This window comes from Triticum urartu, chromosome 7A (genome assembly GCF_056163025.1).
Source record: "Triticum urartu cultivar PI428250 chromosome 7A, HENAU_Tu73, whole genome shotgun sequence".
In the NCBI taxonomy this organism is placed as follows: domain Eukaryota; kingdom Viridiplantae; phylum Streptophyta; class Magnoliopsida; order Poales; family Poaceae; genus Triticum; species Triticum urartu.
The window spans coordinates 666763772-666835860 of NC_141879.1; the positions used below are offsets into that span (position 1 = coordinate 666763772).

A 72089-nucleotide genomic window follows, 5' to 3' on the forward strand; every position below is an offset into this window, starting at 1 on the left:
TTAACGGGATCACATCATTAGGTGAATGATCTGATTTACATGACCCATTCCATTATCTTAGCACCCGATCATTTAGTATGTTGCTATTGCTTTCTTCATGACTTATACATGTTCCTATGACTATGAGATTATGCAACTCCCGTTTGCCGGAGGAACACTTTGTGTGCTACCAAACGTCACAACATAAATGGGTGATTATAAAGGTACTCTATAGGAGTCTCCAAAGGTACATGTTGGGTTGGCGTATTTCGAGATTAGGATTTGTCACTCCGATTGTCGGAGAGGTATCTCTGGGCCCTCTCGGTAATGCACATCACATAAGCCTTGCAAGCATTGCAACTAATAAGTTAGTTGCGAGATGATGTATTACGGAATGAGTAAAGAGACTTGCCGGTAACGAGATTGAGATACCGATGATCGAATCTCGGGCAAGTAACATACCGATGACAAAGGGAACAACGTATGTTGTTATGCGGTCTGACCGATAAAGATCTTCGTAGAATATGTAGGAGCCAATATGAGCATCCAGGTTCCGCTATTGGTTATTGACCGGAGACGTGTCTCAGTCATGTCTACATTGTTCTCGAACCCGTAGGGTCCGCACGCTTAAGGTTTCGATGACAGTTATATTATGAGTTTATGAGTTTTGATGTACCGAAGGAGTTCGGAGTCCCGGATGAGATCGGGGACATGATGAGGAGTCTCGAAATGGTCGAGACATAAAGATCGATATATTGGACGACTATATTCGGACATCGGAAAGGTTCCGAGTGATTCGGGTATTTTTCGGAGTACCGAGGAGTTACGGGAATACGGGGAAGAGTATTGGGCCTTAATGGGCTTTAGTGGGAAGGAGCCAGGAGGTGGCGCGCGCCCCTCCCAAGCCCAGTCCGAATTGGACAAGGGGTTTGGGGCACGGCCCCCCTCTCCCTTCCTTCTCCACTTCCCTCCTTTCCCCCCTTCTCCTAGTTGGACTAGGAAAGAAGGAGTCCTACTCCCGGTGGGAGTAGGACTCCCCTTGGCGCGCCCTCCTCCTAGGGCTGGCCTCCTCCTCCCTTGCTCCTTTATATACGGGGGCAGGGGGCACCCTAGAGACACAAGTTGATCCACGTGATCATATTCTTAGCCGTGTGCGGTGCCTCCTTCCACCATAGTCCTCGATAATATTGTAGCGGTGCTTAGGCGAAGCCCTGTGACGGTAGAACATCAAGATTGTCACCACGCCGTCGTGCTGACGGAACTCTTCCCCGACACTTTGCTGGATCGGAGTCCGGGGATCGTCATCGAGCTGAACGTGTGCTAGAACTCGGAGGTGCCGTAGTTTCGGTGCTTGATTGTTCGGGCCGTGGAGACGTACGACTACATCAACCAAGTTAACGCTTCCGTTGTCGATCTACAAGGGTACGTAGATCACACTCCCCCCCCCTCTCGTTGCTATGCATCACCATGATCTTGCGTGTGCGTAGGAATTTTTTTGAAATTACTACGAAACCCAACACAAACACACAACACAGTTATGAGGAAATGAAAGAGTTGAGGAAATAGAACCAGTAAGCTTGGTGAAGACAATGATTTGGTAGACCAGTTCCAACTGCTATCTCAGTTGTACGTCTGGTTGGAGCGGCTGAGTATTTAAACTCGAGGACACACAGTCCCGGACACCCAGTCCTGAACACGCAGCTCAGGACACCCAGTCCTCACCGTATTCTCCTTGAACTAAGGTCACGCAGACCTCGTCCAATCACTCGTGGTAAGTCTTCAGGCGACTTCCAAACCTTCACAAACTTGGTCACTCGGCGATCTACAATTCCTCCGTGATGCTCTAGACCATGACGCCTAACCATCTGGAAGAAGCACAGTCTTCAAAGGTAACAAGCGTCAGATCCACTCAGGATCAATCTCTTCAGTGATGCTCAATCACTTGGGGTTTGTAGGTGTTTGGGTTTTGGGGTTTTGATTTTTCCTCACTTGATGATTTTCGCTCAAAGTCCTCAGAGGATGGTTTGCTCTCAAATGACAAGGGTCAGTTTTTCTTGGAGCAGCCAACCAGCTAGTGGTTGTAGGGGGCGGCTATTTATAGCCTAGGGAGCAGCCCGACATGATAAGACATAAATGCCCTTCAATGATATGACCATTAGGTGGATATATATTTTGGGACAGCTGGCGCATAGCACAACAACGGTCGGAATTTTGAGTCGCAAAATCCTCAGGGCTATCATGTTCCTCACTGTGTAGGCAATCCGCACTAGCGAATTCCTAACTCCTCAGTCAGGACAAATTCCTCAGAGACCAGAAGAACTTCGTCTCTGTCACTGAAGAAATTGTCTGAACTGTATGAGATTTCCAATGGCTTCACTCGAAGGGATTAGTAGGTGTAGGATTTTGAGTTGAGAATCACATGGAAATTTTTCCTTAGTATTTCCTCGACCCCCTTTAACAGTATGGTGTTTCCTATGACTCAAGAAAGAGAAAAACAAAACTATGAAAACGAAAGTCTTCAAGCTTCATATTCCTCGCATGAATATCAAGTTTTCACGGACACACCAATTTCTTCACTTTCAAAGTCTTCATGAAAGTCTTCAGAAATACCAAAATCTTCAGTCAAAGATATTCATTTTTAGGGGTCGACTTTTCCTCTAAATATCAAACTCCTCATAGACTAATAGACCTGTGTACAGTCACAAACGCATTAGTCCCTTAACCTATAAGTCTTCAATACACCAAAATCACTAAGGGGCACTAGATGCACTTACAGTGTCAACTTTAGATCCCACATATTTGGAGAATGTTCAATCTTATGAAAATCTTGATAAAAGTGGGTTTGGAGAAGTCATGACTTTAGTTAATGTTAATCCCACTATTTTGGAAGAGTGTCAACTTTGCATGCATGTGGATCCTGTTGAAAATATTGTATGTGATAGCTATTTTGTTGAATTTGCTTATGATCCTACATGTAATTACTATGAGAGAGGAAAATATGGTTGTAGAAATCTTCATGTTATTAAATTACCTCTCGTTATGTTGAGATTGCTATTGTTTCTTTCCGCTTCCTTGCATATGCTAGTTTTTGCTTACCTTGACAATTTGTTTGTCTATAAGATGCCTATGCATAGGAAGTATGTTAGACTTAGATGTGTGTTGGGGAACGTAGTAATTTCAAAAAATTTCCTACGCACACGCAAGATCATGGTGATGCATAGCAACGAGAGGGGAGAGTGTTGTCTACGTACCCTCGTAGACCGAAGCGGAAGCGTTGACGCAACGTAGAGGAAGTAGTCGTACGTCTTCCCGGTTCAACCGATCCAAGCACCGTTACTCCGGCACCTCCGAGTTCTTGGCATGCGTTCAGCTCGATGACGCTCCCCGGGCTCCGATCCAGCAAAGCTTCGGGGAAGAGTTCCGTCAGCACGACGGCGTGGTGACGATCTTGATGTTCAACCATCGCAGGGCTTCGCCTAAGCACTGCTACAATGTGACCGAGGTGTAATATCGTGGAGGGGGGCACCGCACACGGCTAAGGAACGATCACGAAGATCAACTTGTGTGTCCTAGGGTGCCCCCCTGCCCCCGTATATAAAGGAGCCAAGGGGAGGGGGCGGGCGGCCAAGGAGGGCGCGCCAAGGGGGAGTCCTACTCCCACCGGGAGTAAGACTCCCTTCTTTCCTAGTTGGAGAAGGAGAAGGGGAAAGAGGAGGAAGAGGGAAAGGAAAAGGGGGGGCGCCGCCCCCCTTCCCTTGTCCTCTTTGGACTAGGAAGGAAAGGGGCGCGCGGCCACCTCTTGCCTCCTTTCCTCTTCTCCCTTAAGGCCCATGTAGGCCCAATAACCCCCCGGGGGGTTCCGGTAACCCCCCGGTACTCTGGTAAAATCCCGATTTCACCCGGAACGATTCCGATATCCAAATATAGGCTTCCAATATATCGATCTTTATGTCTCGACCATTTCGAGACTCCTCGTCATGTCCATGATCACATCCGGGACTCCGAACAACCTTCGGTACATCAAAATACATAAACTCATAATGAAATTGTCATCGTAACGTTAAGCGTGCGGACCCTACGGTTCGAGAACAATGTAGACATGACCGAGACACGTCTCCGGTCAATAACCAATAGCGGAACCTGGATGCTCATGTTGCTTCCTACATATTTTACGAAGATCTTTATCGGTCAGACCGCATGACAACATACGTTGTTCCCTTTGTCATCGGTATGTTACTTGCCCGAGATTCGATCGTCGGTATCCAATACCTAGTTCAATCTCGTTACCGGCAAGTCTCTTTACTCGTTCCTTAATACATTATCTCGCAACTAACTCATTAGTTGCAATGCTTACAAGGCTTACGTGATGTGCATTACCGAGAGGGCCCAGAGATACCTCTCCGACAATCGGAGTGACAAATCCTAATCTCGAAATACGCCAACCTAACATGTACCTTTGGAGACACCTGTAGAGTACCTTTATAATCACCCATTTACGTTGTGACATTTGGTAGTACACAAAGTGTTCCTCCGGCAAACGGGAGTTGCATAATCTCATAGTCATAGGAACATGTATAAGTCATGAAGAAAGCAATAGCAACATACTAAACGATAGGGTGCTAAGCTAATGGAATGGGTCATGTCAATCAGATCATTCACCTAATGATGTGATCCCGTTAATCAAATAACAACTCTTTGTTCATGGTTAGGAAACATAACCATCTTTGATTAACGAGCTAGTCAAGTAGAGGCATACTAGTGACACTCCGTTTGTCTATGTATTCACACATGTATTATGTTTCCGGTTAATACAATTCTAGCATGAATAATAAACATTTATCATGATATAAGGAAATAAATAATAACTTTATTATTGCCTCTAGGGCATATTTCCTTTAGTCTCCCACTTGCACTAGAGTCAATAATCTAGATTACACAGTAATGATTCTAACACCCATGGAGCCTTGGTGCTGATCATGTTTTGCTCCTGGAAGAGGCTTAGTCAACGGGTCTGCAACATTCAGATCCGTATGTATCTTGCAAATCTCTATGTCTCCCACCTGGACTAGATCCCGGATGGAATTGAAGCGTCTCTTGATGTGCTTGGTTCTCTTGTGAAATCTGGATTCCTTTGCCAAGGCAATTGCACCAGTATTGTCACAAAAGATTTTCATTGGACCCGATGCACTAGGTATGACACCTAGATCGGATATGAATTCTTCATCCAGACTCCTTCATTTGCTGCTTTCGAAGCAGCTATGTACTCCGCTTCACATGTATATCCCGCCACAACGCTTTGTTTAGAACTGCACCAACTGACAGCTCCACCGTTTAATGTAAACACGTATCCGGTTTGCGATTTAGAATCGTCCGGATCAGTGTCAAAGCTTGCATCAACGTAACCTTTTACGATGAGCTCTTTGTCACCTCCATATATGAGAAACATATCCTTAGTCCTTTTCAGGTATTTCAGGATGTTCTTGACCGCTGTCCAGTGATCCACTCCTGGATCACTTTGGTACCTCCCTGCTAGACTTATAGCAAGGCACACATCAGGTCTGGTACACAGCATTGCATACATGATAGAGCCTATGGCTGAAGCATAGGGAACATCTTTCATTTTCTCTCTATCTTCTGCAGTGGTCGGGCATTGAGTCTTACTCAACTTCACACCTTGTAACACAGGCAAGAACCCTTTCTTTGCTTGATCCATTTTGAACTTCTTCAAAACTTTGTCAAGGTATGTGCTTTGTGAAAGTCCAATTAAGCGTCTTGATCTATCTCTATAGATCTTAATGCCTAATATGTAAGCAGCTTCACCGAGGTCTTTCATTGAAAAACTCTTATTCAAGTATCCCTTTATGCTATCCAGAAATTCTATATCATTTCCAATTAGTAATATGTCATCCACATATAATATCAGAAATGCTACAGAGGTCCCACTCACTTTCTTGTAAATACAGGCTTCTCCAAAAGTCTGTATAAAACCAAATGCTTTGATCACACTATCAAAGCATTTATTACAACTCCGAGAGGCTTGCACCAGTCCATAAATGGATCGCTGGAGCTTGCACACTTTGTTAGCTCCCTTTGGATCAATAAAACCTTCTGGTTGCATCATATACAACTCTTCTTCCAGAAATCCATTCAGGAATGCAGTTTTGACATCCATCTGCCAAATTTCATAATCATAAAATGCGGCAATTGCTAACATGATTCGGACAGACTTAAGCATCGCTACGGGTGAGAAGGTCTCATCGTAGTCAATCCCTTGAACTTGTTGAAAACCTTTTGCGACAAGTCGAGCTTTGTAGACAGTAATATTACCGTCAGCGTCAGTCTTCTTCTTGAAGATCCATTTATTCTCAATTGCTTGCCGATCATCGGGCAAGTCAACCAAAGTCCATACTTTGTTCTCATACATGGATCCCATCTCAGATTTCATGACTTCAAGCCATTTTGCGGAATCTGGGCTCACCATCACTTCTTCATAGTTCGTAGGTTCATCATGATCTAGTAGCATGACTTCCAGAACAGGATTACCGTACCACTCTGGCGCGGATCTCACTCTGGTTGATCTACGAGGTTCAGTAGTATTTTGTTCTGAAGTTTCATGATCATCATCATTAGCTTCCTCACTAACTGGTGTAGGTGTCACAGAAACAGTTTTCTGTGATGCACTACTTTCCAATAAGGGAGCAGGTACAGTTACCTCGTCAAGTTCTACTTTCCTCCCACTCACTTCTTTTGAGAGAAACTCCTTCTCCAGAAAGTTTCCGAACTTAGCAACAAAAGTCTTGCCTTCGGATCTGTGATAGAAGGTGTATCCAATAGTCTCCTTTGGATATCCTATGAAGACACATTTCTCCGATTTGGGTTCGAGCTTATCAGGTGGAAGCTTTTTCACATAAGCATCGCAGCCCCAAACTTTCAGAAATGACAACTTTGGTTTCTTGCCAAACCATAGTTCATAAGGCGTCGTCTCAACGGATTTTGATGGTGCCCTATTTAACGTGAATGCGGCCGTATCCAAAGCATAACCCCAAAACGATAGCAGTAAATCAGTAAGAGACATCATAGATCGCATCATATCTAGTAAAGTACGATTACGACGTTCGGACACACCATTACGCTGTGGTGTTCCGGGTGGCGTGAGTTGCGAAACTATTCCGCATTGTTTCAAATGCACACCAAACTCGTAACTCAAATATTCTCTTCCACGATCAGATCGTAGAAACTTTATTTTCTTGTTACGATGATTTTCAACTTCATTCTGAAATTCTTTGAACTTTTCAAACGTTTCAGACTTATGTTTCATTAAGTAGATATACCCATATCTGCTTAAGTCATATGTGAAGGTGAGAAAATAATGATATCCGCCACGAGCCTCAATATTCATCGGACCACATACATCTGTATGTATGATTTCCAACAAATCTGTTGCTCTCTCCATAGTACCGGAGAATGGTGTTTTAGTCATCTTGCCCATGAGGCACGGTTCGCAAGTACCAAGTGATTCATAATCAAGTGGTTCCAAAAGTCCATCACTATGGAGTTTCTTCATGCGCTTTACACCGATATGACCTAAACGGCAGTGCCACAAATAAGTTGCACTATCATTATCAACTCTGCATCTTTTGGCTTCAACACTATGAATATGTGTGTCACTACTATCGAGATTCAATAAAAATAGACCACTCTTTAAGGGTGCATGACCATAAAAGATATTACTCATATAAATAGAACAACCATTATTCTCAGATTTAAATGAATAACCGTCTCGCATCAAACAAGATCCAGATATAATGTTCATGCTTAACACTGGCACCAAATAACAATTATTTAGGTCTAATATTAATCCCGAAGGTAGATGTAGAGGTAGCGTGCTGACTGCGATCACATCGACTTTGGAACTGTTTCCCACGCGCATCGTCACCTCGTCCTTAGCCAATCTTCGCTTAATCCGTAGTCCCTGTTTCGAGTTGCAAATATTAGCAACAGAACCAGTATCAAATACCCAGGTGCTACTGCGAGCATTAGTAAGGTACACATCTATAACATGTATATCACATATACCTTTGTTCACCCTGCCATCCTTCTTATCCGCCAAATACTTGGGGCAGTTCCACTTCCAGTGACCAGTCTGCTTGCAGTAGAAGCACTCAATTTCAGGCTTAGGTCCGGGTTTGGGTTTCTTCTCTTGAGTAGCAACTTGCTTGCTGTTCTTTTTGAAGTTCCCCTTCTTCTTCCCTTTGCCCTTTTTCTTGAAACTAGTGGTCTTGTTGACCATCAACACTTGATGCTCCTTCTTGATTTCTACCTCCGCAGCTTTCAGCATTGCGAAGAGCTCGGGAATAGTCTTATTCATCCCTTGCATATTATAGTTCATCACGAAGCTCTTGTAGCTTGGTGGCAGTGATTGGAGAATTTTGTCAATGACGCAATCATCTGGAAGATTAACTCCCAATTGAATCAAGTGATTATTATACCCAGACATTTTGAGTATATGCTCACTGACAGAACTGTTCTCCTCCATCTTGCAGCTATAGAACCTATTGGAGACTTCATATCTCTCAATCCGGGCATTTGCTTGAAATATTAACTTCAACTCCTGGAACATCTCGTATGCTCCATGACGTTCAAAACGTCGTTGAAGTCCCGATTCTAAGCCGTAAAGCATGGCACACTGAACTATCGAGTAGTCATCAGCTTTGCTCTGCCAGACGTTCATAACATCTGGTGTTGCTCCAGCAGCAGGCCTGGCACCCAGCGGTGCTTTCAGGACGTAATTCTTTTGTGCAGCAATGAGGATAATCCTCAAGTTACGGACCCACTCCGTGTAATTGCTACCATCATCTTTCAACTTTGCTTTCTCAAGGAACGCATTAAAATTCAACGGAACAACAGCACGAGCCATCTATCTACAATCAAGCATAAACAGGCAAGATACTATCAGGTGCTAAGTTTCATGATAAATTTAGGTTCAATTAATTTACTTAAAGAACTCCCACTTAGATAGACATCCCTATAATCCTCTAAGTGATTACGTGATCCAAATTAACTAAACCATGTCCGATCATGACGTGAGATGGAGTAGTTTCATTTGTGAACATCACTATGTTGATCATATCTACTATATGATTCACGCTCGACCTTTCAGTCTCCGTGTTCCGAGGCCATATCTGTATATGCTTGGCTCGTCAAGTATAACCTGAGTATTCCGCATGTGCAACTGTTTTGCACCCGTTGTATTTGAACGTAGAGCCTATCACACCCAATCATCACGTGGTGTCTCAGCACGAAGAACTTTCGCAACGGTGCATACTCAGGGAGAACACTTCTTGATAATTAGTGAGAGATCATCTTATAATGCTACCGTCAATCAAAGCAAGATAAGATGCATAAAATATAAACATCACATGCAATCAATATAAGTGATATGATATGGCCATCATCATCTTGTGCTTGTGATCTCCATCTTTGAAGCACCGTCGTGATCACCATCGTCACCGGTGCGACACCTTGATCTCCATCGTAGCATCGTTGTCGTCTCGCCAATCTTATGCTTCCACGACTATCGCTACCGCTTAGTGATAAAGTAAAGCATTACAGCGCGATTGCATTGCATACAATAAAGCGACAACCATATGGCTCCTGCCAGTTGCCGATAACTTGGTTACAAAACATGATCATCTCATACAATAAAATTTAGCATCATGTCTTGACCATATCACATCACAACATGCCCTGCAAAAACAAGTTAGACGTACTCTACTTTGTTGTTGCAATTTTTACGTGGCTGCTACGGGCTTAAGCAAGAACCAATCTTACCTACGCATCAAAACCACAACGATAGTTTGTCAACTTGGTGCTGTTTTAACCTTCGCAAGGACCGGGCGTAGCCACACTCGGTTCAACTAAAGTTGGAGAAACTGTCACCCGCTAGCCACCTTTGTGCAAAGCACGTCGGGAGAACCGGTCTCGCGTAAGCGTAAGCGTCATGTCGGTCCGGGCTGCTTCGTCCAACAATACCGCCGAACCAAAGTATGACATGCTGGTAAGAAGTATGACTTATATTGCCCACAACTCACTTGTGTTCTACTCGTGCATATAACATCAACACATAAAACCTAGGCTCGGATACCACTGTTGGGGAACATAGTAATTTCAAAAAAATTCCTACGCACACGCAAGATCATGGTGATGCATAGCAACGAGAGGGGAGAGTGTTGTCTACGTACCCTCGTAGACCGAAGCGGAAGCGTTGACGCAACGTAGAGGAAGTACTCGTACGTCTTCCCGGTTCAACCGATCCAAGCACCGTTTCTCCGACACCTCCGAGTTCTTGGCACACGTTCAGCTCGATGACGCTCCCCGGGCTCCAATCCAGCAAAGCTTCGGGGAAGAGTTCCGTCAGCACGACGGCGTGATGACGATCTTGATGTTCAACCGTCGCAGGGCTTCGCCTAAGCACCGCTACAATATGACCGGAGTCAGTAATCTAGTTCACATCGCTATGTGATTAACACCCAAAGAGTACTAAGGTGTGATCATGTTTTGCTTGTGGGATAATTTTAGTCAACGGGTCTGTCACATTCAGATCCGTAAGTATTTTGCGAATTTCTATGTCAACAATGCTCTGCACGGAGCTACTCTAGCTTATTGCTCCCACTTTCAATATGTATCTAGATCGAGACTTAGAGTCATCCAGATCTGTGTCAAAACTTGCATCGACGTAACTTTTTACAACGAACCTTTTTGTCACCTCCATAATTGAGAAATATTTCCTTATTCCACTAAGGATAATTTTGACCGCTGTCCAGTGATCTACTCTTAGATCACTATTGTACTCCCTTGCTTAACACAGTGTAGGGTATACAATAGATCTGGTACACAGCATGGCATACTTTATAGAACCTATGGCTGAGGCATAGGGAATGACTTTCATTCTATTTCTATCTTCTGCCGTGGTCGGGCTTCGAGTCTTACTCAATTTCACACCTTGCAACACAGGCAAGAACTCTTTCTTTGACTGTTCCATTTTGAACTACTTCAAAATCTTGTCAAGGTATGTACTCATTGAAAAAACTTATCAAGCGTCTTGATCTATCTCTATAGATCTTGATGCTCAATATGTAAGCGGCTTTACCGAGGTCTTTCTTTGAAAAACTCCTTTCAAATATTCTTTTAGGCTTTCCAGAAAATTATACATTATTTCCGATCAACAATATGTTGTTCACATATACTTATCAGAAATGTTGTAGTGCTCCCACTCACTTTCTTATAAATACAGGCTTCACCGTAAGTCTGTATAAAACTATATGTTTTGATCAACTTATCAAAGCGTATATTCCAACTCCGAGATGCTTGCACCAGTCCATAGATGGATCGTTGGAGCTTGCATATTTTGTTAACACCTTTAGGATTGACAAAACCTTCTGGTTGCATCATATACAACTCTTCTTTAAGAAATCCATTAAGGAATGCAGTTTTGTTTATCCATTGGCCAGATTTCATAAAATGCGGCAATGGCTAACATGATTCGAACAGACTTAAGCATATATACGAGTGAGAAAATCTCATCGTAGTCAACACCTTTAACTTGTCGAAAACCTTTTGCGACAATTCTAGCTTTGTAGATAGTAACACTACTATCAGCGTCCGTCTTCCTCTTGAAGATCCATTTATTTTCAATGGCTTGCCGATCATCGGGTAAATCCATCAAAGTCCATACTTTGTTCTCATACATGGATCATATCTCAGATTTTATGGCCTCAAACCATTTCGCGGAATCTAGGCTCATCATCGCTTCCTCATAGTTCACAAGTTCGTCATGGTCTAGTAACACGACTTCCAGAACAGGATTACTGTACCACTCTGGTGCGGATCTCACTCTGGTTTACCTACGAGATTCGGTAGTAACTTGATCTGAAGTTACATGATCATCATCATTAGCTTCCTCACTAATTGGTGTAGTAGTCACAGGAACAGATTTCTGTGATGAACTACTTTCCAATAAGAGAGCAGGTACAGTTACCTCATCAAGTTCTACTTTCCTCCCACTCACTTCTTTCGAGAGAAACTCCTTCTCTAGAAAAACTCCGAATTTAGCAACAAAAGTCTTGCCTTCAGATTTGTGATAGAAGGTGTACCCAACAGTCTCCTTTGGGTATCCTATGAAGACATATTTCTCCGATTTGGGTTTGAGCTTATCAGGGTGAAACTTTTTCATATAAGCATCACAATCCCAAACTTTAAGAAATGACAACTTTGGTTTCTTGCCAAACCATAGTTCAGATTGTGTCGTCTCAACGGACTTAGATGGTGCCCTTTTAAACGTGAATGCAGCTGTCTTTAATGCATAACCCCAAAACGATAGTGGTAGATCGATAAGAGACATCATAGATCGCACCATATCTAATAAAGTACGGTTATAATGTTCGGACACACCATTATGCTGTGGTGTTCCAGGTGGCGTGAGTAGTAAAACTATTTCACATTGTTTTTACTGAAGGCCAAACTCGTAACTCAAATATTTTACCTCTGTGATCATATCGTAGAAACTTTTATTTTCTTGTTACGATGATTCTCCACTTCACTCTGAAATTCTTTGAACTTTTCAAATATTTCAGACTTGTGTTTCATTAAGTAGATATACCCATATCTGCTCAAATCATCTGTGAAGGTCAGAAAATAATGATACCCTCCGCGAGCCTTAACACTCATCGGATCTCATACATCACTATGTATTATTTCCAATAAGTCAGTTGCTCGCTCCATAGTTCTGGAGAACGGCGTTTTAGTCATCTTGCCCATGAGGCATGGTTCACAAGCATCAACTGATTCATACTCAAGTGATTCCAAAAACCCATTAGCATGGAGTTTCTTCATGCGCTTTACACCAATATGACCTAAACGGCAGTGCCACAAATAAGTTGCACTATCATCATTAACTTTGCATCTTTTGGTTTCAATATTATGATTATGTGTATCACTACGATCGAGATCCAACGAACTATTTTCATTGGGTGTGTAACCATATAAGGTTTTATTCATGTAAACAGAACAACAATTTATTCTCTTACTTAAATGAATAACCGTATTACAATAAACATGATCAAATCATATTCATGCTCAACGCAAACACCAAATAACACTTAGTCAGGTTCAACACCAATCCCGAAAGTATAGGGACTGTGCGATGATGATCATATAAATCTTGGAACCACTTCCAACACACATCGTCACTTCACCCTTAACTAGTCTCTGTTTATTCTGCAACTCCCGTTTCGAGTTACTAATCTTAGCAACTGAACTAGTATCAAATACTGAGGGGTTGCTATAATCACTAGTAAAGTACACATCAATAACATGTATATCAAATATACTTATGTTCACTTTGCCATCCTTCTTATCTGCCAATCACTTGGGGTAATTCCGCTTCCAGTGACCAGTCCCTTTGAAGTAGAAACACTTAGTCTCAGGTTTAGGACCAGACTTGGGCTTCTTCACTTGAGCAGCAACTTGCTTGCTGTTCTTCTTGAAGTTCCCCTTCTTCCCTCTTCCCTTTTCTTGAAACTAGTGGTCTTGTCTACCATCAACACTTGATGTTTTTCTCGATTTCTACCTTCGTCAATTTCCGCATTACGAAGAGCTTGGGAATCATTTCCGTTATCCCTTGCATATTATAGTTCATCACGAAGTTCTACTAACTTGGTGATGGTGACTAGAGAATTCTGTCAATCACAATCTTATCTGGAAGATTAACTCCCACTTGATTCAAGCGATTGTAGTACTCAGACAATCTGAGCACATGCTCACTAGTTGAGCGATTCTCCTCCATCTTTTAGCTATAGAACTTGTTGGAGACTTCATATCTCTCAACTCGGGTATTTGCTTGAAATATTGTCTTCAACTCCTGGAACATCTCATATGCTCCATGACGTTCAAAACGTCTTTGAAGTCCCGATTCTAAGCCATTAAGCATGGTGCACTAAACTATCAAGTAGTCATCATATTGAGCTAGCCAAACGTTCATAACATCTGCATCTGCTACTGCAATAGGTCCGTCACCTAGCGGTGCATCAAGGACATAATTCTTCTGTGCAGCAATGAGGATAAACCTCAGATCACGGATCCAATCCGCATCATTGCTACTAACATCTTTCAACACAATTTTCTCTAGGAACATATCAAAATAAAGACAGGGAAGCAACAACGCGAGCTATTGATCTACAATATAATTTGCAAAATACTACCAGGACTAAGTTCATGATAAATTTAAGTTAAATTAATCATATTACTTAAGAACTCCCACTTAGATAGACATCCCTCTAATCCTCTAAGTGATTACGTGATCCAAATCAACTAAACCATGTCCGATCATCACGTGAGATGGAGTAGTTTCATTGGTGAACATCACTATGTTGATCATATCTGCTATATGATTCACGCTCGACCTTTCGGTCTCCGTGTTCCGAGGCCATATCTGTATATGCTTGGCTCATCAAGTATAACCTGAGTATTCTGCGTGTGCAACTGTTTTGCACCCGTTGTATTTGAACGTAGAGCCTATCACACCCGATCATCACGTGGTGTCTCAGCACGAAGAACTTTCGCAACGGTGCATACTCAGGGAGAACACTTCTTGATAATTAGTGAGAGATCATCTTATAATGCTACCGTCAATCAAAGCAAGATAAGATACATAAAAGATAAACATCACATGCAATCAATATAAGTGATATGATATGGCCACCATCATCTTGTGCTTGTGATCTCCATCTTCGAAGCACCGTCATGATCACCATCGTCACCGGCGCGACACCTTGATCTCCATCGTAGCATCGTTGTCGTCTCGCCAATCTTATGCTTCGACGACTATCGCTACCGCTTAGTGATAAAGTAAAGCATTACAGCGCGATTGCATTGCATACAATAAAGCGACAACCATATGGCTCCTGCCAGTTGCCGATAACTCGGTTACAAAACATGATCATCTCATACAATAAAATTTAGCATCATGTCTTGACCATATCACATCATAACATGCCTTGCAAAAACAAGTTAGACGTCCTCTACTTTGTTGTTGCAATTTTTACGTGGCTGCTACGGGCTTAAGCAAGAACCAATCTTACCTACGCATCAAAACCACAACAATAGTTTGTCAAGTTGGTGCTGTTTTAACCTTCGCAAGGACCGGGCGTAGCCACACTCGGTTCAACTAAAGTTGGAGAAACTATCACCCGCCAGCCACCTATGTGCAAAGCACGTCGGGAGAACCGGTCTCGCGTAAGCGTACGCGTAATGTCGGTCCGGGCCGCTTCGTCCAACAATACCGCCGAACCAAAGTATGACATGCTGGTAAGCAGTATGACTTATATCGCCCACAACTCACTTGTGTTCTACTCGTGCATATAACATCAACATATAAAACCTAGGCTCTGATACCACTGTTGGGGAACGTAGTAATTTCAAAAAAAAATTCTACGCACACGCAAGATCATGGTGATGCATAGCAACGAGAGGGGAGAGTGTTGTCTACGTACCCTCGTAGACCGAAGCGGAAGCATTGACGCAACGTAGAGGAAGTAGTCGTACGTCTTGGCACACGTTACTCCGGCACCTCCGAGTTCTTGGCACACGTTCAGCTCGATGACGCTCCCCGGGCTCCGATCCAGCAAAGCTTCGGGGAAGAGTTCTGTCAGCACGACGGCGTGGTGACGATCTTGATGTTCAACCGTCGCAGGGCTTCGCCTAAGCACCGCTACAATATGACTGAGGTGTAATATCGTGGAGGGTGGCACCGCACACGGCTAAGGAACGATCACAAAGATCAACTTGTGTGTCCTAGGGTGCCCCCCTGCCCCCGTATATAAAGGAGCCAAGGGGAGGGGGCGGCCGGCCAAGGAGGGCGCGCCAAGGGGGAGTCCTACTCCCACCGGGAGTAGGACTCCCTTCTTTCCTAGTTGGATAAGGAGAAGGGGAAAGAGGAGGAAGAGGGAAAGGAAAAGGGGGGGCGCCGCCCCCTTCCCTTGTCCTATTCGGACTAGGAATGGGAGAGGCGCGCGGCCACCTCTTGCCTCCTTTCCTCTTCTCCCTTAAGGCCCATGTAGGCCCAATAACCCCCCCCGGGGATTCCGGTAACCCCCCGGTACTCCGGTAAAATCCCGATTTCACCCGGAACGATTCCGATATCCAAATATAGGCTTCCAATATATCGATCTTTATGTCTCGACCATTTCGAGACTCCTCGTCATGTCCATGATCACATACGGGACTCCGAACAACCTTCGGTACATCAAAATACATAAACTCATAATGAAACTGTCATCGTAACGTTAAGCGTGCGGACCCTACGGTTCGAGAACAATGTAGACATGACCGAGACACGTCTCCGGTCAATAACCAATAGCGGAACCTGGATGCTCATATTGGTTCCTACATATTCTACGAACATCTTTATCGGTCAGACCGCATAACAACATACGTTGTTCCCTTTGTCATCGGTATGTTACTTGCCCGAGAATCGATCGTCGGTATCTTAATACCTAGTTCAATCTCGTTACCGGCAAGTCTCTTTACTCGTTCCGTAATACATCATCTCACAACTAACTCATTAGTTGCAATGCTTGCAAGGCTTATGTGATGTGCATTACCGAGAGGGCCCAGAGATACCTCTCCGACAATCGGAGTGACAAATCCTAATCTCGAAATACGCCAACCCAACATGTACCTTTGGAGACACCTGTAGAGCTCCTTTATAATCACCCAGTTACGTTGTGACGTTTGGTAGCACACAAAGTGTTCCTCCGGCAAACGGGAGTTGCATAATCTCATAGTCATAGGAACATGTATAAGTCATGAAGAAAGCAATAGCAACATACTAAACTATCGGGTGCTAAGCTAATGGAATGGGTCATGTCAATCACATCATTCTCCTAATGATGTGATCCTGTTAATCAAATAACAACTCTTTTGTTTATGGTTAGAAAACATAACCATCTTCGACTAACGAGCTAGTCAAGTAGAGGCATACTAGTGACACTTTGTTTGTCTATGTATTCACACAAGTATTATGTTTCCGGTTAATACAATTCTAGCATGAATAATAAACATTTATCATGATATAAGGAAATAAATAATAACATTATTATTGCCTCTAGGGCATATTTCCTTCATGGCCCTCATGTTAGCGACTCGTTAATTAATCCTTGATTAATCATTTCATTCCTGAGCGGCAAAAATAAGCTTCGGCTCGGCTCATTCCCGCAACCCGCAACCCGCGGCGCGCGCGTCGTGACAAGGCGTGGCGAGGCGGGCGGCGGAGGAGGAGGAGCGCGCGTGTACCACTCCTCTTTCCAAGCTCCCAATGGCAAGTGGTAGAGCAGCCCTTATAAAGGGGTCTCAAGTCTCCTCAACTAGCAAGGTGGGACTAAACTTCCCACCACCTGCTATCTCATAGATGGGCCTCAAGATTAACCAGGGATTAGTGTCTTATATGGGCCTAAGCCCATCCATAATCCAACACGAACCACCACCGCGCCATGCCATAGTTGTCTCTGTACTGGCATTTTGGAAAGCATTTGGCCAGCGTTCTCCTTGTTGCCGATAGGAGACAATCTACGGCCGTCGGCGTCGCACGTCGTCCCCAACCTCTTTCGTTCGGCCGTTCGGTGACGCAGGGCGCCCTTCAGCACCATCACCCCCAAAACCTTGCTTTGCTGGTTGCGAGGGGAGCAGGGCATCCACTATTCAGCCGCTTTCCCAGCACGACCGCAAGGCGTTTGACGGATTGCTCACAAGGTACAATGGATAGTGGCGATGAGTTTTCTTTCACAACTTCATTTCCTCATCGGATGATTCATCCTCGGATGATGAAGAGTTGGCGGTCGCGTTTGTCGTACATGAACACATTACTAGGAAGCGGCCTCGGTACAGGGGATCAATCCCCGACCATGCTCCGGCCTTGGATCGCAATAGGGAGAAAGGCCACACTGTTCTCTATGCCGATTACTTTAAGGATGGTGCACTCTTTAGGCCACATCAATTTTGTCGCCGATTCCGAATGAGAAGGCATGTGTTCAATCGTATTCGCGAGGAAGTGGTCGTGCATGACCCATACTTTGAGTGCAAAGAGGATGCCCTAGGTAAGTTTGGTTTCTTTTCATACTAGAAATGCACTGCGGCTATTCGCATGCTTGCATATGAAATTCCTGGTGATCTTGTGGATGAGTATGTTCGTATGAGTGAGTCCACATGTCTACTCTCATTGTATAGTTTTTGCATGGCCGTGGTGGAAGTGTTCGGCACGGAGTACCTCAGAGAGCCAACTGTCGTTGATACAAAGAGGTTGTTGGTGATCAATGCCGAGAGGGGCTTTCTGGGCATGCTTCATAGTACAAATTGTATACACTTGAAGTGGAAGAACCGTCCATTTACTTGGCAGGGCCAGTGCAAGGGGCATGTGAAAGGTGCCATTGTTATACTTGAAGCTGTGGCTTCACAAGATCTCTGGATATGGCATTCTTTCTTCGGCATGGCTGGTTCTTAGAATGATATTAGTGTTCTTTGGTGGACTCTGGTGTTTGCAAGGCTTGCGTAGGGTACTCCCCGGTGGTCAACTTTGAGGTCACTGGCCACCATTACAACAAGGGATATTACCTCGAAGGCATATTACCTAGCTGATGGCATCTATCCTCAGTGGTCCACTCTTGTGAAGACCATATCCAATCCACAAGGAGAGAAGAGACAAAGGTTTGTCCAAATGCAAGAGAGTGCTAGGAAGGATGTGGAGTTTGCTTTCGGTGTGCTTCAGTCTCGATGGGGTATCGTTCGTAACCCTGCATTGACATGGAGCACGAAGAAGATTTGGGAGGTGATGACTGCTTATGTGAACATGTACAACATGATCGTGGAGGATGAGCGCGATGATAACATCTACGACCAAGGGTTTGATTTTCAGGGTGAAAATGTTGAGCCTAAGCATACACCTCCTGCAACCTTTGAATAGTTTGTCCAGTTTCATCGGGAATTGCGTGATTGGCATACTCATGTCCAGCTCCAGGATGACTCGGTTGCGCACGTGTGGACTCACGTTGGCAACCAGTAGATTTATTAGTTTAATTCCTTGGCATGCAAACAAAATTTGATTGGGTTCTAAGACTATTTGATATTGTTTTCTTGTCATGCAAACAAATTTTCGATTGGGTTGTAAGACTATTTCGGTGCTATGCTTGATTTGAACAATTTTAATGCATCATTTTTCATTTTTTTAGTATGCTGGTGAACGAACGAGATGCGGCCGCACAGCCGAAATGCGTTCGCGCGTTGGGCGCACGGCCGACGCATCCAATAATCCGGGCGGACACGGCCCCATTGCGGCCCCCAAACAGACGAAAAGCGGACGGAGCGGACATCCGCTTGGGGTCGCGCGTTGGAGTTGGCCTAAGGGCAACTCTAACTGTGGAGCCTAAACAGACGTCTGTTTTGCCAGATTTCGTCCTTTTGGGTCGGCAAACAGACGCCATTATCCGGCTTGGATCTTCCACCGGTCAGTGCACTTATTAATTAGCCGCATGCCAAAAAACATGTCCGTGTTGGACTTAAAGAAAAAACAAAACAGGTGTCGCAAAAATATCCTAAAACATAAATATATAGCAAACTTAATTAAAACAGTCCATGATAGTCTCGTGCTTCGCATACTACTTATGTTGAAATTAAATAAACATAAAAAACCAATAAATCCACTGCCCGCGCGCCGCCTTCAAGCGCTACAGTCCTCCTCGTCGTCCCTGGTCTGGTCGATGTAGGGAGGTAGCGCCGAGAGGCGGGGTGGCGGCCCCCCAAAAGGGACGGGCGCGCCTTGTACCGGTAGCGGTGATGGAGGTGATGATCATGGCGCCAGCCCGCTTGCGGTGTTGGAGGCGGCGGCAGCGGGCTGCATGGCACCATGGTCGTCCACGACCAAGAGTGCTCATGCAGTGTCTGGTTCCACTCCGGGGTGGGTGGCCGGTCCTCCATCACCTCCTACTCCATGTCCAGCTCTGGCACGTAGACATCGGCGTAGCGGCGGCGATGGAGAGGGTTAGCCATCGGCGTCAGGTAACGCACCCGCATGCGGCCGCGCACTCTGGATGGGCTCAGTACGCGCACAGGTGGCGCACGAGGCGGGCTACAAGCACGGCCGGCAAAGAAAGTTTACCGGTGCATGTCGTGCTCGTCCTAAAACTATGTGTCCCAGCGCAATGAGTCGATGTCGTAGGGCCGGTCGGCGAGGTACTGGCACGGGATCCGTGCGTGCCGACGAGTGATCTCCTCTAGGCGAACGCGACCGCTCGCGCGGGACCAGCGGGGGATGGACACCCGATCCGGGCTCACATGCCACCAATTGCGGAGAAGGGCATTGGACCACGGCTGGGGGTGCCGGTCTACCAATACCGGCGGCAGCTCTCCACCTTGACATACGGTCGGAAGCGCACATGAGCCGTCGGAGGGGAGATCGAGAAGCGGCTGACAAGATGGAGTGTGTGGCCACGCTTCCAGACGAGGCGGACGACGACCCCGCCTTGTGTTCGTGCTTGGCCTTCTTGCCAGGCACCCACTTCCAAAAGCCAATGGAGGCGGGCGACGGGGAGTGAGGTGGGATGGCCCCGCTAGTCTAGGGTTTGGTGTCGGGCAAGGGGGGAGAAATGGCATGGACGCAAAGGGGAAGTAGAAGTGGACTGCCCAATCAATGCCTTCGCCATAAAAAAGGACGTGGCCGGGGCGGCTAGGTGGCTGACCGGCAAGCCCGCGTATTCGTGTGGATTAAATGTGGTTGGTGGGAGGTAGTTGGATTGCCGACACGCGGACCTGAGGTGAAGGACGAGAGGCCAATAAATGATTATATTACTACATGGAACTTGACAGATATGTCAAAAAATATGTTTTTGTATTAACATGATTTTTTGAACTTTAAAATTGTTTTCCCAAGCTGCACAGCTGCCAAACTTCTTACTCGTGGAACTCCCTCAAGCGTCAGATCGGTACTCCCTGCCAGAAACAAAGGGTTAGATCAGCGGCCGCACTCCCTCTTTTAATTTTTTTTTTACCAATGCTATTCTTATGTACGGATTCTACAAAAAAAATGCATATGCACCTAAGAGCCATTGCCAATTTCCGTAATACTAGCTCATTTCATGGCAGTTTATTTAAATCATGGAAGTGGTTATTGATGGGAACGCACTAGCACGTAGAGATTTTGTACGAACTTTACGTAAGAATAACATTTTTGATTTTTTATCTAAAAATAATATTCTAAAAATAGTTTATTAAAAATATATTTAAAAATGAGATATCAAATAAATAGATAATTAAATACAATTGAAGATGTTTGTCTTTTATTATCAAAACATTTGTCTTGTATTTATAATGGTGGTTCTGTATTGCCTATATAAGGGCTCGATTTCTGTTGGTGGATTTGTTCCTTGGATATCCTTGATGGGGAAAAACAAAGCCATCTAGAGCCTTTAAATATGAGGTCATCACCTTCTTGGATGGATTTCTAACTTTTATGCTGTCATGAATGGTGATTATAAGTCAATGAGCAGTTTTTCCATTACTTTATTTTCTCGTGCGACTTCTTCATCATTAGCCAACTCGCTCATTGTCAGGCATGTACATTCCGTTGTAAACTTCTTGTCTGATATCTATTGTTTCGTTGCCGTGGTTAATGAGACTTTATCATGTCTGTTTGAGATGGCTCTTGTCTTAACGCTTATAATATTGTGTCGAAGCCAATTTAGGTTTGTAAGTTAAACAATGTCTGTTTCTTGCTAAGTCCTTATTTTGGACGTGAGGTTTACTTTTTGATTTGTTTAATGCTATATTGTTGGCGTCTCAATTATATCGCTTTGTGCTAGTTCTACGACGAGGGATAAGCGTTGTGGTACCGTTGGTCGCGGCGGCAATTGCAGAGGAGAACTCATTCTAATGACTCACAACCGACGTGAATGTGGGAGGTCCCGTCACCGTACGTGCCTATGTGGCCTTCTACTAAAGTTATTACCTTGGGACGCCCGTTGGTGGTTTCAATGTTGACATCATCGTCACGGGGGCTGGTGAGTTCTACCCAGTTTGTTACCATGGATTTCACTCTAAATCTTTGCAAACCCAACATATCACGTTACTCCACAAATTACTTTACACATTTATCGATGCATTACAGTGTGTTTTTATATCCTCACACACAATATCTTTGATATATCTGGAGAAATTTCTAGTGTGTTGCGCGTATCTGTTTAGCTAATAAACATTAGATAACATAAAAGGTGTTTTTTAGATCATCTTTGGACATTTGAGAAGCTTGTGGCAGAAAAAGAATTTTTGCCTCTCAAAGAAACAAATTTAAGAAAATGACCATATTGCCAGCATGTTAGGCCATTTCTAGCCAATCCCCTTAAAGTTAACGGAGTAAAACCCTTCGTGAAGTATATATATACTCCACCAATTTTTTGCTGTTTCTAGCCGATCCCCTAAATTTAAAGAAGTAAACTTGAATTTGATCAAGTTCAATGCAATTTGAACTGAAAATATATTCAAACCTAAACATAGATAGTTGTGCACAACCGAACGTAAAACATAAATTCAAACTAAACTAAGCAACTAAACTACTTCCGGTCGAACTGGAGGTCGAGCCAATCTTTCCTCGTCAGGTGCGGTGTGCCGCAAGCCGGGTCCGGCCGGTGGCGTCGTCGGGAAAGACACTCCTCCATTCGTTGACGTCGATCTCCTCGTCCTCGCCGCCCACCTTGCCGCCCTCCGCGCCACCGTCCTCGCCGCATTCGACCTCGTCGGAGGAGAGCACGATAACATCGCCGCCCTCCACGCCAGCAAAGATCATCCGCCCCGCCTCCACGAGCTCCGATGCTGCCGGCGGAGCTCTTGCATGTAGGCCTCGACCTCGGAGCGCTCCCTCGCCTCGCGGTCCTCCCGCGCCATACCCGAGCTAACCACCCTCGGCTCGTGGGGGACGAGGTCGACCGGACGTGTGCTGAAGGGAAAATTGAGCCGAGCCGTCGTCCCGTAGTAGCGGACCTGCCAACGGTCGTACTCCATGGCCGCGAGCTCGGCCGTGTGGATGCAGCCGAGCCATCGGCGGATGTGGGTCTCCTGATCAGTATTCTCGGCGACCCACCTCCCGCACCGCCGCTGCCGAAGCCCAAGGTAGGACCTCCTCGGCTGTCGGGCCCGAGGGAGGACGGGAAAGTCCTCAAACCGTCATAGGGGCATGGCGGCGGACAGATCGAGTGACCGGCGACGACGGCTCGACGAAGAGCCCGCGGAGGACGACCCGTGCGCGTGGCGGCGCGGATCCAAGTTGCGGATCGGCGGCCACCATGTCCGGCCATCGGCGGGGCGGGGAGGGCGCGGGCGTGCCAGCGGCGGTGCAGGGGAAGGAGAGGAGGTGGGGAGAAGAGACACCGATTTTACTCGGCCGTGTAGGGGGAGATTAAATATACGAGGAATTTCAAGGATGGAGTAAAAAATTTACTCCACTAAACCGTATAGGGGATCCTCTAGGTCAAACTTGGTGGAGCAAAATGCCAAATTTACTTCACTAAGTTGATACAGGGCATCGGTTAGACTACCCACAGTGGAAGTAACATAGATAGTAACATCACACATATTTAGATAAAATAGATGATGTGGCAAGTAATAAATGAAGAATACTCTTAGTTTTAATGTTCACTAGACTAGGCCGTAGGATATGCATGCGCGCAGCACTACCGGTACTAGACGCTACGACCACGCTAGCTATGTCTACGCGAAACATTTTCACGTGGAGAGCAACCGATATCCTCCTATCCCCCAGCATCGCTCGATCCAGAGGAACCGTGTGCATGATGCTGGCGAGTGGCGGAGCACGCACATACGCGTCCCGGCAGTGGAGCGGCAAACATACACATCAGCAGTGTCCCCCGCATTTCCGGAAGCGGCGCGGCATGGCGTTAGGGCGCCGCGAGATTCGACCGATCCTTGGCCCGTCTCCGTGTGTCGTTTCTTGAGTGTACATGTCATGGTTTGGTGGAGGAATTGATCGGCAGCAGATCAGAGGTTTGTCGTCGATCGCGTGATCGATGTCGAGCGGCTGCTGCTGCTGTCCAGTCGTGTATGGCAGTGTTCACGTCTAAACAAGGGACATACCGGTTTATCACATTGGTGAACGTTGGCGCGCAGCACGCGAGGCCAACAGTATGATCTCAGAAGGGAGAGGAAAACTAAATATGAGAAATGTTGCCAGTGACCGTTACCTACTCAGGGCATGCATAGTGATCACCCTTAGTTTCTGAAGGGGCCTAATTGACGACTATGTCGTAGTAGCTCATTTGTACCTTTCATTCTATGTCGATCTCTTGCTCTCATATTGTCAACTAATGTCGAACGTCACATGTAGTGCCATTCATCTGAGCACTGATGACTGCACGTGCCAATCGATCGTTAGTCAATGCCAGTGGCAAAAATGGAACGAGGGGAGACGTTCGTTCATTTGGCAGCACGTACGGCTCAGTTTTATTGGCACGTTTCTTCTTTCCGTGCTGGTCATAGCTAATCGGACGGTGCATGTTAGGTTCGTCCGGAGCCTGTGGGGGAGCTAGCTTTGATCGCTAGCCTGCTGGACATGAGGCCTTCTTTTCCATGCAGCCGCACATGGCATGCCTCGGATCAAATCAAGTATAGTTCGTACGTGGAGGACACAGACCAGTCGAGCGAGCAAGGACAAATTAAACGTCCGATTTTCACAACAGAGGCCAGTGCAGTGTCTGTGTGTTGGGTCGCTTCACGGGAATTTACTCAACTCAACACATGCATGCATGATGAGCAAGAGCAACGCTGAACTACACTTTGAGTGAGAAGAAATGAGAAGGCTTTGCGAGCTTGTATTGCATTTTCGTCAATTGCTCTTAATCAGTTCAATGGCTTCGATCGTTCCAATATGTCCATGTATTGCATAGTAACTCATGGCACTGTAGACTACTCATCCTAGAGTATAGTTGAGATGAATAACCACCGTTCCACCACAATGGGCAGCGTTATAATTTGACAGCAGTGGTAAGAATGTGCTCCTCCTCCACGTAAACCGTACTCGTGACCGTACAGATAAAAGGCACACACGACGGCTCAACCAAGCTTGCTCAACTGCACACACAGGCGCTCCTAGCCTCCTACCCGTCACTTTTGCCACAACAGGTAAAGGAGGTAGGGGCCTTCGCCGTGACACTGTGGCAGCCGGTCTCGGCCGCCCCGTCCGTACGCGAACACTGCCGCGGCCTGCACCGACGCAGGACCCACACGGCCACACGTCAGTGGTACTACTTGCTCAGTTTCTGTTTAGTTTGCATACACTTTGGACAAACCTAATATACAGAGTAAAAAGGACCGAAGAAAGTAAGATTGAAAAACGTTTGTGGCCTGTGGACCGGCTAAAACTTTCGCCGGTCCCGCGCGGCGCGTACAATAAAGGGCAATCGAACGTTTCATATTTTCCTCTTCACGCAAACATCAGCCCATGAGCCTCGTGCGACAGCTGGCCCAACTGCTCGCCCAGTCCCTCCCGACCCCTTTCTCTCGCTCAGCCGCTGTCTTCTTCCTCCCGATCCCCTTCTCTCTCAACCGCTTCTCGTGTTCCTCCTTCAGATCCCGCCACTCCTCGTTTTCCTCCTTCAGATCCCGCTGCTGGCTAGCCATCGGCTTGCAGATTCCACGTAGGTCCCATCTCCAACATCAGCGCGCACAAACACTTCTTCCATTGCCCTCGGCTTGCAGATTCATTCTGCACCGGCAAGCCGGAGTTGGGAAGCCGTCATGGACATGTCGTCCGCGAGTTGCTGCTCACAGTTTCATACGCTGGACCCGTCCACTAGAGATGCTGCAACCAACGACCAAAAAGCTACAACAATTTTATTCGAAAGCTTCAACTTGCGACATATAAAGTTTCAACCTGACACCGCGCACTGAAAAAGCTACATTCACTCATATGAAAGCTTCAACTGGAGAAATACATTAGTTTTATCAGACCACTGCAACTGGGCACGGGGAGCTGCAACCGTGGCCACAAGAGCTGGAACCACCGTCCAGCGGAGCTGCATCGATTCCAGCAAGAAAATGCACTGTTTTGCGGTGCAGCAAAATGCGATTGCGATTGTAGCTATATGGCATGCTGGTGGTAGCAATTTTCAATGCCGGTTGTAGCATGTAGCACAAATCCACGACATCTTGCTAGCCCCGTGCGCGGTGACCAGACTCGCGGGTTGCAGCTTTTCGAGAACATGGATGATGCTTTTCAATGTACATTTGTAACATTCGTCGACCTATGTCGCTGATGTTTGCAGCTCCCGTGTGAAAAGCTTGTAGCTCTGCGCGAACGTGGTTGCAGCTTTTGCCATATACGGTTGTAACAAACGACGGTGATTGCGTCTTCGGCTGCAGCTTCGGTTCCCGCAAAACCCATCATCGGATGCAGCATCTCCAATAGCCCGTTCCAGCATATATCAAATATGTTTCCAATATCCACATCTGACGGTTCGAGAAAATCCATGGCTGGAAGCACCAGCGGTACGACGGTGGATATACAGCGCACTACTCGTCGTCGCCAACGCCGGTAATCTTCCGACGCACATCAAAACACGTGTGTGTGTGTGTGGGGGGGGGGGGGTTGTGGCGACCGGCAAGAAACGTATGGGAGGCGCAGACCACTGGCGAGGTCGGCGAAGTGGCAGTGACCAGCGGCGAAATGGTGACTACTATCGACTGTGAGGGCAAACGAGGGAGGGCAACGGCGCGCTGCGCGACGTGGCGACTTGGGGGGGGGGGGCATGACCTGCAGTGGTGCTTTCTTCATATCTAAAAACGTGCCAGGGTGACAATCGTCGGCAAAGGGCGTGATCCGACGGCTATGCGGGGGGGGGGGGGGGGCATCTAACGGCCAGGGTTGGGCAGGCCAAAGTTTGGGCCGGCGCACCGGGGCGGAGGGCTGCCCTACAAGATTTGGTCAAAGTCTAACTTTATAAAGTTTGACTAGCTTTGTAAGAAAAAATATCAACATGATAAAATAATTTTCATAAAGTTTGACTTTGACCAAATTTTATATACTAAGTTTGGGCCGGCGCACCGGGGCAGAGGGCTGCCCTACAAGATTTGGTCAAAGTCTAACTTTATAAAGTTTGACTAGCTTTGTAAGAAAAAATATCAACATGATAAAATAATTTTCATAAAGTTTGACTTTGACCAAATTTTATATACTAACTAAAAAAATATAAAGTAATACTCCCTCCATTCCGCAATGTAGTGCTTTCTCTATTCCCGTGCTTCAACTTTGACCGTAAATTTAACTACCAAGACCGATTGCGACGGGAGCAAAAATTATATCAGTGAATTCGTATTCGAACGAAGTTTTCAATTATATAATTTTTTTTCTCCCGCCGCAGTTGGTCTCGTTGGTTAAATTTATGATTAAAGTTGGGCCTCGGGAAACACGGGCGCATTATATTTTGAAACGGAGGGAGTATAAGGCAGAACGAGAGAGGAAGGCACCAGTGAGATAGCGACACAGTTACTGACCTACAGCAGCCTACTCCTAGGTAGGTGTTCCTAGGATGCATTTGTTGCGGCCTGGGCGTCAGTCACGGGCGCACAGAAAGGACACAGGAGGTGGTGTCCGAAACAACAAGTTGGATCTACTCTGGACGATGGTGCTGCTGCTGTGTCCATGATGCGGTCCACGTTGTGTGCTCTTCTGGACGTGGCGATGGCATGCAGGCACAGTCTCCCACTCCATGTGACCGAGGACTCTTTGAAAGGTTCGCGGCTTCCGAGGCGATCGTGCCCAAGATCTCGCCGATGTGGAGTCGGATACGGTGCTCGAATGGATCCAAGTGGTGCAGCAGTGCTCGATCATGTCATGCTTTTCAGACACTTTAGTTTTTTCTGCATGTTGTCTGACACTTTATTGTACTTCGTCTGGTCCATTTTACTCTGCATATTAGAATTTCCTGAAGTCAAATTTCACAAAGTTTGACCGTATTTATATGAAAAAATATCAACATCTGACATGCTCAAGTTATATAATATGAAACTTTAAATCATGACACATCTAGTGGTATTGATTTTAGATTGTGAATGTTAATATTTTTTTCTATAAAGCTGGTTAAACTTTATGAGACTTGATTTTAGTTAAATCTTATATGCGAACTAAAAATGACCGGAGGAAGTACCGTATCAGTGCACCGATCGCTTTTTGACCCATGCATGCAGAAAGCTCGTAGTACCTGGTACTATGCCTAGCAGCGTCGGTCAGAAAGTGATTAGAGCAAGCAAGCCTGGGCAGAGGAGACGACGAGAAAGGTGGCATGGCAAGCCGACAGGAGTGAACGGGGCACGGGTTCGTCCAACTGTTGAGCCATGCACGTCCACGTGGGACGAGCCGCACGATGGTCGGCCGGCCGGAGCCCTGCCCGTCGGCCCTCGCATGCATCGCTCCGGGTCCGGCACGGCACGGCACGTACGTGTTGGCCCGCACCCAGTGCACCTCACCGGACCGCGTGCGGCGACCGCCACTTTTCCAGCGCATGCTGTGTTGGGACGAACAGATAGAATACCAACTGACGCCGCATGGAAAGATACGAGTTCCTCCAACTTTTGCAGTCAGCAGTCAAGTAGGAGAGCTGGTGTGTATGCTGAAACAGGGAACGTGATCACCAAAGTGAGCTAGTCAGCTGCGCGTCGACCGATCTTTTTGCCCCCTGGCTAGCTGGGCCGGCACCGTCGCGTGGATGTATCTGGATGGGTCGCGCGGAAAGTACAGACAGCCCCGCCGCCCGACACATTTACGGGTCCGTGTATCGCCGCGTACAGCTCGATCACGCGCACGTACCAGTGGGTGGCCCAGCCCCCTGGTTTCCATGCGGCGCTGGCCGTCTATTGTCGGCTGCACAACCGTCGTCGACCCAGCATGCCGGCCCCGCGCGCCAGGCCGCACCGGCAGCTGCGCGTGTGTCTCTGCTCAACGAATGACCTCCATAGCTCCACCGCCGCATCGTTCGTCTGAAACTTGTTCGAGCTCCTCCCCGTCTCCCACAGCGCAGGCATGCGTGATCATCACGTGCTTCCCAACTGTACTAGCAGCTGTTGCTTTCATCAGTGGCGGTTCGCTTTTGCCGCGGGGAAACGACTTGCATTTGCACTCAGTTGATGGGCCTTTTCGCTTCCCGGGCCATACAATCTCCCCACAATGGCGCAGCTGGGTTCGCACTAGCATGTTCTTTAATTCTATGTGCTCCTCCAAGTTGTATCCTCTGCAAAGCGCGTACGTACGTTGCGTTGCTGGCGACGACACAATAATCTAAGCTAAAAAGATTTGAGGCCATAACTGGTAATGCAAAGTTCTGCGTCCGTACCACTCTACGCTACGTATAAAAAAATGAGAGAAGGCCAGCAAGCAAGGCGGTTTGATGCCGCGTTCGTGAGTTGGTTCTAGATGTTTTTTGGGCACGACCGAGTCCGTCGCTCAGCACAATGCTTCCATGCATAACGTAAGAACTAACCAGCTCCGGTATGGTACAGCTAACCAGTACTCACGTACGTTCTTTTTTTTGGAAGTATATTCACGTACTCTCTCCGTTCCGAATTACTTGTCACAGTTATAGATGTATCTAAATGTATTTTAGTTCTTGATACATTCATTTCTGTGACGAGTAATTTGAAACGGAGGAAATACATTCTTGTACCCAAGACTGCGCAGCCTAGTTTATGCCAAAACTATCACATCTCCTGTGGGACCCATTGCGTACAGTCCGGAATCACGGGCAGCCCTCCAAGAGTGGAAGTACTGCTTTAATTTTCCGTTATAGTGGACTCCGTTCTGTAGTCCAATAATGGTGTCAACCCCACCATATTTTAGGCCTGTTTTGTCATTGTTTGTGCTTATGTGTGTTTTGGTTGTGCTCTGCTTGATGTAAGTCACGATACCCCACTTGCCTTTGGAGCTTACGTGATCGTTCCTATAATCCTATTAAACTAATCACTTCTGGACAAACCTTAAGTAGATGTTAAGTATTGATGTGCAATATACCATCGTACAACACGACTACTGATCCGTACAATGATTATCGCTTAACAATGATGTTACTATGTTATTAACTTTTGTTGGCACATGCATAGTGGTGTACGTACGTAGTAGTATTCACGTGCAAGTGGGTTTTTGTGGCCACCAAACAGTTTAAGAATTCATCCCAATCTAGCTTCACAATCACTCTATGTACCTACATATAAATTTACAGCGATGACAGCACTGTCATCTTAACTCCGCCTAGCTTTGTTCAAGGTTGTATTTATCTCCGGGTCCACATCAAAGTACACGAACTCTCTTAGGCTTTGATGAAAAATCGCTCAGTTGTTAGCTGGACTACTCATCAGTGGCCACGCATGCATGCATCGGTCGATCGAGACAGGCATGTTCTTATCAGGTTTACGTTCTGCCGAAGATCCTGACCGAAATTCAAACCCTAGTCATCCCATGCAATTAGGACGCAATTATTGGCCATGACGCTAAAATCAAAGAGACAGTCTTCTTACTATCTGTAATGAGTAACTTAGAATATTACATGCATATGTTACCAGTCTATTACCACATTCACAGTGGGTAGTAACATATGTGTTGTGTCATGCATCATTTCATTTATTATGTTGTAGACTCATCTTTTCTTGATATATGTGATGTTACAGTAACTAGCAATGCTATCACATTCCTCTCTTTCTTCATTAATTATCTGTCACATCACCTATTTTGCCTAGATAAGTGTGATGTTATCATTTATGTTACTCCCACTGTGGGTAGTTTAACTGGTCATAGTGGGAGTAACTTATACTAGTGTCATGCATATGACACTACTCTAAGGGGGTGTTTGTTTCTAGTGACTTTTTTGTGTAGGAACTAGAAAAAGTCCCTCTTAAAGACTTTTTTACCAAACAGGAGGGACTTTTTAGGGACTAAATTAGGTATTTGGGACTAAATAAAGAAGACTCTCAAGCAGAGTCTTTTTTAAGACTTTTTGGGACTTTTCCAACAATGCCCCTCCATGCACTCATTGGCCCGCCACCCTGTGGTGTTGTTTGATTGTTATTTTTCTATATAGTAAGGGCAACATGGTCATTTAATAACCTCTAGAAAGGGACTAGGGACTTTTTAGTCTCTCGAAACAAACAAGGAAGGACTTTTTAGGGATTAGAGACTTTTTAGTTGGGAATAAAAAAAGTCCTAGGACTAGAGAACCAAACACCACCTAAGTTCCCTCCTTTCCAGTTTATAGGGCTTATCTCAAAATTTTAATTTTTTTTCATTTTATAAGGCTCAATTTGGTTGTTCCCCATCACATGTTCAGACTTCAAGGTGCATTAAATCATTGCATGCAAGTATTAAGAGAAAACTGACCAATGCATGCATAAAGTGCATGCATGCATTGCAATTAATGCATTCGTAAACTTAATTTTTTGAGGAAAACAAGGGCATTAATTGGGTGTTTTTGCAAACTACAAAAAATATTCCACCACTCATCATCTACCTTGGTTGGTGAGATTTTTGAATTGAGCCATATAAACCGGAAAGGAGGAAGAGTACTATATTCATAGTGCAAAGTAACATAGTACTAGTGTCATAGAGGACTTCATTTATTAGCTTGTAAACTCATCTTGTCTTGGGAAGCGCTATGTTACAGTAAAATATTATGTTACCACTTCTCATTAACTACATGCCACGTAAGCAAACTTTTCTAGAAGTGCGCTATGTTACTAGCTAAGTTATTCCCACTATGACTAGCCTAAGAAAATTAATCAAGTTGCAGTCAAGGCAAGGTTACGTGATGGACAAACTAGTAGATGTTAAGTATGGCTGTGCTATCAACGTAGAACACCACCGCTGGTCTATTCAATGATGATCGCTTAACAATGATGGTACTATGTTATTAACTTTAGTTGGCGCATGCATAGTGGTGTACGCATGTACGTAGTATTCACGTGGAAGTGGATTTTTGTACCCAGCAAGGAATTTAAGAATTCACCCCTCACTCTCTCTATATATAAATTCATAGCGAAGACAACACAGTCATCTTAACTCCGCCTAGCATTGTTCAAGGTTGAATTTATCTCCGCGTCCACATCAAAGTACACGGACACTCTTATACTTTTGATGTAGACATCTCAGCTATTACCTGGGCTACTTGTCAGTGGCCACGCATGCGTGCATCGGTCGATTGAGATGGGCATCTTCTTATCAGGCTCTCGAATGTTCTGCTCAAGATCCTGACCGAAACTCAAACTCGGTCATCCCACGCAATTAGGACGCTATTATTGATCATAATGATAATATCACAAAGACAGTCTTCTCACTAAGGCTGGTCACAATGGAGAGGAATTTAGGAGTAACATCACACACTTCAATACAACTTTGCTTATGTGTCACATATTTAATGAAGAGAGAGGTGCTTGTGGTAACTTGCTAAATTACCGGAACATCACACACTTCAAAAAACAATGAGTCTATAATCTAATAAATACATTGTTGCATGACACTACATAGATGTTCCTACCCACTGTGAAGGTAGTAACATAGTCTAGGAAAGTGTGTAAGTTACTAGACTATGTTCTTGCCCATTGTGACCAGCCTAAACGTAATGTAATCCAGTCTGACTGATGACCTAAGCAACTTAATTAATCAAGTTGCAATCAAGGCAAGAAACTGAAGTTCACAGGTTGGATTGGATGACTGGATCAGCGCCGTTTAAAAAACCCTAGATATTTTGGCCCAAATTAGCCAGTGCCGTTGAACTGATCAACGGTTTTGCCGTTGCTTTCCGGCGGTATTGTAGTAGTCCAGCATTTCTTCCCGTTCACATGCATGCAACCACCGCAGAGAGAGAAGAAAATGAGTGCGGCTCAGTCGGACGACGACGAATGCTTTGGACCGGCATGTGTACTTATGGAGATCTGCCTAATTTTGATGTAGTAGCGGATCATAGCCCAAGGAAGAGTTTGTCTGTAGCGCCGCCCAGTTGCACACATATGCAAGTTTAGCAGGTGAAAAGTAGTGCCTTCGCAAGCACCCACTTGTAGACAAGCAAAATTACCTAATTAAGCCTTGTACAATGCAAGGTGTTTAAGAGAGGTGTTTAAAGAAATAAATCATGTTTTTAACACTAATGCCTATTTGTTCAGCGTAGACGATTAATCAGGCATCTGCCGTAGAAATAAGCACTGGTGTATTAAAAAAATTGATTTATTTTTCTAAGCACCTAGCATACTACAAGGCCTTATAAGGGCATCTACAACGCCGGGCGCTAGGCCTGGGTGCTAGAAGAAATATCCTGTCCGATCGGCAGGTAGACTACAAAATCCGAGCGTCTATCCTGGCAGCGACACAAAAACTGGAGGCGGGCGCTTTGCCTTTTTTTTCTCCATAGCTATGCATGTATCGATTGGTTTTTCTACTAGTTCTGCAATTAATTTAGTGCCCCTCATTAGCGCTTGCCGTTGGGTCAGAAATGCTAAGCTTCTTTTCTATTTTATAAGAATTATTTTTTTATTCATAAGCGTCTACGTAAGCGCCCAGCAATGAAGATGGCCTAAGGTCGATCGAGTAACTGCAGACACTGCGACGACTGGACTTTCGGTTTCATCTCTTGTACGGTTGTGCCGACAGGGATGCCTGACGACGTTTGTACTTTGTGGTGTACACAGTACACTAGTACCAGTATATTACGCTATCAATTTCGTCTTATTACGCACTCTCGCTTTCGTACTCCGTCGGCAGCTGCTTTGGACCTGTCATCTACGTTGGACCGGTGGACCGACATCGTCGCCGGCCACTGTCACCGAGCTGGCTGTGACGGAGACAAGCAAGAGCTCCTAGAGCACACGTACACACAACGTACTTACGTACGTACGCCGATCCGTAGGCATTGCAATCTTGTTATTCCTAATGACACGGTACTTATTTGAGTACGTGTCCAAACATAGTGCAGAGAGCAGACAGAATGTATGCTCTTCTGGCCTTCGCGTCCATGCAAACGCCGAGCACACTTGAACGCGTAGGATGCAGCTAAGATTGCATGCCGTCGCGACTGAGTCAACCATGCGCGTAACTAACAATACGTACGTCGCCCCCCGTGGTTGCCAAGCTACTCACAGGACGAGCAAAGCTTCTCCTCAATCCCAACCGAAAGCGAGTAGATCAAACCAAACCAATTTCTTCAAAGTTCTAGAAAATTAGCAGCGAAGTCGCAGTCCCTTGCTCGACAGCTCGAGGACAAAAGATGGCGATGACACCTGCTTGGAGAGAAAGTGATGACCATGCTGCCTATGTGATATCTGGACGAGACTCTCTTCAGAGTATCTGACCTATCATGTGTGCGTTGTTCAACTGACTGAGTTCTCCCCTGCTTTTTTTTTTGTTAATTACCTTGACAATTCTATTTTACTTTACGGAATTTCTAATTTCCGAACATTCGGACTTTAGTATTAGATCCGAACGATCTTAGGAACCGTTCGATGCGCATCTGGCGGCAGCAATTCATCCCGATAATTATTGATGCGTGGCCCGCGATTGCCGCATTGATTAAGTCTGATCGTTTACCAGACTATTTTTGCACCGCATTGATTGCCGCATTGTGGCCTGGGCATTAATTGATCCGGTTTAATCTCCGGCTCTTAATTAGTATGATTAAATTCTCTAATCTAATTGGCGTGATTAAAGCTTGTTTATTCTTTTTTTTGTCAAAAAACAATGCGCGTGCAATAGGACTCGATCTCTTGTCCCTAGGATTCAGTACATGCAAGGTTAACCAGCTAACCTAGCAATTGGGGGTGTATGAACTCAACTAAAAAATTTACTTGGATACTCGTAAATTCAATTTATTTTAGTTTGGTCCTTCTGAATTGTACAAACTTATTAAAGCCTAGAACTTCATGCCTTAGCATGGTAACGCACGCACAGGAGAGCTGATAATTCACGTATAAACTCCGCGATAATTTTTTGCCCCGTGACGAAAGTTACTGAAAAACATACATTCCAATATTTTTTTGTGTAAATAGCATGATAATAGACGCACATGAGATCTGATAACTCATATACAAGCACCATGACAATTTATTGACCCAAGGAAAAAAGGCTGTTGAAAACATACCCCGATAACTTCCGTGCAAATAGCATGGTAATACACACAACAAAAGCTGATAACTCACTACAAACACCAGGTGATTTTTTTTACCTTGGGATAAAAGTATCTTGACAAACATGCCCCCAGTAACTTCTATGTAAACATTATGATAATATAAGCACAAAAGAGTTGATAACTTACTTAGTCTAGACGTGGTAAATTTTTGACCTAGAGTAAAATGTTATTGAAAAATACCACCGGTAACTCATGTGTAAATAACATGGTAATATACGCACAATAGAGCTGATAACTTACTTCATCCAGGTGTGGTAACTTTTTTGACCTGAGATTTTTTAATAGAAAATACCCTAACCCTCGATTGATCATGTGTAAATAGAACCATTTATTCCACTCACCAACAAGACACCCATTTGATAAAGAACATGACGCGTAGTGATGGTCGTCGAATGAAGTGACGGGTATGTCTCCATCTCCATCTCGATAAAAAAGTTTTATGGTAACTTCTGTGCAAATAACATGGTAATATACGTAGAACATAGCTAATAACTCATGTACAAACACCACGGTAACTTTTTTGACCCAGGGATAGAAGTTATTGAAAAACATCTCCCGGTAACTTGTGCGTAAATAACAAGTTAATATATGCACAACAGAGCTGATAACTAGGGTACAAATACTGCAATTATTTTTTACTATGTTTTAAGAGGAAAAAACATAACCCCAAGGAATTGTGTAAATAACATGGTAATATCCGACCTCTGACCTGATAACGTATGTCCAAACATTGCGGTAACTTTGACCCTGGGAAAAAGAAGTTGTAGAAAAACATACCCCGATAACTTATGCGTAGATAGCATGGTTTTTCATGGACCATAGACCTGATCATATGTGGCCAACGGCTAGCCGAGCACGGCACGGCCGGGCACACGCCTAAACAAATCTAGCCCGACACAACCTGCAAAGTTCCATTTATAAGTGGTCCATGCCGTGTCGGCACATGGACCTCACTTTGTGGCCCAGACACGACACTGATGGTTGACGGTGATATTGCGGACTTGATAATTTACTTACAAATTCTATGGTATCTTTCAACCCAGACGAAAAAAGTAGTTGAAACATATCATGGTAACTTCAGTGGAAACACCATAATAAGTTACATACAACAGGCGTGATAGTTCACATAGTCTTGGCGTGGTAACTTTTGACCTGAAAAAGAAGTAACCGAAACATACCAACATAGGATCTAGTTCCGAAGATCTCGTCGAGACGAATTTTTCATATAAAAACGAATTTTCAATCGGAGCGACGGTATAACCTACAAAACATTTTGAAGTTTCAAAACAGAAAGAATCTTTGCTGACATCATCTGTTTTGTTTTTTAGTTGCATGCATGCATATAATCATTCACAAGTGCTCCATCGGTGATCACAAACGTGAAGAGGATGGGTATAAAACTATGCATGATTAGCTAGTAGAAAGATCGTTCGGATCAATTACTAAATACATAACGTTCGATATGTATCACAGTCCTTTACTTAATGAGTGAGGCACATTTTTTTGGCTCCGTTTTGAAAAAAAAAACTGGAAGATCCTAATACACACGCACTGTATGGCTCTATATGCGGTCAGCTATTTTGAACCTGCCCATAAAACCTAAATTTTCATTTAAAAAAAACCCTCCACAGGCCCAAGTAGTTTAGTACTACCAAATGGTCAATCATTTTAGTACACCATTGTGCTCCATGACAGGCTGCCTGAACTGCTAGAGCTAGCTGGAGATCCATGGAAGTGCATTGCATTCTACACACCACCAGATCCTGGAGCAAACTTTTGCAGTAGCAAAATCATCCATTTCACAGCCTTGCGGCTTACATGATGTGTTATCAAGACCTCAAAATCCCCAGCAAAAGAAGAGGAAGAAGCTCCATTGCAGCTACCAGAGCTTGATCTTGAGCTAGCTACAAGAACACTCAGAAAAAGAAGGAGAATTCCCACAAGACAGCAGGTCCTAAAATTGTTGAGCTGCAGTAGAAAATGCGGCGGAATCCCCGTCCTACCCTCCCCAAACTCCCTATGTACAGCGTCCACGCAGGGGCAGATCTGGCAGAACGCAGCAGCTGGCGATTTGCTCTGCTGGTTCTGTGGTTCACCGGTTTGCCTTTGCCAGGGAGCAAATTTCCTGCCACGCCCGGCATGTCAGCCGAGCGAGGAGGGTTAAACGGGCAAGAAGGGCTTGGCTAGTAGTAGAGCGCGGCGTCGTCGTCGTCGGTTGCCTGGCAGCCGAGGTCGGAGAGGCCGAGGAGGAGGCGGCGGAAGTTGGCCACGGCGCAGGGGATGCGGAGTGCGCCAGGGTGGCCGTAGCCGTACTCCTGCGCGGCGCGCCGGAGCAGGGCCTTGAACGCCGGCTGGCCCAGGAGCTCGGCCCGCACGGCGAAGCGCTCGCTGGGGCCACCCTCCTCGCCGACGCACACCGGCACGTGCCCCTCCGGCACCCGCGAGCCCCGGCCGAGCCTCCGCGCGCCGAAGAACGAGGAGGACGACGACGAAGCTGCCGTGGAGGAGGCCTTCGCGGCAGCGTCGGGCCGGAGCGGCTTGTAGGCGGCGGCAGCGCAGGCGTCGGCCGCGGCCACGCGGGAGAGCCGTCTGAACAGGCGCTTCATCGTGCCGCTGCTTCGGTGGACGCCGGAGACCTCGAGACTCTTGTAAGTGGCGGCGGCGGCGGGTTCTTGGCGAGGGTCGACACTAGAGGTGAGAGAACACAATGCGGTTGTACTGAGACGGCCATGGTGGCTCCTTCTTATATAACGGGAGAGCTGGAGGTTGTGCGGCGTTGCACAGGTCCTCTTGCCATTTAAAAAATATATTTTTTCGCAATGGAATGTGGCCTTTCATACAAAATCGACACAAAGTTGACAGGAAAATGCGCCATGAATAACGTCTTGTCCTAACTTAAAATCATGACAAACAGTTGGGGATCTGTGGCTCCTTCATTTTCCTAATCAGTTGTACTCCCTTCAATCCACACTAATTTTCGCAGACTTGGTATAAAATTGTATTAAAGTTATATTAAATATATGACAATTAACATGGATCTGAGGGAGTATTATATTTTTCATATTTTGAGAAATGCTCCCTCTTTTCATAAATATGTATGTTCTAATTTCTGTGTGAATCCAAAGTACATTTTTAATATATTTGTTTACTTATTTCAGTTTTATGTAGTTCATATTAAAATATTCAAAAACATCTTACATTTGTGAACGAAGGGGGGTACTTGCCACCCCACAACCGAACTTGCAATTTACTAACAACAAAATTGTGCTAGAAAATAAAGTGACTAAGTGAGATGTTAATTTCGTTGAACTAGACTATATACATCTTAAGCCTTAGCCTCATGTACTTAGAACGTATTTCCTCCGTCCGTGTTTATTATGCCCACTAGTATTCTGACCGTATATTTAATTTTGCAAAATATTAGTGATATGCCGCCAAAAATTATATTACTAAATTCACATTCAAAAAGGTTTTCAATGGCAATACTTTTTCTACATATAACTCATACTTTTTTAATGTAAATGTATGTGTAATTTTTAGTTCAAAATATGAGAGGGACCAATAAACCGAAAGGAGGAAGCACTTGTTCATTCAGTGACCATGTTAGAGCTGGGAGCATGGAATGTGCACCTGCGTGGGTGCGTAGCAAGACAGAGTTTTTCTTCTTCCTCTTTCAAGGCAAGCAGAGAGATTTTGTTTATGGAGCTGGCAAGGGGAGGTACAAGTGCGGGTACAGTTGGGAGCACCGGGTTGGGCCCGTCAGCGCCTTAACCAGCACCCGGTTTTGCTCCGACCGATCGCTCGCGCCGGGGCCGCCTCCCGCTCCGGCCCGTCCGGCCTGTTCCGTAGTACCTTTCGTACGGTTGCTCGTGGGGGTGAGAGAGTGAGGAGAGCAAGATTTTTTCTGCCATCGTGGACCCCACCTACTGACCTGGCACATGGAGGAGAGAGAGAGACAAAGCCAGAGTGAGAATCAACTGATTGCAAAAAAAAAAATGCTCAGCTGTTGTCAACCCGTAGCCGTAGTATTATCTTTTCCCACCTGGATTTTCTCAGTGATAACACACAAATGGTAGAGACTCTAGAAATGCGTACCATCCTATATCATTAAAAAAAGGACCATATTGCTAGCATGTTAGGTATGGTCGGTCACTAGACTAGGGTGTAGCACATGCACGCGCGCACTATTCCGGTACCGGACGACCAGCACTGTCTACCTCTCCATGTCGTGGACGCGTACGGTCTGGTACGAAAAACATTTTCACGTGGAGTCGGAGACCAGCACGCATGCATGCAGATATCCTCCTATCTTCAGCATCGCTCGAACCAGAGGTGCACTGTGCGTGAATGCGTGATGCCGCCTGGGTGGCCGAGCACGCGTCCCGGCCATGGAGCGCCCGGCAAACGACACATCAACACTGTCTACCTCTGCGCATTTTGGAGGGTGTCTTTTCCGGAAGCGGAACGGCATGGCGTTAGGGCGCCGCGAGATTCGACCGATCCTTGCCCCGTCTCCTCGTGTCGTTCTTTTGACGGTACATGTCACGGTCTGGTGGAGGAACTCATCGGCCGGAGATCGGAGGTTGTCGCGGTGCTGCAGCCACTGTCTAGACATACATGCCTGTGTTTACTAGTGGAGTACGAGCGTAGGATATGAGTCGGGATGGGGTGGTCACACACACACACACACATCTCACCACGGTAGAAATGTATAATCATCTCATTGCTGAAACTTGGCGCAGCACACAAGGCATACAACTCTCTCGGAAGGAAAAGAAGAACTAGAGATGAGGTGACAAGGGTGCCAGCGAGCGATCAACGCTTAGGACATGCATACTGATCATCTTTAATTTCAGAACGCGCCATAGGAATTCGCTGGTTACACTTACAAGGAGTCCAATTGACGACTTTGTAGTGGTTCATTTGTACCTTTCATTCCCTGTTGATCTCTTGATTTCGTATAAATATCAAGTCAACTAATGTGGAGCGGTGGAGCCTCACATGCACCGCCATGCATGTGAGCGCTGATGACTAAGGCTGGTCGTAATGGTAGTATCATAGCTAGTATCATGCACGCCAACTACGCAATTTTGATGATGTGTCATAGCATTGAATTAGGAAAGAGATGGTGTAGTATCATATCATGATATCGTATCATATTAAATGCTATGTTACTTTGTGTCATGCATGACAATAAATAAAGTACTACATGATACTAATATATGATACTATGCATTAGGGAGGTAGTATCATACACTAGTATCATATGCATGATACTAGTATATGATACTCCCCATTACAACCAGCCTAAGAGGGTGTTTGTTTCCAGGGACTTATTGGTCTAGGGACTTAAATAACCCTATAAGTCCCATCTAAACCAAACAATAGGGACTTAAAGTGGGCATTTGAGACTTACAAAATAAGACTCTCAAGGAGGGATTTATAGGGACTTTTAGTTGTAATATGGTCTTATAGAGACTTATAAGTCCCAGGAACCAAACAGGTAGGGACTTTTTAAAGACTTGAAACTTATAAGTTGGGACTAAAAAAAGTCTTAGGACTTATGAACCAAACAGGACCTAAAGTACGTGCCAGTCGATCACTTCGTCAATGCAAAATCGAAAAAATGGAGCGAGGGGGGAACTCAATTCGGCAGCAGGTACGACCGGTACGTACGGCCCACTTTTTATTGGCACGTTTCTTCTTGCCGTGCTAGTCATCGCTAATGGGACGGTGCATGTTACGTTCGGCTAGACCCTGTGGCGGAGCTAGCTTGATCACTGGCTTGCCGGTCATGCCACGCTTGTCAAGGCCTTCGTTTCCATACAGGCGCACATGGCATGCCTCAGATGATCAGATCAAATCAAAATCAAGTGGTACGTGGAGGACGTCGATCGACCCAGCGAGCCGGGACAAATTAAACGTCGGATTTTCAAAACAGTGCAATGCAGTGCCTGTGTTGGGTGGCTGTGCGCAAGTGTGCAGCGTGTTTTTTTTTTGCCGGGTAATGAAGAGCTTTATTCATATGATAAGGCGCCGGTACTATCAGCCATGAGGTTGGTTACCAACAAACCCCGGGAAGAGTCCATCCAACACTCCGGCACCTCCAGCGGCAGCGCGTGACATGCACAACTTAACACATGCAAGACAAGAAAGAGCAACTCCGTCTTCATTTTCACTCGGTGACCAAGACCAAGATTGAACAGGCTCTGCCACCTTCTGCATTGTATCAATCCTTTTGGTCACGCTCAAAGAAAATTTTTCCTCTTAGTTCGTTCAATAGCTAACTATAGCCACCTCTCCTCCCTCCGTCCTCCTCTCCATCCGTTGCTGACGTCACCGGGCTAAGCCTGGTGTCCGAGCAATGGCGAATCTTGGGACAAAACGGAGGGCAGGCCCAAACTTAACGAACGAAGGATTCTGGACGAGTATAGACAGGATTATGACTATGTGGGCTTAATGGGCTGCCACTGATTGCCTGGGCTGGGCCTAAAACTAGTAGAAAAAAATTGTATCCCTGAGGGGGGGGGGGGGGGGGGGCTCGAGCCTGTTAAAGCCCCCCCAGTAGATTCACCCTTTTGTCCGATGACGGTGGCGGGGGATCCCCTCCATACTCGCGATGAAGGAGATGGGGCGGATATCATCCAGCCAGGAGGCGCAACTGATCTGGATCTGGGCAGTGTGGCGACTTGCTCTGCGTCGTTTAAAATATGTGGGTCGGGCTAGTGTCGGGGCACGCGCCGACTCAAATGATGCATAAATTAACTAAAAAGCTACTCTACGTAGGAAGTCATGCATGATGGAGTTGATGGTGCTATGGTGTGAAAACGCCAACAACATTGTCGTTTTGTCCAATGTAAATTACTTGTCCTAATAGTCCTAAAGTACCTGAGATGAATAACCAAACAGTGGATAACGTATTAATTTGAACCCAGTGGTAAGAATGTGCCGTTCCTCCTCCTCCATGTGAACTGTACTCGTGATCGTACAGATAAAGCCACGACAGCACTCTAGCCGAGACGAGCCTGGACGTCTCTCTTACTCTCCCCCTCCGAAGAAGAGGCACGACTTTTTACATCTCCCGGCCGATCCACCTCTACGCTGCCGTTGCGCCGGATCCCTCATCCTCCGTTTGCCGCTCCGGCGGCGGGAGGGCGGGGGGTCCTCGTCTCGCGGCTGTAATTGTTGTAGGGTCTATAGGGTTACCGGCCGGCGGCGATGATGAGGTGGTGGAGTCACCGGTGTGGTTTTTGTTGCAGGTGCGTGTCCCCTTCGACTCCGGCGCTCGATGGAGCTCCGTGGTGGTGCACCTGCTTCCCGTGCACTCGCGAATTGACGGATTTGTGTTGTGCTTCTTTCCCTAGTCAGATCCCGCAGGGCGGTAGATCTGGGATGTGAAGATCTCGAAGATGACGACATGATGGTTCGCGGCAGAGCCGACGTTCCTGGGTGTTATCTCTCTGGAGGCGGTGAGGGAGGACTTTCCGGTTGCCATGGGGATGCTTTCGTCGATCCAAGGCGCATGGACAAGCACAGGCGGCGGCGCGTCCTCCCTCTCGTTCGGGATGCCGGTGATGCTGGAGCTTAGAAGGACTTCTTTGTATTATCTACTGTTTTCTGGGTTTTTCGTAAGATTAAACTATCTATAAAATCGTTATCTTCTCGAAAAAAAAAGATAAAGCCACGACGGCCGGGAGGATCCACCGAGCTAAACTGCACCCTCCTACCTGCTACTTTTGCCACAATAGGTCACGAACGGCCCATTCGCCGCGACTTTGGTAGCACTGACTGTGGCCCGGGCCGCCTATCTCTTCCGTCTGTACGTGGTGAACACCCCTCAAAGACTGCATCCAAGCAAAGCTTGGAGAGGCATCCAGTGAGACGGCGACACGGTAACTTACCTACAGCAGCCTACTCCTAGGTAGGTATATAGGTTGTCGGGGCCTGCCTGGGCTTCAGAGGGTGCTCGGATCCCAGGGGCTATTTTTAGTCTGACTAAAAATAGTTTTTTTTAAAGACTAAAGTTCCAAGCACCCCTGACTAAAGAGAGGCTAGGACTAGTCTTGAGGCTAAAATTTTTTAGTCATAGGAAACCTAGAAGGTGCTTAGATTCAAGGGACTATTTTTAGTCTGACAAAAAATAGTCTCTTTTAGAGGCTAAAGTTCCAAGCACCCCTGACTAAAGAGAGGCTAGGACTAGTCTTGAGGCTAAAATTTTTTAGTCATAGGAAACCTACTAAAACATGTATTAGCCCTCTCTCTCCTCATTTAATGTCTCTCCTTTAACACATGCGAGTTCTGGATTGAAGGGTTTGAAGGATAATAAATGCTCAATAACTTGATTTTACTCTCTTTAGTATTTGGATCTAAGCATAGGTGATGCTAGCAAGTTTTAGTCCCACTACTTTTAGTCATGGGACTAAAACGTATCCAAGCACCCTCTCAGTCACGGGCACATAGGAGGTGTCCGAATCGGCGAGTTGGGTCGATGGACGATTGCTGCTCTAGTCCAGTGATGCATTCCACATGGTGTGCTTGGTTGGAGAACCTTGCATGGCGATGTCATGCATGCAACAGTCTCCCACTCCATGTGACCTGACCGAGACCGAGGTCTCGGAAAGACGCGCAGCTTCCGAGACCGTCGTGCGCGCAAGATCTCATGGATGTGGAGAGCCAGATCCGGTGCTCGAGTGGATCCAAGTGGTATAGCAGTGCGAGCCGTGCCATGGGTTTCTGCCACTTTGTTGTACCGTATCACGTACGCGTACGGAGTACTGTGCGATCTCTACGTACGTGGTGCACCGACATTGCTTAACCCATGCATGTGCATGCATGCAGGAAACGCATAGTACTACTATGCCTGATAGCGTCGGTGAGAAAGGGATTAGGGCAAGCAAGCCAGGTCATAGATTACGAGAAAGGTGGCATGGCAACCCGACAGGAGTGAACGTGGTGCGTGTTCGTCCAGCCGTTGAGCCATGCACGTCCATGTGGGGTGAGCCCCGCGATGGTCTGGCCGGCCCGAGCCCCCTGCACGGCACGTACGTGTTGGCCCGCAGGCCGGACGGACATGGAGATGGAGTCATCAAAAGGCGCGGTACGGAAAGATGTGAGGCCGTGTAGCTTTTACAGTCAGAGTCAAGTAGGAGCACGGGTGTGTATGCTGATCATGAGAATGAGCCAATCAGCCGCACGTCGATCGATCTTTTTGCTCCCGTGAATAGCTAGCTAGGCCGGCGTGGATGAGTAGAGGGAGGCATGCATGCTGGGTCGAGCAAGGCGTAGACAGCACCGACGGACCGAGGACCGACGCGCGCGTTCAGCTCGATCGCGTACAACAGTGGATCTCTCGACCGGCCCTAGGTTTCCATGCGGCGCTGTCATCCACCTCCCTGCTGTCTGCCGCGCGCACACCCCGTCGTCGACCCAGAAGCATCCAGGTCCCGCGCGACGGTGTCTCCGCCTCGAGCACCTCCTTAACGACTTCACAGATGAGCGTCTCTCCGTCGCACGCATGCATGATCATCACGTACTACTACTTCTTCCCAACTGTACCAGTGGCTGTTGCTTCCATCGTTGGCACGACACACTTTTGTCGCGGAAAAACGACTTATGTATGTACTTCAATAAATGGGACTTTTCTCTTCATGGGGCATTATTTTGTCCTTGAATTTTGTATCTTTTGCGATGGCGCTGCTGTTCGCACTAGCGTGTTTGTTTAGTTATTCATACTCGTCCAAGTTGTATCCCGGTCAAGGCGCATACCTACGTCGCGTTGTTGGGGACGATACCCTATAATTTGTAGGTGTAGCCATAACTAGAAATGCAAAGTTCTGCGACCGTACTATTCCCTCCGTTCCAAATTACTCGTCGTGGTTTTAGTTAAATTTAAACTAAAACCACGACGAGTAATTTGAATCGGAGGGAGTAATACACATAAACCAATGTAATCAGCATCACATGAGCCAGCCAGCTAGGAGCTAGCAAGATGCCGCGTTCGGCAGTTGGTTCGATTTACTCACTCACATCACGCTCTGCACCAAGCATGCACGCAAGGTACCTACGTCCAAGGAGTATATTTTTGCACGACCGAGCCCGTGGCTCTGCGTGAAAAATGACAAAACTGATCTTTTGGGCAAAGTTCAGCATAAAATGACCTCGTTTCCAAATAAATTCATAAAATGACCCTTCCTGTATGACGCCCGCACTCGGGGCGTCATGCTAGACTACATGACGTCATTGTCAAAGGCGCCATGTAACGGCATTGACCTGCCACGTCAGTACATGCAAAACAACATGACGCCCCTAGGCAAGGCGCCATGCTCAGTAGCATGACGCCCTGCGCTATGCATGTACGTGCATTCAAGTGCTTACTTAGGAGCTAGCTCATTGATACTTGCTTGCTTAGAATACGTACATGCAAACTACATGCTTAGAGTAATAGAAAAACCGGACGCGTACACAGCAACAGCTAAGCTATACCAAGACCAATAGAAAACCATACGCTGGACTTGTTTGTGGTGCTGCAGCTAGCTATGAGTATCTACATGTAAACTTAGCTAATCCAGCCTTTACGTGTCGCAACTCAAACACATGACCCCAAACAGATATCCGTTTTATTTGGATTTGGTCTATTTGGAGTGGCAATGAGGCCGTATCCGCTTGAATTTGTGGATGTGTCAGCTGTGCTTGATAAGAGATCAAACTGATAGATGTACCGGTTGTCAATGTGAGTCCACATGTGCTCAACCACGTTGTCTGTGCCACAGACGGGCAAGCCAGGAAGGACAAGGGCACGCGTCCCGCCCCGCCCGCGCGTCCGTTTCGATGCAAACGCGGCCTAAAGTTGGGCCTGTAATGGGTCGAAAGCGAATGGAAAACGAACATTGGTATATTTGCTCTCACGCATTGGGCCGCCTATTCTATCCGTTTACCCCTAAACGGACGCGGCCGAACGATTTAGGGTCATGCAGTGGAGTTGCCCTTAGACTTATATTTAGGAACGAGGAGAGTAGTTAACCAAGCTGAATAGCGAAAACTTTTCGGTTAATATATGTTAGTGAAAATTATAATGTGTTATTGTTCTTTGACTTCAAAAGTCCTATATACACACAACATATTGGGGTGCGACGCGGGCATGACTAGCATATATACAACATGACAAGGCCTGACGGGACCTAGAGTTCATATATATATATATATATATATATATATATGTATATATATATAGGATGGGTCTATTATGATAACATCTTTAAAAGTGTTATTCTGCACACTATTTTCTTATTCTGCTAACATTTTTTGGACCGCGCAAAAACAGCGTGGCGAACTGCACGCATAAAAAAGGCAATCGAAATCCCCCACCTCCACCTTCTTCCTGCTGTGCCCACCCAACCGCCCCCGAACACCCCCACCATCGGTCCACCCACCTTCCTCCACCTTCCAGCCGTCGCGCCCTGCCCTCGCCGAACTGCCACAGCCCCGCCGCGCCCGGCCCGCCACCTTCTCTCCTCGCCGGCGAGCCGCGATGGTCCTCGCGCCCCCCGGGACACCTCCCAGCACCAGCCGCCACCAGATCCAGGCTGCGGTGGCCTCCCACCGCCGGATCCAGGCCACAACGGCCCCTCGCAATGCCCCGCCGCCGGATCCGCCATGGCCACCTCCCCTTCGCCTCCCTCGAGCACTCTCCCTTCTCCTCCTTCCTTCTACTCCGTCGACGAAGAGCCAGAGTCACGGCCACCAAGGTGCTCCTGCTCCTGTCTCCTGCCCGTCCGCGCCATGGCCCTACCTCGCCGGCACTACAACTCCGCCGCCTCCAAGTCCCCGCGCCCCCGTCGTCATGCCCCAAGGCACACCCACCGCCTCCCCTCACCACCAATGGCCTAGATCCGCCCCAACCCGTCCGGATCCGAAGCTCTCTGGCTTCCTTGTGTGGATTTGGCGCGTGGGTGGGCAGGAGGAGGGGCATGTGCGCCACCGCACGTTGGACGTCGTGGTCCAGCCGGTCGGCTAGTGCAGTTCGTTCCCCCCTGACGAGCAGCCCAACAGCGTTGCCCTGGGGGTCCTTGACTCCTGCCAGCAGGGGGAGAAGTCCGCTGAGCGACTAGGTGTACCGGATCGAAGGTGAGGACACCAACCCACAAACCCTCCTCTGCAGCAACAAAATCGGTGGTGAACAGCACGACGACGAGGGCTCGTGCAGCTCAGTCGCTAACCATTTGCAGCTCGGTGGCGGCCCTCATGCAGCTCGGACCACCCCCGACCAACCACTGGTCCTTCTCTCCCTCTTCTCTGGTCGCCGTGGAAGACGAGCTGGCCTCCGGCCCCAAGCCACGCCAGGCACACAGCTCTCATGGTCGATGCAGTACGCGGGCATGCTGGCTGCCGCTCTCTGTGTCCTTTTTTTGAAAATTTCGTGTCACTGTAATCAGGCAATGCACTCCACCTCGTTTGGGAAAAAATTTACGTCTCATAAAAAAGAAATCATGCGGTGCACCTATCTGTCTGATTAAGTGCGGTTTTCGTCTGAAGCAGTGCACTCCACCTCGTTTGGAAAAAAATACGTCTCACAAAAAAGAAATCATGCAGTGCACTTGTCTGTCCAATGAAGTGCGGTTTTAGTCTAAATAAATGTGGTTTTTTGTCTGATGCAGTATGACCCATTTACGGTAGTCTCGAGGGTCACTTTTTATAGTATTGCGGTTCACCAACACTCGACATGAAGTGCACTTCATCTCGTTTAGGAAAATTTACGTCGCATAAAAAATCATGCAGTGCACTTGTTTGTCCGATGAAGTGCGGTATTTCGTCTGAAGCAGTGCGTTCTTCTTTCCCCGTCCGAGAAAAAATACGTCTAAACAAAAGGAAACCATGCAGTGCACTTGCCCATCTAATGAAGTGCGGTATTTTGTCTAAAGCAGTGCGTTCTTTTGTCCGATGCAGTAAATATGACGATTTTGGTCTCGCGAAGAACAGAGTGTCCGCTTTTCGGTAAAATCGAAACTGCTCTTAAACCGTAAGGTATTAGAGAGAGTGTTCTACATGAAAAAATTGCGTCTCGTCGATATCTTTCCAACAGCGTATGATTTGAATTATTCTAACCAGCCGTTCGTAAAAATTTCGTGAAAAAACAGCCGCTGCCTCTCGAAGTCAGCCGCACGATTTTCAAAATTAACTAAAATCCGTAATGAATCTCAAAACCATTTCAACATATGAAAGTTGCGCCTTGTCCGTAGCTTTCCAACGGCGTATCATATGTCTCGTTTCGACAAACGGTTAGAAAACTGAAGCAAAAACAGTACCGAAAATTTCAAAAAATTTGAAAAACAGAGTTCCGCGATTTAGTAAATTTGAAACTGCTCTTAAACCGTAATGAATTAGAGAAAGATTTATATATGAAAAAGATGCGCCTCGACGATATCTATCCAACGGCGTATCATTTGCTTCATTCCAACAAGCGGTTTAGAAAAAAAACACGAAAAAACGCTCGCTGCCACTCGTCATCCGCCGCACTATTTTCAAAACTAATCTTAAACCGTGTGGAATCTCAAAAAATGTTCAACATGTCGAAGTTGCGCCTAATCCATAGCTTTTCAATGGTATATTACACGCCTCATTCCGATAAACGGGTAAAAAATTAGAGCGAAAACAGTACCGAAAAAATAACACGTGCAGTTTTTTCCGACGAGAAGTTTACTAGTATCTATTGCAGTGCTCGTCGTCAAAATGATGCAGTGCGCTTCTGTTGAGCATGCAGTGCCGAAGTGGTGTGCCGAATAATTATTCTGCTAATATTAGCAGAATAGACCGTCTATATATATATATATATATATATATATATATATATATATATATATATATATATATATATATATATATATATATATATATATACTCTATGTGTACGAATTTGGATATCTGAGATGCCGGCCGACGAGCTGGTGCGGATGTATCCAATACCAAGATGTATACATATGATGTATATATACATAGTGAGTATCTGTGGCCGGCCGGCAAGCACGATGTATACATATCTGAATACCCGCTATACCTACTTAAGGGCATCTTCAACGAGTCCGGCTTTTCTATTGCTATGGCTTAGCTATTAAGCAAGTATTTTTGCATGCACTTATTCTAAGCAAGCAAGTATCAATGAGCTAGCTCGTAAGTAAGCATTTGAATGCACGTACATGCATGGCGCCTTGGGTCAGGGCGTCATGCTACTGAGCATGACGCCTTGCCTAGGGGCGTCATGCTGTTTTGCATGTACTGACGTGGCAGGTCGATGTTGTTACATGGCGCCTTTGACAATGACGTTATAAAGTCTAACATGACGCCTCAAGTGCGGGCGTCATGCAAGAAGGGCCATTTTATGAATTTATTTGAAGATGGGGTCATTTTATGCTGAACTTCGCCCAAAGGGCCAGTTTTGTCATTTTTCACTCGCTCTGCACCAAGCTTTCACGCATGATACTCACTCACATCATATGGGAGCTCAACTCTCCTCTCCCCACTTGTAGACCGTAGTACTCTAGTCGAAAATCCAGCAAACAAAAAGAGCTAGCGCAGGTGCAGAGATGCTCCACCGAGCTGCTATGGTACGATACGGGCGACCCGTACGTATAGTACTCATACGTACCAACGGCCCTTTTGCCTAGTTTATGCCATAACTGTACCATCTAGCAGGAGACAAGGAATTCTAGCAACAAGAAAGATAAGGGGGGGGAGGTGAATTCCCCAGTGAAGAACATGCAGCAACAGAAACGAAAGGATGCGCCTAACCAAGTCTACAAGCCGGTGGCCAAAACCCCGGTGGCCAAAACCACTCTGCTGCTCACCGATGGAGGTGCAGATCCGGGTGTTGATGGTAATACTATGGCTGGAACTGATGCAACATCAACAAGCCATGAAGAGAGAGAGGACTTTGTTAGGGAGATAAAGAAGAAGAAACCTACACCTGAAAACTCGGCAGAGACCGCGCTGCGGTTCTGCGAGCCCCAATGAGTTGCATCGGCTGGAACTGCTGGGGGCCTGGGAACCCCGAGGCAGTTCGAGAACTTCGCAGCATTGTGAAGTTGGAAGGGCCCGCTCTTCTTTTTGTCATGGAAACGAAAATTAGAGCTAAAAGAGTAGAAGATTTGCAGAACAGTCTGGGTTTTGCTGGCTGTTTTGCTGTACATAGTGCAGGTCTTAGCGGCGGCATTGGTCTGTTTTGGTCCCGTGATGTGTCAGTTGAACTAAAGAACTACAGTCAACGGCATATTGATGTGATGGTTACTAACAAACTACTGAACTCTCCACCTTGGAGGTTCACTGGGTTTTATGGTGCACGGCGAGCGGAAGAAAGGCACCATAGTTGGAGGTTCTTACGCTCGGTTCATTCTATTCACTACTAGGGAAAACCTTATACACAGAATCTTAGCAGCAGCGTGGTTTAAAAACAGACGCTACTGCTAATTAGCAGCAGCGAGCTCCAGAGAGCAGCGCTACTAATATCTAAGTAGCAGTAGCGCTCTATGCGGAACAAGCGCTACTACTATATTTGCCACGGTGTTGCCTCCCGGCTAGATATAGTAGTAGCGACCTTCCGGGGGACACGCTACTGCTAAATTACTTAGTAGCAGCGTTTTTCTTAAAAACTCGCTGCTGCGAAATATCACCGCAACTAATTAAGTTTAGTTCCATACTGCTAAGCGAACAAGGTGTTTACCACCTTAAATATGTTACTTCTCAACCTATCTGGAGCACTTGGTCTTCATTGAACTATATGTGTATGATTTGTAGCTGCAATATGAATCCTCGCCTGTACCTATACAGGTACAGTGAGGATTCATGTTGACTATTTAGATTCTACACAAAAAGATCAATGATGACCAATGTATATTTTTGATGTTTTCTCATTGCTTAGACTTACAACGTTTTTTCAGGACAAAGCGTTACTGATTTTGGGATAAACAAAAGAAATAACTGCTTCCATTAGCAGTAGCGTTTTTATGTAAAACACGCTATAGATAAGTTAGCTATAGCGCGTTTTCCTTACGAGCGCTACTGCTAGTTCGACTTAACCACCACCCCCGGCTCAAAATTTCGCTAAGTCCTCCTTTCCCCCCTGTTCCCCTACTCCTGTCGCGCCGCGCCGCCCGAGCCCGAGCCTCCCCTCACCGCCGCCGCCCGAGCCCGCCCTCAACCTCACCGCCGTCGCTCTCGACCTCACCGCCGCCGCCCTCGACCTCACCGCCGCCGCCCAAGCCCGCCCAGGACCGCCGCCTCCCGATCCCGAGCCCTCCCTCGCTGCCCCTACCTCCGTCGCCGAGCACCTCCCCGCCACCGTCTCTCCCCTCTCTGTAAGCCCCCCACCCCTCCCCCACCCCTCTCTCTTTGCTTAGTTAGTAGATGATTTTAGTAGTAGTGATGGTAAACTAGTTGTATAATTAGCAGTAGTAGATGTTAATTAGTAGTAGATGTAGTAGTAGATGTACTAGTTTCTTTCTATTTATAGTAAGTTTATATTTAGTAAGAACGAGTTGAATTAATAGAACTAGTTTAGTTTTAGTTGAACTAGTTTAGTAAGTAAATTAATAAACTAGTTGAATTAATAGAACTAATGTATTTTTAGTAAGAAAATTAAAATAACTAGTTGAACCACTTTATTTTTAGAAAGAACTAGTTTTTTCTATTTATAGTAAGTTTATATTTAGTGAAAGTGCCTTATATCGACTAGAGGGGGGTGAATAGGCGATTTTTATGAAAGTCTTCAAAACATGGAAGTTTCGAAGACAAACAATAGAAATAAACCTATTACCATGCAGCGAAAGGTAGACTACACTAGACAAACCATAGTCAAGTATTCAATGGAGTGAGAGCACAATGACTAATGGCAGCAATGTAGTAAGGATCAGGTAGGAAGATATTATGAAGCCAAACAGAACACGCAGTCACTCAGTGAAGACAAAAGATAGTGCAAACATATAATGACTTCACAAGGAGTAACAGTAAGTAAGGGGAAGGGAAGGATGAAACCAGTGACTCGTTGGAGACAATGATTTGTTGGACCAGTTCCAGTTGCTGTGACAACTGTACGTCTGGTTAGGGCGGCTAGGTATTTAAACCTGAGGACACACAGTCCCGGACATCCAGTCCTGAACACGTAGCTCAGGACACCCAGTCCTCACCGTATTCCCCTTGAGCTGAGGTCACACAGACCTCGCTCAATCACTCTGGTAAGTCTTCAAGGTAGACTCCCAAACCTTCACAGACTTCGTTCACCGGCGATCCACAATGTCTCTTGGATGCTCAGAACGCGACGCCTAACCGGCTGGAGGATTCACAGTCCTCAAGTTTAATAAGTCAGATCACACAGACAAGAAGACTTAAGTGATGCCTAATTCTCTTTGGCTTTGGGTGGTTAGGGCTTTATCCTCGCAAGGAATTCTCTCTCAAAGGCTTTGAGGTGGGTTGCTCTCAAACGACAAAAGCCTATACTAACTCTGAGCAGCCAACCATTTATGGTTGTAGGGGGTGGGCTATTTATAGCCACTAGGCAACCCGACCTGATTTGTCCAAAATGACCCTGGGTCACTAAGGAACTGACACGTGTTCCAACGGTCAGATTTCAAACTCACACGGCAACTTTACTTGGGCTACAAGCAAAGCTGACTTGTCCGACTCTCGACAAGATTCGGTCTCATAGTCTTCACTCGAAGACATAGGTTTTGGTTAAGCATCACTTCAGTCATTCTGACTGGTTCTCTTGGACCCCACTTAACAGTATGGTGGTTCCTATGACTCAACAAAGAAGAAAAAGAACTACGAAAGATCTCTGTCTTCGAGCTCCATAGGCTTCATGCGATGTCTTCTCTTGTCATAGTCTTCAATGTGAATATCTTCATATACCACCTTTGACATCAATGTCTTCATACATTTTTAGGGGTCATCTCTGGTAGGAAAACCGAATCAATGAGGGACTTCTACCTGTGTTATCCTGCAATTCTCACAAACACATTAGTCCCTCAACTAGGTTTGTCGTCAATACTCCAAAACCAACTAAAGGTGGCACTAGATGCACTTACAATCTCCCCCTTTTTGGTGATTGATGACAAACTAGTTGAAGTTTTCAACGGGGAATATAATATGTGAAATTGTCAAGGATAAGGAATTGTCTTCATAAGTTGCAAGGGCTCCCCCTGAAGATGTGCATATAAGTAATTTGCTTTTGAAATGCAAATGCACATGTCAGGTTGTGCTTGTGGAGATCCTCTTCAACTTATGATGACAATCCACTATGCATGTGAAGGTATGTGAAGATAATGACATGCATAATGGAAAATGGTCGTCTGCAAAATGATCTACGTGCGGAATTTATCGTCGCACATGCGGAATTTATCATCACATCACAAAGTGGCAAATAAGTAGCAGACGACCATCGAGTTTAAGTGTTACAACTCAAAGAACCAAATGTATCAAAACGAGAGTTGTAAACACGAAGCAAAATATGAAGCACCCGCCCATATGGACCCGCTTGAAGACTATCAAACTCATATGCTTCTCCCCCTTTTGTCAGTAAGGACCAAAAAGGTTTGAAGACATAGAGCATCTACTCGTTCCCATGAAGAGTAGGTGAAGCAGCAGGGTCGTCGGTGGTGTTCGGCGGTGCAGAAGAACTTGGAGCAGTGTCGAAGCGTGCTGAAGGAGGTGGCGGTGAAGTAGCATCGTCTTCATCCTCGATCACTCTGGCATTCACAGTTGCAGAAGAGGAAGAGAACTCAGAGTCTTCAAGAGATGGAGTTCGTCGCAGCACTGCCCTTCGAGGAGGTGTGGAGTCAAACTTGAAGCGCTCAGAGAAGCCATCCTCTTGAAGATCATCTTCAGAGCACATCAGCGTCAGCCCTTTCCATGTGCGTCGAGAGGTTTCATGAGCAACAAATGCATTCTTGGTGGCAAGATTGCGAATGCGATTAACATCCACCAAGAGGCTTTGCATCTGACCCTTCAGCCGGTCATGATGCCTATCCTGTTTCTGATTAAGAGCCACAAGAAGCTCTCGGTCATTGAGAACACGAGTGCGCTTCTTGGGTCATTGGGCAATTGTGCTATCAGTGGCTTCAGTGAGAGTAGGATGCGGTGCACGTGTAGTGCCAGCCAAAGGATACACACGATTGACTGCTTCAACTCCTTCAATGTTCTGAGAAAAACTTTGATGCTCTGCATTCTGAAGACTTAGAGGTTCCTTGGTAGGCTCAGGATAGATGGTTTCAATAGACATATCCACATCAGGCAGAAAGATCCGATGATTGCGAGCAGATGGCTGATATGAGATAGCGGAGTGAAGTTTGATCAGCCGCATTACCCATGGGGCGTAGAACTTCAAGCCAAACAGATCAGAGCCTGATGCAGCAAGTTGGCGAATGAAGAAGTCCTGTGCATTGAAGCATTTTCCATGAAGAATATAGAAGACCAAAGTCTTCATTGCACCTTCCAGCTTGGCATGTGGAGAGTGTCCTTTGATGGGCCAGAGAGTTCTCCTTATAATGTGATAAATAGTCCTTGGCAGATACTCAAGGTCTTCAACAAAGAACTCTTTGGGATATGCAGCATCTTGGGGCAATGGCTTCATCATACTGAGCATCTGACTCATGTTAGGTTCAGGCTTCTGAAAGATGCTCTCCACAGCTTCACTGTGAAGTTGACAGCCAGATTCGTAGAGATCGCCGGGAGTGGGTAGACCAGTGAGCTCAATGATGTCAAAAGCTTTGGCTTCGTGATGAATGTTTCCTGTCATCCATTCGAGGACCCAAGTCTTCGGATCTCTGTTATACCCGCGGATGTGAAGTGTGGCATAGAATTGGAGCAGCAACTCTTCATTCCAATGCTCTTGGTCAGTGACGAACGGCAGCAATCCAACCTCTTTGAAGCAATCCAGAGCTTCTTCCAGACAGGGCAGACTAGCTATTGCTTCAATTTCAAGACGCTTGTGTGGGAAGATGCGACCTTGATTGTATAGAATGCAGGAGTAATAGCTTCGCTGCGGATAGCTCCAGAACCGATCAGATGATATTCTTTCCCTTGAGTAAGGGTTCCTGGAGCTATTGAAGAATGTGTTGTCTGCTCTGAAGCCATTGATATTGAAGGATCCAGGTGTTGATGCAGGACCTGGGAACTTGGGCAATCTTGGGATTGGCTTCTGTACCTGAGGCCCGTGCTCAACATGATAGTCGAACTGAGGACCGACAGTAGGCGCAGGAACAGAAGCAGTAGGATCAGTGGCTTCACTGACTTCTGGTGCTTGGGTTGGTGAAGGCTCCACATTAGCTTCAGCCATGACAGCGTCAGTGGCTTCATTGGTGTTGGTGGTGGCAGCCTCAAGATTTTCAACCTCCACTTGACGAGCTGGAGGGTCGGTCACAGTCACGTTCTCCTCGAGAACCGCTTCTTGGTGGGACAGGGGAGTAGCAGCTTGTGGGGCTTCTTCTTCATCGGCTGATGCAGCCGGAATGTCTTCAGCAGCTTCAGCTTCAGACGCAGAGACTGGAGGCCTTGGTCCTTTGCGAAGCCTGCGCAACGCAGGCGACGCCTGTGGAGTTGGTGTTGGCTGGGCCTCAAAGTCTTCTTCCTCTTGTGGGCGATCAGCCCATGAAGCATCCTGAGCAATTGGCGTCAGAGGACGACCAATGCTGATGAGTTCGCTGTGCATTAGCACATGCGATGATACCTGTTGGTGCTCGAGCTGAGGAAGCGCTGTATCATCTTCAACATGGTCATGGTGACCAATGTCTTCAGCAGCGATGGGATCAGCTGCTGGAAAGTCTTCAGCTTCATGAGCCTCTGTGAAAGCAGGCACATGGATTGTCAGTTGGCGTTCTTGAGGTTCAGCGTCAGGACGAACCATGGAAATGGGTTCAATAATCAAAAGCTCTGTGGGAGCAGCCCGTTCTTTCTTGGTCTTCCTCTTCTTCTTGGAGGGGGCAGTAGGAGAGGCTTCAGGATGTTTCCTCTTCCTGGCTTCAGCCTCAGCAGTCCTCGTCTTCTTCAGCTCTGAAGCGGTTGACCGGGCTTTTGGCTTCGAGCCAGTCATCCTGGTTGGGAAGACAATGGGATCTGCTTCCTGCCTTGGTGCGAGAGGTTCGGCTACAATGGGTTTCTTCTTCTTCTTAGCAACCATCCTGGGATCAATGCCCGGACGCTCAAGGGCCTTGCGTTTCTCAGCTTCGTTGTAGCCTTGCACACACTTGTCAGCCAGGCTCTTCATGCGCTCCCGAGAACCCTGAGCTTCTGCGCGTTTCTTGAGAAAGGCTTCTTTGAGCTCATGCAGCATAATCTTGAAGTTCTTCACCTCTTGCACGCTGAGCTTGGCCATATGCTTCTTGAACTGAGCCTTTTCATAGTCAATCGTTTGCTTCAGTTCGACGATGCGCTAAGCGAGAGCTAGCTCTGAAGCAATGGCGCCATGGAAGGCGACACTGAGGCCAATGGATAGTTGCAGATCTTCGAAGCTGATGTTTGGTGTGTCAAACCACTCATCAATGAAGTTATGGATGATTGTCACGTCAAAGAGAGGCAGATCATTGAAGATTTCTGCTTCTTCTTTGCTCTTGATGAGTTTCTCAAGAGCGTCATCTGCAAGATCTTCATCACTGGACAGATCAATGGCATCGTTGCGTAGAATGGCAGCAGCTGTCAGCTCTTGGCCGGTGTGTGGCAGAGGCATCTTGACCTTCTGGGGCTTGGAGATGCGTGACATATCTTCGCTCGTGAGATTTTTGGTGCAGAGGCAGGCTTGGAAGCTTTTGGCTGCTTCAGTTTCTTTGGCTTCGGCGCTGCATGCGCTTCATTTGAGTCAGCATCATCTGCAGGCTCATTTATGGCAGTCCCTTGAACCACTATGTGGGTGATGAAACCTTGAAGGTTGTAGAAGGGCCCAAGAAGATTGGGTTCAGCTTCGCGAGTTCCATCGGCACGGGGAGCAGAGGGATCAGGGTTGAAATCTAATCCCAGAGACTTCTTGTTCTGCTTCGCTGAGTTCTGGGCGAACTGGAAGTTGCTCTTAAACAGATTGTCGTCACGACACCATAGCAGTGTTGATGGGTCAGCATCCGCAGGCTGTGGTCCATGGACCATGCAGGGATAGAAGCCTTGTTCAATGGCTTCATCTCTGGTCCTGGGTTGAAGATTTTTGTAGAGGATGTCTCCCCATGGTCGCTTGATGGCATTATTTTCAGCATATTCCTTTGTCACAAATCTGTACTTGAACCACTGTTCTGCCCAATAGCGTCGAATCCATTGGATTCGTGTCTTGCTTTGATTGTAATCCTCTTCAGGATCTGTCTTGTACAGCTCTGAGAGGTCAACGGGCAGATCTCTTGATGTTTCTCCTCGACGCTTTCTGCCACCCTTCCTTGCTGATTTCTCTGAAGCCATGAACTTTAAACTGAAAGGCTTCAATACGTTCAAAGGCTTCAAAGGTTTTCGCTTGCTGGACAAACAGGAACTCGCTTCAGGAGAATTTATGTGATGCTGTAAGAATTCTGCAAATGAATGCAGACTATGAGAACCAAGGGATTCTCCCACGGACATGTACCTGTGATAGCATTAAGGTGCGAGGGAAGGGGAAGAGGTCATATGCATTCTCAGAAGATTTTGAAGATAAATCAGTTTAGAAGACATTGACCTCATCATGCGAAGATATTCACTCATAGATAAGGAGTTGGTTCTAGATTTGTACGAATCCACGGATCAGTACAAGTGAGGAATCTAACTACTTTGTGAAGCATAAGTGAATATAATAGGCATGTTATGAGATGCAGTATGAAAGAGATCCAACTTGTGTGAATAGAAACTGCTTGTGGTAGAAAGTGATAAAGCTATAGGATCAAAGGGGCCGTAAAAAGGAAGTTTTATTTACCACACGAAGAACTGCTAGATGGAGTGGAAGAGGAGGCCGAGCAGTTCGATCGTCCGTGCCCTAACTTGGCGATGGAGGACACCTACGGCGACGGCGGAGAAGACGATGTCCGCGGTCGGTGTGAAGATGGTGTCGGAGAGGTTGCGGCAGCGAAGCGCTTCGTCGCCGGCGTCGTCGAGGGCTAGCGGTGGCGCTAGAGTTCGTGCGAGAGTGGAAGAAGAGATAATGACTGCTGTGAGGTGTGTATTTATAGGTACAGGGGCGGCACTGCATTATTACACAGGTGCCCCTGGCGATTCACATCTGAGGAACACGTGGCCATCATGCAGCATATCGGGGGTTGTTCCACGTCCCACGCACGCCTGGATTGTCGGGTGGTCGTTCCCACTTCTCTGGGTTTTAGGTGAAGGAATGAGCATTGAAAACAGACTTAATGTTTGTCTCTGTATCTTCTGCTGACAAGGACGCAGAGAAGACATTCGACAGTTTCAATAGAATGCATATGATTTGGAGAGGTTAGGGTCCGATCACATTCACTTAGTTCAAAAGATTCAACAAGAAGATATGGCTATAAGTGAATGCTGTAGAGGACAGAACACTAGTATATATATATAATCAACATAGTGAAGATAATCATGAAGACATGTTGAGATTGAAGACGAACCAAATGCGAAGACATAGCAAATGTAACACCACTAGTGAAACACTTCAAATAGAACATTTGATGGTGGCGTTACCCACCGTATAGGAAGTATTAGACCCAGACACGGCGCACAATTATCGTGGCGCTCCGAAGTCAAATTCCACATTAATGTATTCACACTTATAATGTATGTCTTCATTGATTGAAAATATACTTTACTTCGTGTGTTGCACATCTAAGTCATCAATATGCATAAGTGTTAGGATGTGTGCTTGATCACAGGACATTTGAGGATTCCAAGATATTTAGCTCACACCGTAACTTGCAAAATCTCTTTTCATCCAAGGGCTTGGTGAAGATATCTGCCAATTGCTCTTCAGTGTTGACGTGTATGATATCAATATCTTCCTTCACAACATGATCTCTGAGAAAGTGATGACGAATTTCAATGTGTTTTGTCTTCGAGTGCTGAACTGGGTTGTTGGCAATCTTGATGCCGCTTTCGTTGTCGCAGTAGAGTGGCACTTGCTTTAGATGAATGCCATAGTCCTTGAGTGTTCGCTTCATCCACAGAAGCTGAGCGCAGCAAGATCCAGCAGCAATATATTCAGATTCAGCAGTGGAGAGAGATACACAGTTCTGCTTCTTTGAAGACCAACATACAAGTGATCGTCCCAGAAAATGACATGTGCCTGATGTAGACTTGCGATCCACTTTGTCACCAGCATAATCAGCATCCGAGAATCCAACCAGATCAAACTTTGAGCCCTTTGGATACCATAATCCTAGAGTTGGGGTGTGAGCCAAATATCGAAGAATTCGCTTCACAGCTAAGTGATGCGACTCCTTTGGTGCCGCTTGAAATCGAGCACACATGCAAACACTAAGCATAATATCTGGCTTAGATGCACATAGATAAAGCAAAGAACCAATCATGGAGCGGTATACCTTTTGGTCGAACTCTTTACCATTGTCGTCAGGACCCAGATGATGCTTGGCTGGCATTGGCGTCGTGAAGCCTTTGCAGTCTTGCATACCGAACTTCTTCAGGCAATCTTTGAGATACTTCTCTTGAGATATGAAGATGCCATTGCGTTGCTGTCGTATTTGAAGACCGAGGAAGAACTTCAGTTCTCCCATCATGGACATCTGATATTGCTCTTGCATCATATATCCAGACTCTTCACTGTACTTCTAATTGGTGCAGCCGAAGATAATGTCAACCACATATATTTGGCACACAAACAGTTCACCATCATATGTCTTCGTGAAGAGAGTGGGGTCGAGGGAACCAGGTATGAAGCCTTTGCTCTTCAGGAAGTATTTGAGTGTGTCATACCAGGCCCGAGGGGCTTGTTTGAGGCCATACAGTGCCTTGTTGAGCTTGTATACCATGTCAGGATGTTTTGGATCTTCAAAGCCAGGCGGTTGTGCAACATACACTTCTTCTTCAATCTTGCCATTGAGAAAGGTGCTCTTCACATCCATTTGATATAGAAGTATGTTATGATGATTTGCATAGGCCAGCAGTATGCGTATGGCTTCAAGTCTAGCCACAGGAGCAAATGTTTCATCGAACTCAATGCCTTCCACTTGAGTATATCCTTGAGCAACGAGACGAGCTTTGTTTTTCACAACTTGACCATGCTCATCTTGCTTGTTGCGGTATATCCATTTGGTGCCTATTATGTTGTGCTTCCGAGGATCAGGACGCTTAACCAGTTCCCATACATTATTAAGCTCAAACAGTTGAAGCTCTTCTTGCATAGCTTGAATCCATTCAGGTTCCATGAAGGCTTCTTCACTTTCTTGGGTTCTGTTATTGAGATGAATGCGAAGTGCCCACAGAAATTTGCTAGCTGAGTTGCCCTTGAACGAGTGAGCGGACCGGGTGCATTGATTCTATCAATTATTCTCTCAATCTGCACTTCATTGGCAACACGAGGATGTACAGGGCGAAGGTTTTTCTCTTGCTGATCATTGTCATTGTTAGTGGGATTGTCTTCAGGCTGAGCATTGTCTTCAGGTTGATCAGGTGCGGAGATGATAAGTTCCTCTTCAGGTTGAGCTTCAGAGGGTATGATTTCTCCGGTTCCCATAAGCTTGATTGATTCGCTGGATGGAACTTCATCTAGCACATTTGGGAGGTGCTCTCTTTGTGAACCGTTAGTCTCATCAAACCGCACATCCACTGTTTCAACCACTTTATAATGAAAGAGATTGAAGACTCTGTAGGAGTGCGAATCCTTTCCATATCCAAGCATAAAACCCTCATGTGCTTTTGGTGCAAATTTTGAAGTGTGATGTGGATCCTTGATCCAGCACCTGGCGCCAAATACTCTGAAGTAACTGATATTTGGCTTCTTGCCAGTAAGGAGCTCATAAGATGTCTTGCTCAGAAGCTTGTGAAGATAAACACGATTGATTGTATGGCATGCAGTATCAATGGCTTCAGGCTAGAATTTTCTTGGAGTCTTGTATTCATCAAGCATCGTTCGGGCCATCTCAATGAGTGTTCTGTTCTTGCGTTCGACGACGCCATTCTGCTGTGGCGTGTACGGGGCTGAGAATTCATGTGTGATGCCCAAGGTATCAAGATATGTATCAAGGCCGGTGTTCTTGAATTCAGTGCCATTGTCACTTCTGATGTGCTTTATCTTGGCGCCATAGTTGTTCATTGCTCGATTGGCGAAGCGTCTGAAGACATCCTGCACTTCAGTCTTGTAGAGGATTATGTGCACCCAAGTACATCTAGAATAATCATCAACAATGACAAAGCCATAGAGACAAGCAGTAGTAGTAAGAGTTGAGTAATGAGTGGGACCGAAAAGATCCATGTGGAGCAGTTCGAAGGGTTGAGTGGTTGTCATGATTGTCTTCGAGGGATGTTTGGCCCTCGTCATCTTTCCTGCTTCACAGGCACCGCATAAGTGATCTTTCTTGAATTTGACGCCCTCGATGCCTATGACATGCTTCTCCTTTGCAAGGGTGTGGAGGTTCCTCATGCCAGCATGCCCTAGCCTCCGATGCCAGAGCCAGCATTCTGAAGCTTTTGCTAGAAGACATACGGCAAGCTGTGGTCCTGCCGAGAAATCTACCACGTACAAATCATCTTTCCGATACCCTTCAAACACTAGAGACTTGTCAGATTCCATTAGTACAAGGCAGCAATATATTCCAAATATTACGATCATGTTCAAATCGCAAAGCATTGAGACAGCCATTAAGTTGAAGCCAAGGGATTCAACCAGCATGACTTTATCCATGTGTTGATCCTTTGAGATTGCAACTCTACCTAGGCCCAATACCTTACTTTTACCAGTGTCAGCAAATGTGATGTGACTCTTGTCGGATGGACGTAAGGTTGAGTCCATAAGAAGGCTTCTTTTGCCAGTCTTGTGATTGGTACACCCACTATCAATAATCCATTCTGAAGACGCTGGTGTCGTACCCTACAGTGCAGTTAGGGGGATAGGCTTCACGAAGAGAATTGTGAAGCAAAAACATTTGACGAACCAGTGGGTTATGAAAGCTTAGATCCAGATTAGGACTAATAGGGAGAGTAGCAAGCGATTCAGGAACGAAGTACATAGTAAGACCATTCGGGCATTTGATCTTGCGCCCTACAAGATGTTTAAGGTCCCCAGCAATAGCGTCAGACGATTTTGGTTTTCTGCTGGAGACCTTTCCCTGCAAAAGAGAGTTAAGCTTTCTTAGCCACCCACATCTTCAAGGGTGGCTTAGAAGCAATAAGTCTAAGTGCAGCGTCTGAGAACTTTGGCTTTGGAGCCCTAGCAAAAAGTCTTGCAGGCGGACAATAGTACTCATAAGAATAAGCAGAATAGTTCTTGGTCTTATGAACATGGTGGTTTGATGAACCGCGCTCATATTCATAGGCCTGAGTATGGTTTCCCTACAAAACATTTGCGTTAGTGGGACTCAGGTGAGTCCTCTGTCTGTATGAAGTCTTTGGACCGTATGAAGCCTGTGGTCTGGGGTTTGTCTTCTTCACGTGTGGTGTCATGATGACATTCACAGGAAGATTCTCCAGACACTTTTTCGGAACCCAGATCTTCTTCATAGGCGGTCCATTCCTGCAGTTAGTACCAATGTACCTGGCAAACACTTCACCATTCTGATTCTTAAACAGTTTATAGTTTGCATCAAAGGATTCATCAATGACAATGGGGTTTGCACAAGTGAAGCCAGATAGAGTGGATGGATCAGCTGAAGATTCCTTTGCAGCAACCCATGTGGTTTTGGGGTACTGCTCAGTTTTCCAGTAAGAGCCATCAACATTCATTTTTCTTACGAACCCAACACCCCCTTTTCTTGGGTTTCGGTTCAACATCTGCTTTTTAAGGACATCACATAGTGTCTGATGCCCTTTAAGACTTTTGTACATCCCTGTTTCAAGCAATGTCTTCAACCTAGCATTCTCATCAACAATAGCAGTGAAATCCTCAGCAGAGGGGTTAGTTCCCACATCAACAGTTGAAGATATTGCAACAGTAGCAGCAGTAGAACATTCAGCAATCGTAGTAGCATTATCACGCTCAATGCATTTAAGACATGGTGGTTCAAATCCTTCCTGAGCGGAACTGATCTATTCGGCACGAAGTGACTCGTTTTCCTTTTGAAGATCTTCATGAGCCGCTCTCAATTTCTCAAGATCTTGTTTCCTTTGAAGATAATCATAGGAAAGCTTTTCATGAGTTGTTGAGAGCGTTTCATGACGACTTTCAAGTTCCTCATACTTAACGTGAAGATTTTTTATGTCTTCAATTAAGGACTCAGATCGAGTCATTTCAGCGCCTAACAGATCATCGCTTTTGTCTAACAGTTTTTGAATATGTTCCATAGCTTTCTGTTGTTCAGTTGCAATTTCAGCAAGTGTTTTGTAGCTGGGTTTTGAACCACAATCAGAGTCATCTTACCTAGATGTTTGATAGTGAGTAGTGCGTGTGTTTACCTTGGCACCGCGTGCCATGAAGCAGTAGGTAGGAGCGGAGTAGTCCTTGTCATTTGCATCAGTGTCAGTGATGAAGTCATTGTCTTCAGTGTTGAAGATGGACTTGGCAACATATGCTGTAGCCAGACTTGCAATGCCAGAATCGGACTCTTCCTCAGACTCCACCTCCGCCTCCTCAGAAGCGGACTCCACCTCTGAATCCATTTCCTTGCCAACAAACGCACGTGCCTTGCCAGATGAGCTCTTCTTGTGTGATGAAGACTTTGAGGAAGACTTGGAAGAAGACTTTGAGGAAGACTTGGAAGAAGACTTTGAGTATTTCTTCTTCTTCTTGTCGACAGAGTCATATTCCTTGCTCTTCTTCTTCTTTTTGTTCTCATTGTCCCACTGCGGACACTCAGAGATGAAGTGGCCAGGTTTCTTGCACTTGTGACATGTTTTCTTCTTGTAGTCATGAGCAGAAGCTTCATCATTCCTTGAGCTTGATCGTGAAGACTTTCTGAAACCTTTCTTCTTGGTAAATTTTTGGAACTTCTTCACAAGCATAGCAAGTTCCCTTCCAATGTCTTCAGGATCATTAGAACTGCTGTCAGATTCTTCTTCAGATGAGGAGACAGCTTTTGCCTTCAAGGCACGAGTTCGCCCATAGTTTGGACCATAGATATCTCTTTTCTCAGAAAGCTGAAACTCATGTGTGTTGAGCCTCTCAAGTATGTCAGACGGATCGAGTGTCTTGAAATCAGGACGTTCTTGAATCATCAGGGCTAGGGTGTCAAATGAACTGTCAAGTGATCTCAGTAGTGTCTTGACGACTTCATGCTTGGTGATCTCAGTAGCGCCAAGGGCTTGAAGCTCATTCGTGATGTCAGTGAGTCGATCAAACGTGAGCTGGACATTCTCATTATCATTTCTCTTGAAGCGGTTGAAGAGGTTGCGAAGGACACTGATTCTCTAATCTCTTTGGGTTGAGACGCCTTCGTTGACCTTGGAGAGCCAGTCCCAGACTAGCTTAGATGTTTCCAAAGCACTCACGCGGCCATACTGTCCTTTGGTCAGATGACCACAGATGATATTCTTGGCAGTAGAGTTCAGTTGAACGAACTTCTTGACATCAGCAGCAGTGACACCTTCTCCAGCCTTGGGAACACCATTCTTGACGACATACCATAGGTCGACGTCAATGGCTTCAAGATGCATGCACATCTTATTCTTCTAGTTGGGATATTCAGTTCCATCGAAGACGGGGCACGCATCAGAGACTTTAATTATCCCTGCAGTCGACATAGCTAAAACTCCAGGTGGTTAAACCGAATCACACAGAACAAGGGAGTACCTTGCTCTGATACCAATTGAAAGTGCGTTATATCGACTAGAGGGGGGTGAATAGGCGATTTTTATGAAAGTCTTCAAAACATGGAAGTTTCAAAGACAAACAATAGAAATAAACCTATTACCATGCAGCGGAAGGTAGACTACACTAGACAAACCATAGTCAAGTATTCAATGGAGTGAGAGCACAATGACTAATGGCAACAATGTAGTAAGGATCAGGTAGGAAGATATTATGAAGCCAAACAGAACACGCAGTCACTCAGTGAAGACAAAAGATAGTGCAAACATATAATGACTTCACAAGGAGTAACAGTAAGTAAGGGGAAGGGAAGGATGAAACCAGTGACTCGTTGGAGACAATGATTTGTTGGACCAGTTCCAGTTGCTGTGACAACTGTACGTCTGGTTAGGGCGTCTAGGTATTTAAACCTGAGGACACACAGTCCCAGACACCCAGTCCTCACCGTATTCCCCTTGGGCTGAGGTCACACAGACCTCGCCCAATCACTCTGGTAAGTCTTCAAGGTAGACTCCCAAACCTTGACAGACTTCGCTCACCGGCGATCCACAATGTCTCTTGGATGCTCAGAACACGACGCCTAACCGGGTGGAGGATTCACAGTCCTCAAGTGTAATAAGTCTTTAGATCACACAGATAAGAAGACTTAAGTGATGCCTAATTCTCTTTGGCTCTGGGTGGTTAGGGCTTTATCCTCGCAAGGAATTCTCTCTCAAAGGCTTCGAGGTGGGTTGCTCTCAAACGACAAAAGCTATATACTAACTCTGAGCTATTTATAGCCACTAGGCAACCCGACCTGATTTGTCCGAAATGACCCTGGGTCACTAAGGAACTGACACATGTTCCAACGGGCAGATTTCAAACTCACACGGCAACTTTACTTGGGCTACAAGCAAAGCTGACTTGTCCGACTCTGGACAAGATTCGCTCTCATAGTCTTCACTCGAAGACATAGGTTTTGGTTAAGCATCACTTCAGTCATTCTGACTGGTTCTCTTGGACCCCACTTAACAGTACGGTGGTTCCTATGACTCAACAATGAAGAAAAAGAACTACAAAAGATCTAAGTCTTCGAGCTCCATAGGCTTCATGCGATGTCTTCTCTTGTCATAGTCTTCAATGTGAATATCTTCATATACCACCTTTGACATCAATGTCTTCATACATTTTTAGGGGTCATCTCTGGTAGGAAAACCGAATCAATGAGGGACTTCTACCTGTGTTATCCTGCAATTCCCACAAACACATTAGTCCCTCAACTAGGTTTGTCGTCAATACTCCAAAACCAACTAGGGGTGGCACTAGATGCACTTACATTTAGTAAGAACTAGTTGAATTAATAGAACTAGTTGAACATATCATATTTGTTGTTATTTTTTAGTTTAAGAAATTATTCGGGATGTACTAGTTGAATTAATAGGGTTTTTGCTTTTGCAGAAATCAAGGAGCCCCTCCATCATCCCTGCCGTCACCGACCCCCTCCGACCTCGAGGTGAGACCAGGCAAATCTCCATGTCAATATGAGTCCTTTATGAGTTTCAGGCGCTTGTTTTGCCGGAGTGCCCGGTCATGTTTTGGTTACACCTTTGAGTGGCCTATGTTTTGCCGGAGTGTTGATTAATTTCCGTTCCGGCAAATTTCAGGTGCTCGATATGTCCTTTTTTAGCAAAGGTCATGCCAGATTTTTCCGTGAATTCTGGCATGACTTGTGCTAGAATATGTAGGAAATATCAAGTGGCCTGGATTTTCTCAAAAAATAATGATCTAATTTAGGTTTTTAGTACATATATTTAATTGTACAAGTTTAATCTTTGAATTATGAACGTAGGAAATGTTGTACTCGGACGACGACAGTCTCCCGGGGGAGTGCAGCTGGTGCCACGACGATCGAGGTATGTGCGACAGGTTCGTTGAGCTGGATGAAGATCGGCGCGTCAGCATTAAGCTCGAGGAGACCTTCGATGTTGAAACGGTACACAACAACGACAAGTGTTTTTTTCGTAATTAAGCATGACTTCAACTATTTCAACGTCTAATTTTTGTCTTTTACAATTCGACTTGCTTATCTCATGCCATGCAAGACGCTATGTCTTGGAGAGGATGGGTTTTGAAGACCATGAGAATTTTGAGACAAATAAAATACACCTAAGGACCCATCATGATATCGATTTTGAAGTAAATCTATACAATTATCAGAGCGTAACCCATTTTGGTTGCCAAAATTGGGAATCACTTTGCAAAATGTATGGTTTTTATGAGGGTATGATTGTCACCATGGATCTTGGTAATCCTGACATCGAGCAAGACAATATGGACATTTGGGTCCTTGTTGATACGCTTCCAATTCTACCGCAATGTGAGTTTCTCAAACATAGTTATTAACTAATTTATATTGTTTATTTCAAAATAGTTGACAGCTTATTTCCATTAACAGCTTATTTTGAATCTTCAAAGAATATGCAGAAGATGGTAGACAAAACCCACTACACTGATGGCTCCGAATTAACTTATAAGGAGAAAAGTCATCTGATTGCTTATTGTACTTTTCTTGAGAATTACAATACCTATTATCGAACTCCTCCAAATTATGGTGAATACGTGCCACTAGTGCATGTGTTGAACCACGGTAACTTCTATGGAGATACCCTGCTAAGATTTTTTACTATTACGACATTCGCGCATCTTTTGCATACTTCTAAAACTAATACATCATTGCTAACTACGAAGTTGTTACTATGTTTTTCAACAGGAAATCCCGATGGATTGTGTGCCTCATCTGATGTATTAGAATGGTCGCCTTGCAGTTATGAACCTACAGCCAGGTCAATCTAAGGAGCTCACCTGTGCATATCGGATTTCTAAAACCGGTGAACACATGCTAATCAAAGAATGGAAAAAAATGTTTGGACATTCGCAAGGAGGTTCTTGGAAGTAACATTAAGCGAAAGGCAAGAATTGGAGACAGGATAATCTCCATTCTCCATAATGGAGAGTCAGGGGCTATCTTGTTTTTTGCTATTTTACCTTAGAGAATATAGTAGGTCCTAAGAGAATGTGTAGTAGGTCATATGAGGTACAATATGTTTATTATGTGATACAATGTGTTAGAGTTGATGACGAGGAGTACTTGTGATTACGACTAGTGACCAATTTGCTATGTGATGTCTCATTGATGAAAATGATGATCTTGAGGAGGTGTTATATGACAATGATGTATTATGATGATAACTTGTTAATGATATGATGATGATGATATTTGTTACATCACGGGGTGAAAGAATCGCAGATTATTTTCAAGTGGATGTCCATCCACTTGAAACTAGTCCACGGTTCTTTCACCCCGTGATGTAATAACTCATTATGATTTCAAAACAATTTCTAAATTCCTGTTGTATGAAAACTTGTGTAAAGGTGTACGAATACAACATGAAATAAAAAAGAAATTAAATATGAAATAATAGTAGCAGCGTGGGCAGGGAGAAGCGCTACTACTAATTACTAGTAGCGCACCTCCAGGAACACGCTACTACTAAGCCGATTTAGCAATAGCGCGGGCGGAGGCACGCTACTGCTATACGTTAGCTGTAGCGCCTTATCAGTAGCGCATCGACCCGCGCTACTGATAGACCTAAAACCCGCGCTGCTGCTAGGCTTTTCCCTAGTAGTGATTCCTCATGATGCATCGCTATGCATGGGGGATTTTAACGAGACTTTATACTCCACCGAACATTTTAGCCGGACTGCTCGTCCGGAGCGACAAAGGCAAGCTTTTAGAGAGGTGATTGATGATGTCTCCCTCCAGGACTTAGGTTGGTCAGGTACAACTTACACATGGGATAACCGCCAGTCTGGAGTGGACAATGTAAAAGCAAGGCTGGATCGAGCTCTTGCTAATGAAAATTTCCGGCAACAGTTTCAGTATATCAGGGTTCGGCATCTGTCCTCGGTGGAGTCCGATCACTGTTTTGTGGTTGCAGAAATAAAATAATAGTTCGAGACACGATCTAGGGCCAAGAATAGTTCAGGTATGAAAATATCTGGCAAACTCATTCGGACTACGATCGGCTCGTTTGTGATACTTGGCGAGGAATCCAATGTGGCCCAGGGCTACAAGGTATTGTCTCTGCACTAGGTGATTTGCAAGCAACTCTGGAACCTTGGGGATCCAGGGAGTTTGGGTGTTTGACAAGACGGGTCAGACAACTCCAAAAGAAACTTGATCGGCTTCGTTCTTTGTCCATTGATCGTGGCCCATCAGAGGTGGAACAAAGCACAGTTAAAAAGTTAAAGGAGGCTCTGCACTTGGAAGAAGTGTGAAGTGTGGTACCGCCAGCGGTCACGTGTGCCTTGGCTAAGGGAGGAAGATCGAAACACAAGCTACTTTCAGGCCCAAGCCAGACAGCGTAAGAGGATGAACATAATCCAAGGACTCAGACGTTCTGATGGAACGGTCTGTATGGATGAGAATGAGGACAAGGAGGAAGTGCAACAGTTCTACAAAAACTTGTACCAGTCCGAAGGGTTCCATGATCTAGGCGAGTTACTAGCTCATGTTCCAACAAAAATCTCAGAAGCTATTAACTCGGAGCTCACTAAACCCTACACTGCGGAGGAGGTAAAAACTGCGTTGTTCCAGATGGCTCCTTCGAAAGCTCCTGGTGTAAATGGGTTCACGGCGGGGTTATATCAGCGGCATTGGGATCTTCTCGGTGGAGACATCACTAATGCAGTTCTGGAATTTTTAAATGGCGGGGAGTTAGCGCCGGGACTGAACAACACCTCCATTACTATAATCCCAAAGGTAAAACATCCCCAGTCCATTTCTCAGTACCGTCCAATTGCATTATGTCCTGTTTTGTACAAGATTGCAAGCAAAGCAATTACAAACTGTCTGAGATGCTTAATGGATGAGGTTATTAGTGAGGAACAAAGTGCTTTTGTACCGGGGCGCCTCATTACTGATAATGTGCTTGTGGCATACGAGAGCGTGCACAATGCGGAGGACAAAAAAAGGGAACAATTTTTCTTGTGCGGTAAAGCTAGATATGATGAAAGCTTATGACCGAGTTGAGTGGCACTATCTCGAAGCAATTCTGTCCAAGCTATGGTTCAACATTGTCTTTATCAGGTTGATCATGAAATGTGTATCTTCAGTTCATTTTTTGGTTCGAGTTAATGGCGAGCTCTTGCTGTTCTTTACCCCTTCGAGAGGTCTTCGTCAAGGTGATCCAGCGTTGCCATATCTGTTTCTTTTATGTGCGGAAGGCTTTTCCTCCTTGTTGAAATTCTACAACGGAGGAATTATAGATAGAGGTCTGAAAGTAAGCTATAGATCACCGTGGGTCTCTCATTTGCTTTTTGCATACGACAGTCTCATTTTTATTGATGCAAAAGATCAGAGTGTCCTCAGACTTAATTAGATCTTAAGAATTTATGGAGATGCTTCGGGACAGCGAGTAAATCGGGACAAGAGCTCCATCTACTTCAGTACAAATACTCCTGACCAGGTGAAGCAAGGCATGAAAACAACGTTGAATATCCAAGTGGAAGTGTTCAATGAGAAAGATTTAGGGCTACCAATGGCTGTGGGCCGCATCACGAGTGGAACATTTGATCATATCAGCGAAAGATCTCGTGGCCATATGCAAGGATGGTCGGAAAAGCTGTTTGCATGCGCTGCGCGTGAAACTCTTATTAAATCCACAACTCAAGCTATTCCAACGTATCTGATGAGCACGTTTTTGTTCACAAAAAGGTAAACAAGAGTCTGACCTCTCCTCTGGCGAAATATTTTTGGAGCAGCTCTCTTGATAAGAAATCGATGCATTGGTTGTCATGGAAGGAGATGACAAAACCAAAGTGCATGGGTGGAATGGGTTTTAGAGACCTACACCTGTTCAATCTTGCAATGCTAGGCAAACATGGGTGGCGGTTCATGACTACTCCCAATTCTTTGTGTGCAAGAGTTCTGAAAGTGCGATACTTCCCAGATGTAGATCTCATGCAAGCATCTGTTCCGAAATCGGCTTCGGCTACTTGGAAGGCGATCATTGCGGGACGACAGGCTCTAAGTGCGAGACTGATCGCACGGGTGGGAGATGGCACCAATATTTCTGTGTGGAACCAAAAATGGATACTGGGCACCATTTCCATGGTCCCGATCTCGAGACCAGCTCACACAAGCATCAGCGAGTCTCTGAGCTCATCGATTCAGATAATTGGACCTGGAGACAAGATGTTGTTAGGGAAACCTTCATTACCCCTGATGCGGATGCCATTCTTAATATTCCTATCCGACGGGGGGCGGTGAGTGTCGTGGTTCTAAGCCTGACAGTAGAATAGGGGGTAGGAATGTAGAGGCAAGATCCTAGCTATGGAGGTGTTGTACACGCATGTTTTAAGAGTTCAGGCCCTTCTCGGAGGAAGTAACAGCCCTACGTCTCAGAGCCCGGAGGCGGTTGACTGGATATATGCGTGTGAATTACAAAAGGTGCGAACCCTTGTCCCGGAGGAGGGGGGGTGGCTTATATAGAGTGCGCCAGGACCCCAGCCAACCCATGTTACAAAGGGTTCAATGTACATTAAGGCAGGGCATTACTGGTAACGCTAGTAATAAAGAGATATAAATGATCTTTAAGGTTACAGAGTGAATGACCGACCATTGTCATCCTGAGTGACGTTAGGCCTTCTACACTCTGAGTGGTTTCTTGTATCATCGAGTGGTTGTTTGCATAGTTGAGTGTCTTCTATACTTTCGAGTGGAACATAGCTTCACGGTCGGGTGGATGATGATTTTGCTTCGACCGCTTCTGGTTCCTTTAGAGATGTCCTTGGGGAGGGTATCCTGGATAGATCCATGACCATACCCTAGGTACATAGCTTCATCATTAGCCCCCGAATGGATCAGGGTTTGGGTGAGGAAGGAGTTGGGAACACTTCCGACTCATTCTTTGTGCTATGAGTATAACTTGTTCTGGAATAATGAA

General features: G+C 45.8%; 1 pseudogene; it reads right to left on the reverse strand.

Moving 5' to 3' along the window:
* Nucleotides 1-36791: 36791 nt before the first annotated feature.
* Nucleotides 36792-37954, reverse strand: LOC125522652 (auxin-responsive protein SAUR72 pseudogene; annotated as a pseudogene).
* Nucleotides 37955-72089: the final 34135 nt, after the last annotated feature.